This window comes from Gossypium arboreum, chromosome 2, assembly GCF_025698485.1.
Source record: "Gossypium arboreum isolate Shixiya-1 chromosome 2, ASM2569848v2, whole genome shotgun sequence".
In the NCBI taxonomy this organism is placed as follows: domain Eukaryota; kingdom Viridiplantae; phylum Streptophyta; class Magnoliopsida; order Malvales; family Malvaceae; genus Gossypium; species Gossypium arboreum.
In genome coordinates, this window is record NC_069071.1 from 64680977 (window position 1) to 64753065 (window position 72089).

At 34.7% G+C, this 72089-nt stretch overlaps 1 protein-coding gene and 2 long non-coding RNA genes across 3 annotated transcripts; all 3 read right to left on the bottom strand.

The window, feature by feature from the left end:
• Positions 1-8636: 8636 nt before the first annotated feature.
• Positions 8637-9150, bottom strand: LOC108466827 (classical arabinogalactan protein 11-like). Its single transcript, XM_017767185.2, has one exon. It carries the CDS (start codon positions 9011-9013, stop codon positions 8780-8782), a length of 234 nt encoding a protein of 77 aa, XP_017622674.1. The 5' UTR covers positions 9014-9150; the 3' UTR covers positions 8637-8779.
• Positions 9151-26670: 17520 nt separating this feature from the next.
• Positions 26671-29289, bottom strand: LOC128283646 (uncharacterized). The gene is made up of 2 exons (XR_008274043.1): positions 28347-29289; positions 26671-27069 (listed from the first exon to the last, which is right to left on the bottom strand). It is a non-coding gene; the product is annotated as an uncharacterized LOC128283646 (long non-coding RNA).
• A 38002-nt stretch (positions 29290-67291) lies between these two features.
• Positions 67292-67702, bottom strand: LOC128283650 (uncharacterized). Its single transcript, XR_008274049.1, has 2 exons — positions 67458-67702; positions 67292-67353 (listed from the first exon to the last, which is right to left on the bottom strand). It is a non-coding gene; the product is annotated as an uncharacterized LOC128283650 (long non-coding RNA).
• Between the last annotated feature and the right edge of the window lie 4387 nt (positions 67703-72089).

Below are 72089 nucleotides of genomic sequence, written 5' to 3' on the forward strand. Positions count from 1 at the left end.
ATTATGAAATGATTTCCTATCACATGCACTCGATCACTGAGTTAGTCACATAATCATGTATCATGTAATTTAACTAAATGAGTTCATCCTTCAACATTTCATTCAAATATGTATATCCCATGTTAACCTCATTGAGTTTCTACAAAATCTCGATGGAATACCCATTATCCGTCAATTCATACGAATGATCATTCCATATATGTACTTCCGCGAACCTCACACCATATGGCAGGATTATCAGTCCAAGCTAAATCCCCTATATCATGAACTCGTAAGGTGATGTCAAGATTACCGGTCCAGGCTAAATCCCTTATAGCGACAAACATCCTTAATGAGCTCGGATCTGAATTACCAGTCCAGGCTACATTTAGACCCTAATCAGATTACCCGTCCGAGCTAAATCCGTAATGCACATATATTCTTTGGGAGGCTCGATCATTCAAGGAACACCCGTTCGAGCTAGATCCTTTTTATAATTGAGATCAACGGATTAGCCGTCCGAGCTAAATCCTTACTGCAACACATGCAGGATCTCGTTACACACATATCAATCAGGGTTTATCCATCGAATCCCCTTTTTAAACCTCAACCGAGATAGTTATCAACAAGTCATTACAAAAGGTGCATTTCATGTATTTTCATACCATCAATAAATGCAAAAATCATGCATTCATAAATTATACAATTATGCTTATTAGGGGGGTTTACTTTAAGTTATCTGAACTTACCTAGTACTCTTTTCGGGATTGTGTTTCGGTTATTCCGAAACATTGCATGTACCACGATCGACCTCCTAAATTTGTTCCTCGGGGTCTATAATAGCAAAATTAACTCATTAATACCCCCACATTATACATTTCAAGTTTAATATCCACCCCCAGTCCAAATGACCATTTTTCCCCTAACCTTTGACATTTTTACGATTTAGTCCCTAAGCTCGTATAATGAAACACATGCAATTTTTATCTTACCCAAGCCTAACTGAACATTTTTCTCTCTTATGGAAACCCACATTTTTCATTTTCTTCCCCATCTCTACCACACATTTACATCTTTTGCAAAATAGTCCCTATAAGGATTTCTCATAAAAACCAACTTGGAAAAGATGTTTAACACACATTTATCTTTCATATTCCTCCATAATCCATCAAAAGACCAATAATTCATGCATGGTTAAATTTTTTAACATAAACCCTAGCATGAAATATAGGTAGAAATGGAAAGAGCAAGCTATCGGGACTTTAAAAATACAGAAAACATGAAAAACGGGGCTTAGGAGTACTTACTATTGAGCTTGAAAATTGAAGAAACCCTAGCTATGGTGTCCTCCAAATTTCGGCAGCTATGGGAAGAAGATGAGCATATTTTTGCTCCATTCTTCCCTTTTTATTTCATTAAAAAGCCTAATGACCAAAATGCCCTTATGCCCTTTCTTTAAAATTTCATCCATGCAAGCCCATTTTTGTCCAAAAATTTTGAATTTGGGAAAATTACTCTCCAAGACCTTCTAATTCATAATCTAAAGCAATTTCATGCAAATTGCTTCTAGAATCCAAATTTTATAATTTATTCAATTTAGTCCCTAATTTCCAATTGGAAATCTTATACTTAGGAATTCTTCATGAAACTTTAACACATGCATATACTCATATTCTATGCCTCATAATAATCATAAAATAAATATTTTGATGTCGGATTTGTGGTCCCGAAACCACTATTCCGATTAGGCCCTATTTTGGGATGTTACAAAAAAATGTACCCATGAATGATATGCATTTATTTTGATGTTTAATGGTAGAATATGAAGCTTGAAATTGTGTTAAACAACTTTTTCTAAGCGATTTTACGTGAAAACGTGTAAAACGACATAATCGGTAAAAATACCTAATGTTCATAAGTACATGTTAGAGTGATAATTTGATGTTGCTATAGAAGGTAAAAATGACCAGCATGTCATAAAACATAAGAAAATAGGAAGAATTTTAATTTCTGAACCTTGGGGTAGAAGTGAAAATATGCAAAAGTTTAGGGGTCAAAATGAAAATTTGTAAAAATATGATTTTTAGACCCATATGAATAGTGTGAATAATTATTAGGCTAAATGTGATATTATAGATCAAGGAAATAGATATTTGGGCTTAAATCAGGAAAATACAAGGTTATAGACTAGAATGGTAAATTATCATTTCTGGATCTGAGGTAAGTTCGCGTGATTTAATAAGCCTATTATTCATGTTATTATTGATATACATGAAATATAATTTGTTATAATTGTATTGAATTTGATGTTAATAGAAATTTGATGGAATATGATATTTAAAAGAAATGGGTGATTACTGAGAATATGAGATCTTGCATATGATTGTCCTGTTTGCATGAGTGGTTGTGCTAAGAGATAGCACAGGTACATACTCAAAACTCATGAGTACATGTTTGACATGTGAAATAAAATGGACTTGTGAAGAGAGTGCAAATGAAATAAGTTTTAGTATTGTTCAATTAATGGACACAAACGGTGATTTGTGGTTGATGAATTGAGATTAAATGAGGAAATCTCGGTTGAACCTTCGGAATGAAAAAAACGTGGTGCTAAGTGAATATACCACGGTTATACGTGTAACGTGGTGCTAAGTGGATATGCCACGGTTACATATATTGATTCATTAATATGGTGCTAAGTGGATATACTACGGTTAAACATGTAACGTGGTGCTAAGTGGATATGCCACAGTTACATATATTGATTCATTAACGTGGTGCTAAGTGGATATACCACGATTAAACATGTAATGTGGTGCTAAGTGGATATGCCACGATTATACATGTTAATTTGAAAAGTGGCGCTAAGTGCGTATGCCAACAATTACATGTTAGCCCAATAGTGTGGAGCTATGTGCTAAAACCACCGGTTATTGTTACTTTCCGAAGTGTTCACCGGGAGAAACAAGTTTGCTAAATGAAATTTAATGTGATAAAAAAATGTGGGATAATACTGGAATATGAATACATGAGTTTTGAATTATGATTTACATTTGTGATTGAATTTTTGATAAGATGAATATGGATAAGTATTATCTTGAAAGTTGATAATAAGAAATTTTAGTGAAGGAATGAAATTTGGGATAAACAATCTAAAACAGCAATAGGGAAGTGACTTTGAAAAATCACCAAAAAGAGTAGAAGTTGAACTAGAAGTGGAATGAGATATGGAATCAAAGCTTATTGAATCTATTTTCATATAAAAGAAACAGAGAAAACAAAACAATTTTTTATGTTGAGATATTTATATTTTTGTAAGACTGGTTCAGACTGATTTCGTGATCCCCTGTTTTGAATTTTAAAAATCATTAAAAATTGTAAAAAAAAATTTAAGAAACATAATTTATATGGTTGGATTCTTTATTGAATTTATTTTCAGAATAAAGAAACGAGAACCTCATTTTAATTTTGTACCAAAAGATAATTAAATTTTAGTTAAAAGTGGTCAAAGCTGTCAAATAGCAAAATAAGGGAGGCTTTAAATAATAAACTGTACTTATTGACAGGACAAAAAATTCTGAAAATTTTATGGTGGAAATATATATGAGTCTAGTTTTTGGGAAAATTTACAGATCTTAATTTTGAGTTCTGTAGTTCCAGATATAAATGATTTAGTGACTATGACTCAAGAAAACAACTTAACCAAAACATATGTAAATGTACAATTGGGATAGTTTTACTATGGAAAGCATGTTAGTAAATTGCTTATTATTTTCATGCGAGCTTACTAAACGTAAAGCTTACCCCCTCCTTTCCAATTCTTTTAGTGTTTTCAGATTAACTCGGGGTTGGAGATCGTCGGGGGCAGCATCACACTATCAAGCCAACACCTTGACAGTGCACATATACTAGAATTATCAAGTGTGTAGCATGTATAGGGACCTAGTTTTATAACATGTGTTATTATAATTTGGACAAATATATTGGTCTTTAATGAGCTAATGATTCTGACTTATAAATCTAGCTATTCATGTTATGTCTGATATTGGTGATGTGCATATGCTTGTTTGCCATGCATGGTTGGTAATATGTTATGTGTTGTTGTAAGAATGTCATGCTTGTGTCTTGATTGTGAATATATAATTACTCAAATATGCCGTGTCAATTGCTATGAAAATGTATAAGTGTATGTAGGTAATTAAGGGTGACAATTGGCTTGGAAAATAGCCTTGAAATTGACCACACGACCCAATCCACATGGGCGTGTGACTCTCCGAAGCAAGAAAATTAGTTAAGTTGCCCAAAGATTTTCAAAGTTCTTGGTTTAGTCCTGAACCACCCCAATGTATGTTATAGATTTCGAAGACCTATATAAGGGACGATATGCATGTGTTCGAGATGTTTTAATTTTTGGTGAAATTTTGTGGCCTGATTTTGCATGTTGTGAATGTTTAAGTCCGGTAACGCCTCGAACCGTGTCCCGACGTTGGATACGGGTGAGGGTGTTACAGAGTATGAGCTCTGAATATACCTCAACCAAAGTTCTTTCCTCCTATCCTTGAATGGGAAACCCAAAGTCGGTCGTTGGTTGTCATCCTTTATTTCCTCAATTTAAATTTATTTTTCTCCCTATTTCCTAATGAATTGCTCATCCCAAGATAGTCCTTGATGGACTCTTTCGAGTACCAACTTGGGCAACTTAACCCCATATGTTATGTGTTGTTGTAAGAATGTCATGCTTGTGTCTTGATTGTGAATATATAATTACTCAAATATGCCGTGTCAATTGCTATGAAAATGTATAAGTGTATGTAGGTAATTAAGGGTGACAATTGGCTTGGAAAATAGCCTTGAAATTGACCACACAGCCCAATCCACATGGGCGTGTGACTCTCCGAAGCAAGAAAATTAGTTAAGTTGCCCAAAGATTTTCAAAGTTCTTGGTTTAGTCCTGAACCACCCCAATGTATGTTATAGATTTCGAAGACCTATATAAGGGACGATATGCATGTGTTCGAGATGTTTTAATTTTTGGTGAAATTTTGTGGCCCGATTTTGCATGTTGTGAATGTTTAAGTCCGGTAACGCCTCGAACCGTGTCCCGACGTTGGATACGGGTGAGGGGTGTTACAGAGTATGAGCCTGAATATACCTCAACCAAAGTTCTTTCCCTCCTATCCTTGAATGGGAAACCCAAAGTCGGTCGTTGGTTGTCTGTCCTTTATTTCCTCGAATTTAAATTTATTTTTCTCCCTATTTCCTAATGAATTGCTCATCCCAAGATAGTCCTTGATGGACTCTTTCGAGTACCAACTTGGGCAACTTAACCCTATATAACCTCGACAGACTTAACCACCATTAATTTCTCTTACACCCGTGGACCTTTGACTTTCTAGTCCTTAGACACGTACATCTTTTTATTCAGTTCTACCTTAGGATTCATCCCATTTGGAAATCCTTGTCAACCTCCTCACCGAGCCAAGAATATACACCATATATACTCTTAAATCCCATTCTTCTTTTACAAGCTAATGGCCCTGGCAAATTGCCCTAGGGGTATTTTCCTAGAGGACTTCGTATGACGTCGTAATCAAGCTATGGTCTTACATTGTATGCCCCATGTTAACATCTTGGCAGACTCCTTGGTCGTTATAGTCGAACTATGATCTTACACCTCATAGTCCCCGTATTTAAGATCCTGGCAAACTATCCCATGATTAATGTCCTGGTCAGCTGTCTATGATGTCATAGCGTCTTTAAGCCAGGTCTTACTCATTTATCGTCAAATCATCATCTGATGCCACAGCATCTTTCAACTATGCTCTTACATAATATAACCCCATGTTTACCATCCCGATGGACTATCGAAGGATGCCATAACGCCTTTCAACTATAGTCTCAATCTTGTTTACCATGATGTCATAGTGTCTTTCAACTACGGTCTTACTCATTTATACCATGATGTCATAGAATCTTTTAGCTATTTTCTTACTCATTTTTAAATGTATAACCTCTGATCAGTCCCATGGCCTAGCCATGATCTTTACTATTCTCGTTTCATTCCATCCGTTCATCCATTTCACCATCCTATACCTTGATGCTCGAACACCAAAGTGTTCCCTCCGCAAGGCCCGGAGCTTCACCCATCATGGTTTGTACTCCGAAATACCATACGGCGGTATCTAATGATTCTACCCCTACACCGAATCCTAACTCCATCTAACTCGTCGATATTTCCCATAGTTTAGTTCATACAATATATGCATCTCACGTACTTACTAATATTAAATACACCATCTATTAGAACATGTAATACTGACTATTTCATGCACATAGAACAACCATCGGGGGGACACCCATATAACATGTAAATTCTATTTACTTATAGTATACGTAATCAACAGAAATCATTCATCGTTTCAAAAATGAAGTACAAAAACTCACATTGCTTCCTTACTCTTAACAACTTAGCTTACCCGAATGCCAAGACTCCTTTGCCCTGACAGCTAAGCATAACAACCCTTTATCAGTTAATCTTGAAGACAATCAAGCTTTAAAACCCAAAATTTATAATTATACCGAAACTTAAAGGATCCTTACTCTACTTTTTCTTCAATCTACAAGTTCATAGGGATAACAAAACTTACTAGTCCCCAATCTCCCTACTTTTAAACTCAAATTCGCACGATAGCTATAGCATGCAGAATTTCCTTCAACTGCATCCTCTTCTTCTTTAGGGCAACTGAAGAAGACGATGCTTAGAGAAAAAGATTTGGGGAGCAGAATTGAGAGGCATTCTATTCCTACGCTCTCCTTTATATATATATACCATCGGCACAGTGTCCACAAACCATTGCTGCCACTCAATCCTAATTATTATGTCTCCCACTATGGAACCAACCGATTCCAATCTAACTAAACCAAGATTGAAATTTAATCATCCTCCAACCAACCATCCATTGAAGTTTTCTAAATATCTTATTTGAGTTCTCAAATTCCCTTTTTCATCCAATTGACTTTTGGATTCTTCTTTAAATTTGGGTCCCTAGGGGAACTGGGTGTGACACAAACTTTTTCTTTATCGATAAGGAAAAACACAAATAGAGGTAATGGCCCTCAAGGATGACTGGCTCTTGATACCAATTGTTGGCGTTTTTCAAAGAGAAACAAAGAACAAAGGAGCAAAAACATGCAATAAGGAAGCATGAAACAATCTGCTTGTCCATTCAACTTGAAAACAATACACTTAAGTAAAAAAAAAAAAAATATACCAAATACACAACTACTCCCACTAATGACTTGGAAACAAGCAAAACTTAACTTGTACACAAGCTGATTATGTCAATCAACACTTAAACACATCAAATAACTTAACAACTAAATTCATTTTCAACTACAAAACATAACAAAGCAACTAAACAAACGGAACCAAAAATAGCATGCATCAAAGGCATCATCTCGTAGTTCACAGCTCGCATGCATTGTTTGCTCGCATGCATTGTTTGCTTGCATGCAGTTCACAGCTCACAGCTTGCATGCATTGCTTGCTTGCATGCAGCTCGCAGTTCACCATTTCGCAGAGTCAACTCGCATCTTTCCATTTCGTAGTGCCAGGTTACACTTCAACACTTTGCAAAGCATTTCACACTTTGACACTTCGCAGAACATCTCACACTTTGACACTTGTGGAGACAACTCACACTTTACCACTTGTAGAGACAGCTCACACTTCACCACGAGCTGCTGCGTGGTTGGCCAACTTGTAACAGGTCGACTAGTTCGTGGCTTATCGGGTTATGTAGTTGCTGTTTGGGACTCTTGTTTAGCTTAAATTTAAGCTATTTGAGAGCCTTTACAATGGCTTTGTTGATAGAATTTGGATGCTTTGGTTGTAGAGTCGGATTTCTTGCTTGCAATCATTGCTCTAAAAGCCTATTGATATATCCGGATTTGGTTTGTTGGTTCAAGACTGCTTGCATCTTCAATAGTCATTCACTATTTTTTTGCTTTTCTGAAAAAAAGGAGATTAATAAAGCAATTCAACGCTTAGCAAGTGTGACTTTATTGTACAAGCCTACTCATGAGTTTGTGGAAATGTTGGATTATCTCATATTATTCTTTAAGTAAAGGTGAGCATGTTGGTTTGGATATAATATGGTCTCCCTCCTTTGGTTTTTTCTAATTTATTTTTAGTGAAAGTTGATTAACTCTGGTTAGAACTCTAATTAACTTTGAATTGCCAATTAACTTTTGAGTTACACTAATAAAAACGATTAACTTTTGGGCATGAATAACATTGGCGTTTAAATTAATAGCGATAAACTCATATTGATGTGGCTGACAGTGACATTAATTAATACTCAAATAAAAATACTCCGATTAAGTTAATAGCGATTAGCTCCAACTAATTAATAAAAATGATTAGCTCTGCTTTGAACTCCGATTTCAACCGATTAATGTGGCTGACACGAATTAATACTCAAATAAAAACGCGTTTAACTCTCGCCTTTGATCAGTTATGTACATAAATTTCTTTTCTGCGTCCAATATTCAGCCAACATCCAACTGAATTATTATTATTATTATTATTATTGTTATTATTATTATTATTATTATAATGGGTTTGGTAATGGGGAAAATTAGAGCATGATATGAGGTTCGTTTTAAAGATGCATCCATCCGTTCCAATTCTTTATTCATAAAACAAATTAGCAAATTACAAAATAATTAATAAGGCAGCTTTCGTGATGATATCAAACCTAGAAAAGCCACTGCTAGACACCCTTGAGATAAATCGTATTTAGAACATAAAATAGCTAGCAACGGCGGCTGCTCCTGCGGCAATAGCCGAGACCTCAAGTGCGGCACCACTGCTAGGACTAGGAGCGCTGGCCTGAGAAGGAGGGGAGCTAGCATCTCCAGGTGAACCTGAAGGGCTGCCACCGGGTGCGGGGGCGGGGGCCGCAGCAGAGGTGGAAACCAAGGCAAAGAGGGCCATGATGGCCAAAGCAAGAACAACAATTTGGCGGGCCATTTTGGTTTGTTGGGGTTTATTAAAAAGGAAAAAGATTGGGGATGGAGAAATGCAGTTTTTCTCTAAGGTTTATTGTATTTAACAATAGAGAAGCACCGCACTGCACAATGATTAAGGGTGGGGGTGTCTGTGATTTATATAGCCTTTCAATTTCTAATTTCAGGATGTTTCACCGCGTAATGCATGGAATGTTTGTTGACATTAACATTAGAATCGCTTCTTTTAATATTCCACACACTAAAATTCGGATTTTCTTTTAAAAAGAAATTATTTGGATAGAATGGACTATACGCAAGGATTTCATAACTCACAACCCATTATCATTTCCATAATGAGATAATCGGTTGGATTAAATAAATTATTAAAATAAAAATATTTTAAAATAAACATCTGATTTAATTATCACTTTAATTCATCTTTTATTTTAGTTTAATTAATTTATATCGGTTCACGAGTTAACTAGTCGATGCTTTTCTCGGTCAATTTTCAATCTAACCGATCTGATTCAAACAACTATAGTTAGAAACCAAATATTTTTTCCCTAGTTGATATTTAAACTTGACCACTATTAACTAAATTGGTATTATTTTTAGTTACTTTGTTGACGTTGTTAACTTTTGTACAGACATCCAATAAATTAAAATTTATTAAAGGTTTTTATTTTATTTTTCTATTTTAGGTGCATAATAAATTTTGACAAATGAATATCTAAAATAAAAATTCTAGGTATTTTTAGATTTATTTTAGTTTTTTTTGGATTTTTAATTCTTAAAACTTTTCATGAATTTTTATATTTTTATAATTTTTAGATAAGCTATAAAAATAGTAGTCCACTTGGTTCTATTTTGGTCATTCAATTATTTTTTAAATTTAATTACTCAATTTTTGAAATTAAATATTTGAGTCACTCTCCGGTTATTTATCTAATAAAAGTCTAACTTAAGATTTGTTTTATTGGTCTAAGAACAAATTTAGACCTCCAAAGTTTACATATTTAATCAATTTAATCCTAAATCTAAAAAATCAACTAATTTAAGCTTTAATATTTACAAAATTTATCATTTTAATTCTAATTTAAAAACTAAAACATAGTTGAAAGAGTTAAAATTTTGTACTGCTTCGAGTAGATCATCCTCTAGCGTCAAATGTCTATGTTGTTTTGGTCTCTTGTACTGGTATAAACAATGTCCATCATTTTAATCCCAACCTTCATTCCTTTGTTTTATTTTATTATATTTTCAATCTTAAAAATTATATATCGGTTCGTTAATCAGAATTACTATCAATCATTGCTTTTAACCATCCATTTTTTAGTCAAATCATGCCATTACATAATTTAATTTAATCATTTTTAATTTTCATATTTTAATGACTAACATTTACATTAAAATTAAAATTTTGAAATCTAAAAATATAAAGACTAAGAATTATTCAATTAGATAATATGAACTAAATTTCTAACTTTACGTATAATAAAGAATTAATAGTAGAATTTAACTGAACAAATTTAGCAGAATCTTTGTTTAGTCGGGACAAAATTTTTAAAATTAAAATAATACAAAAATTAAAATTGATCAAATTAAAATATAAGTATTAAATATGTAATGTGTTTTAAAATATTGTTTTTCTCCTCTGTTAATCCTTGTATTGCACCAATACCCATTGTAGTGCACATGGCTGAAGAATTTACTTGTTTTTGTGTGTTCCCACTTAGCAACATATGGAAATTAGGGCTTGAAACTGAATAAAAAAGTGGGCTCTCGAGCTAATTTTAAAATAAATTGACTCTTCATAAAAATGGCTTCCAAAGGGCCGGAGATCAAATTGAAGCCTGCTAAAAATTACAATAAAAAGAGTGGGCCTGTAGTGAGAATTTTGCGATTGGGCTAAAACCGAGCCCTAAGCAACCTCAAACATCATTTCAAATAGGCCTAGACTGATTCTAAAAATGAGGCCTCAAACTAAATTGGTCTTGGCTTTAGGAAAATTGGGTTTAAGTTTTAAAACATAATTCACTTAATTAAAAAGGGTTCAACCATAAGTTAATGGGTAAACTACACTCATGGTCACTTTTGTTTACCATAAGTTATATTTTAATCACTTATGTTTAAATATTACATTTTAATCACTTACGTTATCATGTTGTAGCATGTAACAGCCTGATTTTGGGCCTAGTCGGAACAGTGGTTTCAGAACCACTATTCCGAGGCCGAAGAAAATTATTTTGATATTATTTTATGTGTTATAATATAATTTATAAGTGCATGTAAATTTTGGTAAGTTAATTTTAGCGATTTCTAGTCCAATTTCGAAAAAAGACTAAATCACGTAAAAGGTAAAAGTTGTGTTTTGATGCCTAAAGGTGTTAAATTACTTTGTATCTTAAATTGGGGACCTTTAAAAGGCAGTTAGGCCATTGAAAGTGTGATGGCCGGCCAAGGGATACAAATTGGTCAAAAAAAGCCAAAATTTGTGGCTTTTAGGTGACTAATTTGACTAAAAATAGAATAAAAGAAAGAAAAGAAAGATATCATCTTTTCTTCATCATCTCTCCACCGAAAATGGCAGCAAAGAAAGGGTTTAGAAGCTGGAAAATTTCAGCAAAGAAACTCCCTTTATAATGTTGAAAAATCGATATTTTGGACTTAGAACGGAAAGAAATCGATTAAGGAATGATTACGTCTTTTTCACCTTTGTCGTATCGAGGTAAGTTCATATGTAAACAATACCATGCTATACATGTATTTAAATGTTATCATTACATGAATTGTACAAATATTAAGTGTATGTGATTAACAGAAATATATAAGACAAAGCCTTAATAGGCGAGGAAAAATCTCGTTTGAACCTTAGGAATAAAATAGGATACGAGTGACATGTCACTAGGAATTATGAGTCTAGATGACTAGCTCGAGAGTGAGCATTTAAATGTCATGAGATATGAGGTAGCTTTAGCTACAATTGAGGCACTTATGTGCAAAGGTTTTTCCGAGTATCCAATTAGTATTCCGAGTGTTCAACGGGTAATCCGAGGAAAGAGTTGATGATGGTCCCAATGAGGTAAGTCATTGGTGAGTACGCACTTGAGTCATGTTACGAGTTGTGCAGGTATGTACACTAAGCCTATGAGAATGCCTTGACATGTGATGATCTATGATGTATAAATATGTGTTCTTACCATGATGGATGAAATGATGTTGTATTAATTTTGTGAACAATGATCATGAATAACTTACCCTTGACAGATTTGAGTTACTGCAGTAGTGTAAATATGAAAATACATTAAAAATAGTGGAAAATTAGTTAGAATCTAAATAAAATATGGGAATAAATCTTATTGAGTATAGTTTCTTATAAAAGAAACCATGTAAGCAAAAGAATTTCCTATAATGAGATATTTGAAGTTGCATAGGACAGAGTCAGAATGACTTTGAGATCCCCTGTTCTGAATTGATAAAATCATTATAAATTGTAAAAAAATATTTATGAGTTATTATTTATATTTTTAGAATCCTTAATGAGTCTAGTTTCAATAGAAATAGACAAGAACATTATTCGAGTCCTGTGCTATGAGATAATTGAACTTTAGTACAGAAGGGTCAGGACTGTCAGACAGTGAATCAGGGATAACTTTGAGGAATAAACTGTACTAATTGGCTTAACCAAAAATTATGGAAATTTTATGGTAGAAATATAAATTAGTCTAGTTTCAAGGAAAATTAACAGAACTTAATTTTGAGTTTCTTAGCTGCAGATATAATTAATTTAGTGACTATTGCTCAGGAAGATAGCTTGTCGTGAACTTGAGAATATGTTGTAAACATTGATAAAAACATGTTAATGAGTTGCTTATTGTTTTCATATGAACTTACTAAACGTAAAGCTTACCCCTCCCCTTTTCTTTTCCATGTTCTCTAGGGTTGCCAGGTTAGCTCGGGTTGGAGGCCGTCAGAGATATTATCACACTGTCGAGTTGACGCTATCGGCATAAGTAAATCCTAGTGTTTCAAGTCTATGGCATGTATAGGGTTTTAATGTTGAGTATGTGATATTATGATTTAGCCAAAGGCATTGACTTGTTATTAAGGTAGTATATAGTCATGTGAATTGGCCTATATCGGCTAATGACGGTATGGGCCTATATGATTATTCTTATGCATGTATGTTATTATCTCTTGTGATGTGGCTTACAGCATGTATGCCTAGAAATTGAATTGAGATTCATTGATGAGTTAGTAACTGATACAAGATTAAGTGATTGGTAAATAGTTAATAATGCCTCATGAGTGGTTTGTGGATATGATTATGCATGCCTAGTGATGGACATGAGGTTTGTGACGTAATGATACTTATGACAAGTATGTGGTAATGATGTGAGTAAATTCTATGATATTTATTGCATAAGAAATTGTCATGAGCATAACATGTTTGTAGATGTTTAAGAGCTCATTTATGCCATGTTGTATGTCATTGGATAAGTATGTGTGCATATGTTGTGAGGGTGACAAATGGCTTGGAAAATAGCCTTGTAATTGTCTACATGGTAGACACTGGCGTGTGTCTAGACCGTGAGTGACACACGGTCTGCCCCATGGGCGTGTTGTCCAACCGTGCGTCCCCTGCACTTAAAATTTTAAGTTAGATTAGTACACGGGTAGGTCACACGAGCGTGTGACATAGCCATGTTTTAAAGTCAGTGTTGCACACGGGCTAAGGGCACGGGCATGTCCCAAGCCACACGGGCGTGTGTGACCACACGGTCTATATCCACATGGCCGTGTAAAGCCTTAAAACATGAAATTTTTCAAGTTTTTCTTAAGTTCTTGGTTTAGCCCCGAATCGCCTCTAATGCATGTTTTGGGTCTCGTAAGCTCGTTTAAGGGACAAATTGTATGTGAAATGAAAAGTTTTAAATTGATTGAAATTTTACGGCCTGGTTTTATATGGTTGATTGAGTTTAAGTCCGGTAGCACTTCGAACCCTGTCCCGGCGTTGGATACGGGTGAGGGGTGTTATATTTAGTGGTATCAGAGTATTATTTAGTCGATTCTCGGACTAATCTAGCGTAAAAGAGTCTAGCTATACATGCCATAGTATTATTCGTAATAGTGTGATGTCTTCTGGCCCTAGCAAAACTGTTGGTTAAGACAGGAATGACTTCCAACCGAGCAAATCTTGATAGAGATGAGAGTAAAGTTGAGATTATTGAATCATGCTTGTGATATGCTGAAAATAGGAAAGGTATGAAAAGAAATTCATGATTTTTTTTACATGAACTAGTATTCATTATGTGATACTCTTGAGTTAAAGAATATGAAATAGTGGAATAAAACAAAGTTAAGTTGTGAAAAGCTCTTTTATGCATATTAGTATTCATACAATGTTAAATGTCCCACTTGATTGGCCAAGTGGTTATGAGAAAAAAAATTTGCTTGAAATGACAGAATGTATGTATGAATGCTTTTATTGCATGATTAATAATCAGTATATACATGAGGTTGACATTTATGTCTAGATTAATGAAGTCAAGATGCCGTAATGTTATGGTTTATAATCTCAATTATAGAATCATAAATGTCACAATAGCATGAAAGTTGTAATATTGAAAGATCAAATTGGGTAGAACACAAGGAATGAGCATGATCGTTCACTAATGAATTGACGGAAAAGACCATGGTTGGACCATGGCAATACATGAGATATGTACGCCAGTGTTAGACATGTCTGGGACATGCATCGGCCACATAATGAGAGCCAGTGTAAGACCATGTATGGGACATGACATCGGCATTGAGACGAGGGCTAGTGTAAGATATGTCTGGGACATGCATCAACCACATTATGAGAGCCAGTGTAAGACTTGTTTGGGACATGCATCGGCCTCAAGATGTTATCCAGTGTCAGACATGTCTGGGACATGCGTCGGCTACGAGATGTGCTAGTGTAAGACATGTCTGGGACATACATCGGCACGGTTACATGTGTCAGTGTAAGACCTGTCTGGGACACGGTATCGACACAGATGGATGAGAGCTAGTACAAGACCATAGTTGGACTATGGCATCAAGTACGCGATGTACTCAAAACCGTAAGACGTTCTCCAATTTGATAAATACTAGCAAGTGATTAAGACTAAATGGGGGAACTTGATAAGAAATTAATAGTAATTTGGGTAAAAGAAATGAAAGTTTGAATTGTGATAAATTCACTTATGTTTAGCTAATATTCACATGAAATAAAGTTGCATGTATTACTGAGATATGTGAAAATGTGTTTCTAACAAGTTGGAAATTTGAAATGTTTGAATCAATGCGCGTAATGCTATGTTGTTGTTGAATATGTTTTTGCTTGAGAGTAAAAAGTTTAGAGGCTTTACAATCTTCGCCCTCTTACCAGAATAGAGTTATACAATGAGATTCTCGAGAGATATGTTGCATAAGCTTGCAAAAGTGAAACTAAAGAGTACAATAATGGAATAGTATGGGATTAGTGAAGACAGAATTAGTTAAAGGAATAATGTCGGACTTGCACAGATATCTAAGTATGTCAGATTCAATTAAATAAAAGTTATGGGTATCTTTCTCTTCTAAGTATTCTATGTTTTTCTCTATTCTGGGAAATACGTATGGTTATCCCTTTCGAGTGGGAATTCTATCGCATGAGGATGCAAGTGACTATGATATTAGATGAAAAGCCCTATTGGTCCAGTTAGTTATGATCGACATTTCTCCATCTCTTCAGATTTCTATCCTGATATATTGGAATGAAGTTGATAGTAAAAATCTATGTGAGATTATTCTGAGGTTCTATTGATTATGGTCTATATATGCGGGAATTATATTATCTCTGTTATGAGGAATTCTAGAGCGTACAGACAGTAATTTCCTTTTGGTTTTCTCTGAGGGATTTTTCGGATCATCTTTATTATTTTCTTCTGGATTACATTCTCGGATTTCTGATATAGTCTTATATCTTGGAATTTCTTATATTGGTTTTGCTCTCGTTCTTGTTTCGAGAATTATTGAGCTTGGGTTATCTTTACGAGTAATCTTTGACCTACGACATTAGAATCTACTATGATTATGCTTCTGGCTCGACTATAGAAGTGCGAGGATTTTAATGTCAAGAGTTCTTTAAAATTCTTGGGGTAAAGAATGGCTATTCTGCAAAAGTAAATCTGATTTATGTGCATTTAAGTTTATTCTTTGGCTCGAGAATAGCGTTACGTGTTCCTTGGTAAGTAGTCGTACAGTCAGGAATGATGAGGTTTTATTCTTATAAGTATGATACGAAAAACCTAATTAGTTGGATTTCTTTTATTCGAGAGATGTGGTTATAGTAAAGTTTTGAAACAGTTAAGAGCCTGAGCATATAGAGGAGGCTATAAGTAAGTAAGGTTTGAATACCGAGAAGCTCCGAGTTATGTAGAGAATTGTGTAGAGAGTTCTTAGTAGCACCCTATCTGTTCTTCCAAAGGGTAGTGAATTGTCTACAAGGTAAGGCCGATTATCAGATATATTTGAGATTTATGATTGTCAGTGATGGCATTTGATGAAAAAAAAAGAAAAAAAAAAAGAAGAGAGAAGAAAATGAGAAAGGACTAGTATGAATTATGTACCGGGATGTCTCTCTTCTCCGGGTAAATAAGAGATACCATATTGGATTGTGATAGATTGATGATAGTAGTCCGCATGACTATTTTGGTATGTACAGAGGTATTGTTAGACAGATTTGGACGAGTTGTGTTTCTAAGCTTATAGTTCTTAGAATGTCAGTTTTCAGTATTTCGAATTGAGCCGAGACTCTTATGGTAATTGTGGAAAGGTTACAGAAATCCTGAGTATGAGCTTGAGCTGAGTTGTTTTGTAAGCTGTGAGAAAAAGATATAAGTGACTCGTGAAAGTTGAGAGCAACTTTTTCTAGTACAATTTTCGGGGACGAAAATCCCTAAATGAGGGAAGAAATATAACAGCCCGATTTTGGGCCTAGTCGAAATAGTGGTTTCGGAACCACTATTCTGAGGCCAGAGAAAATTATTTTGATGTTATTTTATGTGTTATAATATGATTTTATAAGTGCATGTAATTTTTGGTAAGTTAATTTTAGCGATTTCTAGTCCAATTTCGAAAAAGGACTAAATCGCGTAAAAGGTAAAAGTTGTGTTTTGATGCCTAAAGGTGTTAAATTGCTTTGTATCTTAAATTAGGGGCCTTTAAAAGGAAATTAGGCCATTGAAAGTGTGATGGCCTGCCAAGGGAGACAAATTGGTCGAAAAAGCCAAAATTTGTGGCTTTTAGGTGACTAATTTGACTAAAAATAGAATAAAAGAAAGAAAAGAAAGATATCATCTTTTCATAATAAAATAAAGAAAAGAAAGATATCATCTTTTCTTCATCTTCTTTCCACCTAAAATGGGAACAAAGAAAGGGTTTAGAAGCTGAAAAATTTCAGTAAAGAAACTCCCTTTATAATGTTGAAAAATCGAGATTTAGACTTAGAACGGAAAGAAATCGATTAAGGGATGATTACGTCTTTTTAACCTTTGTCGTATCGAGGTAAGTTCATATGTAAACAATACCATGCTATACATGTATTTAAATGTTATCATTACATGAATTGTACAAATATTAAGTGTATGTGATTAACAGAAATATATAAGAAAAAGCCTTAATAGGCGAGGAAAAATCTCATTTGAACCTTAGGAATAGAATAGGATACGAGTGACATGTCACTAGGAATTATGAGTCTAGATGACTAGCTCGGGAGTGAGCATTTAAATGTCATGAGATATGAGGTAGCTTTAGCTACAATTGAGGCACTTATGTGCAAAGGTTTTTCCGAGTATCCAATTAGTATTCCGAGTGTTTAACGGGTAATCCGAGGAAAGAGTTGATGATGGTCCCAATGAGGTAAGTCATTGGTGAGTACGCACTTGAGTCATGTTACGAGTTGTGCAGGTATGTACACTAAGCCTATGAGAATGCCTTGACATTTGATGATCTATGATGTATAAATATGTGTTCTTACCATGATGGATGAAATGATGTTGTATTAATTTTGTGAACAATGATCATGAATAACTTACCCTTGACAGATTTGAGTTACTGCAGTAGTGTAAATATGAAAATACATTAAAAATAGTGGAAAATTAGTTAGAATCTGAATAAAATATAGGAATAAATCTTATTGAGTATAGTTCCTTATAAAAGAAACCGTGTAAGCAAAAGAATTTTCTATAATGAGATATTTGAAGTTGCATGGGACATAGTTAGAATGACTTTGAGATCCCCTGTTCTGAATTGAGAAAATCATTATAAATTTTAAAAAAATAGATATGAGTCATGATTTATATGTTTAGAATCCTTAATGAGTCTATTTTCAAGAGAAATAGATAAAAACATTATTCGAGTCATGTGCTATGAGATAATTGAACTTTAATGCAGAAGGGTCGGGACTGTAAGACAGTGAATCAGGGGTAACTTTGAGGAATAAACTGTACTAATTGGCTAAACCAAAAATTATAGAAATTTTATGGTTGAAAGATACATAAGTCTAGTTTCAAGAAAAATCAATAGAACTTAATTTGGAGTTTCGTAGCTCCAGATTTAATTAATTTAGTGACTGTTGCTCAGGAAGACAGCTTGTCGTGAACTTGAGAATATGTTGTAAACATTGATAAAACATGTTAATGAGTTGCTTATTGTTTTCATATGAACTTACTAAGCGTAAAGCTTACCCCCCATTTTCTTTCCCATGTTCCCTAGGGTTTCCAAGTTAGCTCGGGTTGGAGGCCGTCAGAGATATTATCACACTGTCGAGTTAATGCTATCGGGGTAAGTAAATCCTAGTGTTTCAAGTCTATGGCATGTATAGGGTTTTAATGTTGAGTATGTGATATTATGATTTATCCAAAGGCATGGGCTTGTTATTAAGGTAGTATATAGTCATGTGAATTGGCCTATGTCGGCTAATAACGGTATAGGCCTATATGATTATTCTTATGCATGTATGTTATTATCTCTTGTGATGGGGCTTACAGCATGTATACCTAGAGACTGAATTGAGATTCATTGATGAGTTAGTAACTGATGCAAGATTAAGTTATTGGTAAATAGTTAATAATGCCTCATGAATGGTTTGTGGATATGATTATGCATGCCTAGTGATGGACATGAGGTTTGTGACGTAATGATACTTATGACAAGTATGTGGTAATGATGTGAGTAAATTCTATGATATTTATTGCATAAGAAATTGTCATGAGCATAACATGTTTGTAGATATTTAAGAGCTCACTTATGCCATGTTGTATGTCATTGGATAAGTATATATGCATATGTTGTGAGGCTGACAAATGGCTTGGAAAATAGCCTTGTAATTGTCCAGACGGTAGACACTGGCGTGTGTCTAGACCATGAGTGACACAGGGTCTATCCCATGGGCGTGTTGTCCAACCGTGCGTCCCCTGCACTTAAAATTTTAAGTCAGATTAGTACACGGGCAAGTCACACCGGCGTGTGACATGGCCGTGTTTTAAAGTCAGTGTTGCACACGGACTAAGGGCACGGGCGTGTCCCAAGCCACACGGGCGTGTGTGACCACACGGTCTATATCCACACGGGCGTGTAGAGCCTTAAAACATGAAAATTTTCAAGTTTTTCTTAATTTCTCGATTTAGTCCCGAACCGCCTCTAATGCATGTTTTGGGCCTCGTGAGCCCGTTCAAGAGACAAAATTTATGTGAAATGAAAAGTTTTAAATTGATTGAAATTTTACGGCCCGGTTTTATATAGTTGATTGAGTTTAAGTCCGGTAGCACTTCAAACCCTGTCCCGGTGTTGGATACGGGTGAGGGGTGTTACATAACATTTTAGTTACTATGCCGTTAATTATTGTTAAAGGTGTAACGGTAAGCTGACACGGCACATTAAATCATCATTTCAAACAAAAATTTTAGGTTAAATTATACAATCGGTCCCCATTTTTTTTTTGAGCAATTTAAATTTTTTCTTTTATGATATTTTAACTTTCCTTTTTTTTTTCCATTCTCTTCTACTTCTTGTTAGGTTTTCCTACCTTCTCCATTTCTTTTAACATATCTGGAAGTCAAATTGGCAATGAAGAAAGGAGGAGGATGTCGAAAGTTATTATTGCCTATAACCAAAACCCATAAACCCATACCATCTACTAACTATCAAAATCCTCCACCACTACCCATCATCTTCATTTCATCCACTAACACATTCACCACTAACATGATCTCATTCATGACAAACCCAATAATATCACCCCTCACCAAATAAACTCACATTCAAATCAATCAAGAATCCAAGTAAACAACAATTAATAAGCCCCAAAAAATCATAAAGAGCCAAAGATTAGACTTGCAACAAAGAAAAAAAGTGTCGAGAGTGAGAGAGAGAGAGAAATGGAGAAAAGAGAGGGGTTAGATTCAGGTCAAGGGGTTCGAGGTACTCCGACAACTTTCTTGTCAATCCTAACAGTTAGGAAGGAGGTATTCATGAAAAGGAGTACATATCAGAAAATCGAGTCAATTTAATGGCTGATGATAGAGATTCGATATTGGGTAGTCCAAGGGATTTTTTGAGATGTTTTTTAAAGGAGGTCATGGTAGTGGTGAAGGTGTTAATGGATGAAATGAAGATGACGGATGGTGGTGAAGGGTTTTGATAGTTAGCAGATGGTATGTGTTTATGGGTTTTGGTTATAGACAATTATAGCTTTCGACTTCCTCCTTCATTCTTCACTGCCAATTCAACTTCCTAATACGTTAAAAGAAATGAAAAAGATAGGAAGACGGAGGGAGAACCAAAAGAGAATAGAAAAAAAAATTAAAAGAACATAAAAAAATTAAATTACTCAAAACAAAAAAAATATGGGATCAATTATATAATTTAACCTAATTTTTTATTTGAATGATAATTTAACGTGTCACGTTAGTTTACTGTTACATCGTTAATAGCAATTAAAGGTTCAGTGACTAAAATATTACAACACAATAATGTAAGTAACTAAAATGTAATATTTCAAATAGATATGACTGAAATTTAATCTAAAGTAAACAAAAGTGACCATAGATTTTGTTTACCTAAGTTGATTTAATGGGACAAAGAACAAAAATTTAATTTAATTTAGCCTAAAAATCAAAGTAAAACTAAATCCCATTTACTCCTTAAACCACCCTAACTTCAACTTAAATTTTTTAAAACTAAATTAAACATCGAAATTAAAACTTAATTTAGCTTGAAAAGTCCATATAAGCTCTATTTCAATAAAACCAAAGCTCAAAGTAATCAAAAGTGGACTGCCTGGACAAATTTAATATATATTCTTTAGAACAAAGAAGAAGAATTTTTCAGTTCTTGAAGACCTCAATGACTGACAAGTGGCACCAATGTTTCACTGGCACCTCAGCATTATAGATAAATTGTTAATTGAGTAGAGTTAAATGTATAGCATAATTGTTGATATTTTGCGATGTGAAGTTCCTGTTTCAATCTTATCTTCTTGACCCTAATAAAATAAATCACATTACATATGACAGTTACATGTTTCGCACGTGATTCTCTATATATGAGAAATGTCGAGTTTTCAAAAAATAAAATAAGGAAAATAAACTCAATAAAAACTTAAATAATATAAAATCATAACATAATATTCGCAGTGATAAATTAAGGAAAAATTTAAGTAAAATTAAATTGTATATTTTATGATAGTAAAAATATAATTTTATTATTTTAATAGATTATATCTTTATAATTTTTAAAAGATTAAATTAAATTTTATTATTATTAATTTAAAATTTCATAAATTTTAAATAAAAATTTTATATTTTATGTTACGGGACCCTGCCTCCGCACTGAATATTCGCAACAAGCTATAAATATATTCCTTGCAAGAAGAACCAAAATGTAAATTAGAAAACTGCCAAATTAAAAATGGATATAAAGGGTATAATTAGCCATCATAATAATACAAAAAAATATCTTTTATATAAGGCCGATTATGCCAAATTGAATTCTTTAAATAACGTTTACATTAAGTTTTAAAAAACAATATATCATTTATGCATTATTAGTTTTTTAAATATATTTCTTTTACAAATTGTCAAAAATTATGAAAATTATTCCTAATTACACAACGATTGAGTATTACCATAAATATTGCATATTCCAACTTGTAAAAACTTATGAACGTGTATGCCGCTAAAGTATAATACCAATTTACAAATAAATTCACTTTTGTCTTTGTTGGGGATAAATCAATAACAACAATAGTAAAGTAGAAATTGAAAAGATCGAATATACAAATTTTCATGAAAAAAACTCTTATGAAGAGGACAAAAAAATCACGGGTAAAAGGATATTTTATTAATAGAAAAGAAGTACAAAGATGGAGAGAATCAAGAAAAGAAAAATCCTTCAAACTAAAAAATAAAGAATTTTCTCAATCTGTATATTTTCTGTTGTATAAACCTAGGGTAACTATAGCCTACTTATAGGCTGAAATTCATAGAATCCCTAGGTTAATCAGAGTTTAACTAAGAGAAGAAAACCAAGAAACTTAAGGAACACGTTGCCACATCGCCATGTGGCTTTTGCGTCATTGGGACGAAGAACGATCGTGTTGTCGGGATGAAGATTCTCTTCTCATCGTGACGTCATTTGTTCATCACAACATCAAGCTTTATCTCGCCAAGACATCTCTTGCTATTTTGGTCTAAATGCGAGGCAAACTTCCACAAATCTCCACCTTGACTCGTCTTTTACTTAACTCCTTTGTCAAGCCCTATTATAGGCCTAATTGGATCTTCGTCGGATACTTACCAAGTCCAAGCAATGCTTGAACTTTGAAACTAGAAGGCTTTTTGTCAACATGTTGGTCAGATTGTGTTCTGTGCCATTTTTGTGAATCTAAACATTTCCTTGAATGATCACCTCTCAAACAAAGTTATATGGTACATCTGATCCTTGGTGAGATGTATGGCACTTTAACTATTACAATATACGACAGTTGCCCCTTGTCATAACTCGTATGGACATTCAAAATGGGATCACATGGCCGTGTCCCAGTCCGTGTCCAACCCTGTGTAACTCACTGACTTGGGTCACACGGCCAGATCACACGCCCGTGTGCCAAGCCGTATACTTTTCAAAGTGGCCTCACACACCCGTGTGCGAAGCCGTGTGCTAGGCCGTGTGAAGCTATTGACTTGTTTTATAAATAAGTATCACGGGACACACGACCGTGTCATCTGGCCTTATGTAACACACGGCTGAGACACACACCCGTGTCTCTACCCATGTGGACAAAAATAGGCCATTTTCCAAGCCTTATTTCTCACCCAATGTGGTATCAACCTACACATACCAAATAACATATGACTATATCATCAATAGGCATTCAAACCAACCACAACCAAGTCTATATCATGCAATTTCATTACCAACAATCCTAAGTTCTTAGGTATCTCAAATGATCATTTTAAAACATGCCAAAATCACCTTCAAAAACTACCTAAATGGTCAATTACATATATGCACTATCTTGCTTAAATATAACATGCATACCATTTTTCAAGTTCAACTATTATGTACTAATCTACCAATACACAATCAAAGCATTCCTATGGCAATCATAAATCATACAATATGAGACTAGCCACACATATATATACATACATACTAACATATACCAAATCAAGCCACATTAAATGGCTAATTACATAACAAAACATATAGGCTTCCAATAGCCAAATGACCTATACATGTCATATAACCAAAATACATAAAGTCCAAAAGTACCAAAATAAGAGTTTGAACTTCCAAAACAAGCGAGCTTTCGAATTACTATAGAACACAAAAAAGTAAACAAAGTAAGCAATTAAGCTTAGTAAGTTTGTATATGTAACACCCCTTACTCGTATCCAACATCGGAATAGGGTACGAGGCATTATCGGACTTATACACAAGCAAACATACAAAATTGAGACGTAAATTTCCATCCAAATTTAAATCTTTTCATATACATTCATATCGTCCCTAAAACGAACCTACGAGGTCCAAAACATGCATTGGAAGCGGTTCGGGACTAAACCGAGAATTTTAGAAAATTTCACAACACTTAGAAAATTTTTCATGTTTTAAGAGCCACACGCCCTTGTGGCTAGGGACATGCCCGTGTGGACAGGCCGTGTGGTCACACACACCCGTGTCCCTAACCCGTGTAACTCTTTGTTTGTCACCCAAGAACAAATTGAAGTCATACGGCCAAGTCACACGCCCGTGTGCTAGGCTATGTGGTCAATTTAATTTTCATAATTTTTCATAAAATAGGTGTGGACTTCACACGCCCAGGGCACACACCCGTGCCTGAGGCCGTGTCATCCACACGACTGAAACACACGTCCGTGTCTCCACCCATGTGCTCAATTTTGAGCATTCTATTTTGCAACAATTAAGGTGCAGGGACACACGGCCGTGTATCACACACGGCCTAGACACATGCCCGTGTGGATAAAAATAAGGTTATTTACCAAGTCATTTTGCCACCCTTCCATGCACGCACCTATAGAACAAAACATAACACCAATCCAAGCAATTACATTCAACCAATTCAGCCACAATCAAGACATCCACACATCATTCACATGCTACCATTTATCAAATACAATCATCACATACTTATCAACTTAAACCATAAAAATTTCTACATCCACGAAAATATCATCATGTGCATATATACTTAAACCAATATTATCCAATTTCAATGGCCATTTACAAAATGAATTATCAACCAATATAGGGCAACGTATTAGGCCAATTCAATTATGACACATAACAAAATAACCAAGTCCCTATACACCTCATAACTCAAAATGTCAAATTCATTGGTACCCAAAATAATCAGTTGATAGTGTGAGTGGATCTCCAACAGTCTTCAATCCCCGAGCTAGCTTGGTGACACTATAAGACAATGGAAAGAAAATGGGAGTAAGCTATATAGCTTAGTAAGTTCACATGCAAATAATAGGCATCATAAACCAACATTTAACATACAATTAGCATTAAATATTATTAAGATCTTATAATCATAACTTACTCAATCATAACCTTATCGAGGGTTATTCACATAACGAGCTCATCACGTATGAGTTTTCATACATACTAAGTCATCTCTAATTGGATTTACACACAATTTATCTTTGATATACTCATTAAATTACCCGTTGAATCACTTGGAATACTAAAGGATACTTGGGAGTTCCGTACACACGGTACCATACCAATGCCATATCCCAGATATGGTCTTACATGGGATCTCGTATCGATGCCAATAGCCCAGCTATAGTCTTAAACGAAGTCTTATATCGATGCCATATCGCAAATATGGTCTTACACGAAGTCTCATATAGATGCCATATCTCAGATATGGTCTTACACATAGTCTTAGTAACCCTAATGTCATGACATTTGTATCTTATCTATTCCTAAGGTTCAACCGGGATTTCACTTTTATCGTAACTTTGTCGAACACGCTCAATGGTCAATCATAATTCATACAATAGTAAAGTATTTAAAACATATTTAAAAAAAATACATTATTTACATAAGATCTTACCTCAGTACAAAAATAGTAAAAAAGAGACCTAATCGTCAAACACTTTGTTTTTCCCTCGATCTAGGTCCGAACCTTGTTTCTCTTAATCTATAATAGAAAATTCGAATCATTTATTATTAACATTACTCAATTCAGTTCAAAATTTATATTAGAGAAAATTTACATTTTTGCCCCTAAACTTTGACATTTTTACACATTGATCCCTAGGCTCGTAAATTGAAATAAATTCAATTTCTTTGACTCCCAAGCTTATCCGAACCTCTTTTATACTTATAACAGCCCAAATTTTTCATTTAATCACACTTTTACACACATTTTATAACCTTTTTACAAATTGGTCCTTTTGACATTTTCATCAAAAATCACCTAGCAAAAGTTGTTTATCATAAACCAAACACACATTTTCTACCATTAGACATCAAAATGCAAAAAAATTCTTCATGGGTAAAATTTTAGACTTTGATTTTCTTTCAAATTAGTCCTTGAAATAGCTAGATTAGGTTACAAGGATCTCAAAAACATAAAAAAAATTAAAAACGGGACTAGAACGGATTAGAATCGAGCTTGGAAGATGAACAAACCCTAGCTATGGTTCCCCCTTGAGAATTTCAGCCATGGGAAGAAGATGGACAAGATTTGGCTTTTAATTTGATTTTTAATTCATTTATAAGCCAAATGACCAAAATGCCCCTAACTTAAAACATAAAATTTATCTTACTTCATGTCTATTTTTGTCTACTAACTAAGAAAATGGTCTAATTACCATTTAAGGACATCTAATTTAAAATTTCATAACAATTAGACACCTCTAGCACTCAAGTTTTTCACTTTTTACAATTTAGTCCTTTTTGCTAAATTGAGTGCTCAAACGTCAAAATTTCCGAACGAAATTTTCATGAAATCATTCTATAAAACTGTATACCATAAAAATATAATAAAAAACAAGTTTCACTATGTCAAATTCGTGGTCCCGAAACCACTGTTCCGACTAGGCCTAAAATCGGGCTGTTACAGTATAGCATAAAACTCATCTTACCATTTAATCACAATTTAAGTAATTAAACATAGTATAATGCAACTCAATTTGATCTACAAGCCTAACATATATCCATCCACAAAGTTAGACATGAAATCACAAATCTCATGGATTCAATTCTCACATGATTTACGTACATACATGTACTGGTTTATATTGAATTCATATACTTTCGTAACATCACTATGCCCATTGAACCATTTGGAATAATACTGGATACTCGGGTAACTCGCAAACCAAAATGTCAATACATGGTCGAAACCATCTCTATCTCATATCTCGTATAGATGCTCACTCTCGAGCCATCATCGGGTTTGCTCACACAATCTGACGGTCAAGACGTAAGTACACGGTGCTGCTCACACAAGCTGACGAGTAACTGCAACATATGCCTAAAAACTCAGCCACTAGTAGAATGTATAGGACCAGCACCCAAAACACGGTAACCCCTAATGACATATCATTCGTATCCTATCTATTCCTAAAGTTCAACCGGGATTTAATACGTCGCCAAATATTCGTCAAGTATTTCTGTGAAGTGGTATTCATCAAGTATGCAATAATAAAGTATTTAAAACACAAATTACTTTAATGCTTATTAACATACGGACTTACCTCGAATTAATACAGAGAAAATTGACTGATCAATCCAATACTTTATTTTTCCCCCGATCTAATTCCGAACGTGGCTTTTCTTGATTTATATAATCAAATTTAACCACTTTAATTCATACTTTATACTATTCAATTCAATCCAATTTCATGTTATGGCAAAATTACCATTTTACCCCTAAACATTTGACTACTTTACAATTTAGTCCCTAGCTAATAAAAATGCAAATTCATGCAATTTAATCCACACCCATGCTAGTCGAATTCTATATAGACCTATAGCAGCCCACACATTTCATTATTTCACACATTTACCACATAATTTTCACATTTTATCAATTTAATCCCTATTTAACATTTTCACTCAAAATCACTTTACCAAACTTGTTTATCTAACAACAACTATTCATTTTCTATCATCAAACATAAAAAAAATATACATTCATCAATGGTAAAACCCTAATACTTTAACAGTTTCACAATTTAATCCTAGGCTAGTAGATTAAGTTACAACGACTCCAAAAACATATAAATCATTAAAAACGGGACTGAAATTCACTTACATGCATTAGAGAACCCTAGCCGAATGCACAAGTTCCTTCCATGGAGTTTTTCACTTTTATTTTTGGTTCAAAAAGATAAACCAACAATATGACATTTTTGTTTTCATTATTTTACTTAGTTTATTTATTAAATTACAACTTTAACATTAATTATTAACATTTAAAACCATTAAATAAGTGTCTATATTTGTCCACTAAGAATATTAGTGGTCTAATTACCATTTAAGAACTCATACTTTAAGGTTCTATAGCTATTTAATACCTTTAGCTACTAGAACTCCACTTTTGCACCTTATGCAATTTAGTCCTTTTTATCGAATTAAGCATGCAAACGTTAAAATTTCTTAACGAAATTTTCATATGACTCTACTATCATGTTTTGGACACTAAAATAATAATAAAATAAATATTTTTAGTTTATATTTGTGGTCCTGAAACCACTATTCTGATTTCACTGAAAACGGGTTGTTATAGTACTTACCGATTTTGAGTTTTGCATCTCAAATCGCTCAAGGATCTTCTTGATGTACCTTTGTTACGACAAGAATAATTTCTTGAAACGTCTATCCTTTCAATTTTTTATCCCCATAATTTCTTTGTTGCACCTAGATCATTCATCTCAAATTTAGAGTTAAGTAAGGTTTTAAGTCGTTCAATTTCTAACGGATCCTTAGCTGCTATCAACACATCATCAACATAAAGCAGCAAATATATGAATGAACCTTTATCTAAATATTGTAAATACATACAATTATCATGATTACTTTGTGCGAAACCAATACTTAACAGGAAGGAGTCAAACTTTTTGTACCACTATGTAGCACCCCAAACCCGGCCCAGACGTTAAGGCCGAATCCGACATGCCACTGTGAAGTCAAAAACCCGTGTTCCCTTTTTAGTGTTTTAAAAAAAAAGCCGAATTTTGTCAAACTAACCAAGTGAATGGAAGCTGTGCACCAGGTAGGAAACCGGAAAAGAGGTGGTGAGTCCATCGGACTGCTTAAGTACCAAGCTCCCTTCGGATCCAATCCTAGACATGCATACCGCCATTGCCACACTTTAACGTCATGGATATTTCTAGGAAACCGATTTGATTAAGTCATTTTTAGGAAAAGTGATTAATTTTGGAAAATACTTTCATTGCGGAAGCTTTGCTTGTTGTCGTGTTATTTTGAAATCAACTGTTGTTTTTGAAAACGCGCCCTAAAGCTATCCAATTTCAACAGTTAAAATAAGTATTACTTATCTTAGTAATACATATAAAAAAAACCATCAAAAATAAATAAGCGGCCTTATTACATTTAAAAACCCAAAACTTCAAACGTAAATAAAAGGATGTCCAGTTCACCAGAAGAAAATCAAACTTTCAGAATAGGTGGCCACTCCGAATTCCCTCACAGCTCCAAGCCCACTATGGTTGGGGATTACTGCGTGGATGAAAATAAAAGGGTGAGTTTGGGAAACTCAGTGTAAGGAAAACCCATTCAAAGCCCAAGTCAGCTCAAGCCCATTGGGCCTAAGCCCATTCAGTGCAGTGGTATTGGGCGAGCCCTTTTCAGATTACAATAAACTGGGCCTTAGCCCTTATTCAGATAACAAGATGGCCCATACGCCCATTTCAAAATACATGCAACATCAAGTAAACATATGCAAGCCCATTTGGGAGACTACTCAACCCACCAACCACTACACTCCACCCGTACCAGCCATACACTCCATGTGGGAATAGCTCAACCCACCTAGCCCAACACTCCACGATTCTTGACCTTGCTACTCGATTACGAAGAATTGAGGCAGAGCCTCCAAGACGTGGACAAGCCACTTTCAGTACTTCCTCCGTCAATATCCCAGTCCATGCATCGATAATAACAACATGGCATGCAGTAAATAACAACGATCAAACATGCATTTAGGTCAATTTAACCCTAGGGGTATTTGGTAATTTATCTACTAGGGGTAAAGCGTAAATTTTTCACTTTTAAAGGTATTTCAGTAATTTATCTATTTTAGGGTTTTCATGCATATTCTTACTTTTCACGTACTAACAGAATCACGCATCGAGGGTTCTTACCGAATTGGGCAGATTATCATCATTCCAATTTTGGCCCATTAAGCCCAAAAATATCGAGGCACGTAAATCATGCACTTTGCGGTCCAAACATTGCAGCTTACAAAAACATTAATCGATTTACCTCACGAGCATTCGCACACTCGCAAATCTACAAAATATTGGTTTTCGGCATTTCGCTTTTCGACTTTTGCCGATCTAGACTAAGAAAGAGGGTGTTAGTTACACACATTTTATGACGATATCTTGACGAGATCCACACACGAACCGCCTACAATTGGATTACTAACACGTTAATCTAACTATTCAAATACAAACTACGTATTAACCCCTTACAATATTCAGCCAACCACACCTACAGATCATAGTAAGCTTATAAGAAATCAATAAACAACTTATTAACAAATTTTTGTCAATGTTTACCACATAATCATAATTTCACTGCAAGCTGTCTTCCTGAGCAATAGTCACTAAATTATTTATAACTAGAGCTACGAAACTCCAAATCAAGTGCCGTTAATTTTCCCTGAAAATAGACTCATATATCTTCTATCCATAAAATTTTCAGAATTTTTGGTTTAGCCAATCAATACCAGAATTTTCTCAAAGTTTCCCATGTTTCACTGTTTGACTAATCTGACCACCCTTCATTACGAATCAAATTTCTCATTGTACAGAATTCAAAATATGTTCTTGTTTATTTCATTAGAAACTAGACTCAAAAAGCTTTAATTACATAATTTATTCAGCTTCTAATTCATCTCCCACAATTTATGGTGATTTTCCAAAGTCACGTTACTGCTGCTGTCCCAAGCAGATTTATTACCAAATCACTCTTTCACACCTAACTTGCATGCTTGTTATTTAAACATGTATATCACCAATCAATCATCACATATCTATGATTTTACTTAAGTATAATCTCCATTTCATCATTTTAAAGCACAACATGTTAGCTGATTTTTCCTTTAACATCTAAGGCACATGCATGCTCATTTGTTTGGCTCAACTTCACCTATCTTCCATTTTTCATCAAAAGAACATGAAACAACAACCATTTCCTTCATTTTAATTCATGACTAAATGCTCACAACACAACTAAAAATCAAAATATACTTCAAGAGTTAAGGTAGAATCAAGAAGAACTCATGAACCTCAAAATAGAAGCAAGGTACCAAGAACTTACCTTCAATTTTCCTCCTCCTAATGACCGAATACTCAAGAGCTTTCTCCTCTCCTTTCTCTTCTCTAACTTTCAGCTATGATGAACAAAGATGGACAAAACTTTGTTCTTTTCACCCCTTTTTCTTTTAATAAAACTTCATATTTCATCCATTTAATTCTTTAATACAAAAGACATGAAATTTTTATCATGAAACATTTACCTAACTCATTATCATGAAACATTTACCTAACCCATTATCATGGAACATTTACCTAACCTATTATCATGAAGCATTTACCTAACCCATTATCATGGAACATTTACCTAACCTATTATCATGGAACATTTACCTAACCTATTATCAATTTGTATCAATTTGTACCATAAATTATGGATATCAAGTACTCATATTGTCTACAACAACATGATGGCTAGCCACTTCATGTAAAATGGGAGGTTTGTCATGCAAATCCTCCTATTTTGCACTCCTATTTATTTGGCCACTTCAATTTAGCCTATCGCATTTTCAAACATTTTCACATAGGTCCTATTTCATAATTTCACTCACAAATGACAAAATCAAAGCATGAAATTTTGTCAACATTCACAGAATTCCCGAAAATTGGGGCATTACACACTACTTAGGACACTGTTTTATACCATATAATGATTTTCATAGAAGGAAAATGTAATATCCTGATTTTGGGCCTAGTCGGAATAGTGGTTTTGTGACCACAAAATCTGAGATAGAAATAATTATTTTATGATTATTTTAAGGTCTATGATATGATTGCATGATTGTGTGAAAATTTCGTGAAGAAATTTTATGCATAAAGTGCCTAATTTGAAATTTGGGACTAAATTGAATAAATTGCAAAACTTGTGTTCTAGAAGTATTTTGCATAAAATTGAATTAGATTATTAATTAGAGGTCCTTAAAGAGTAACTTTACCAATTTCTAAGTCTATGGACAAAAATTGGACATGGATGGAATTTTTGGAAAGTTTAGTAGTAAGGGCATTTTGGTCATTTAGGGGTAAAATGAATTAAAATACAAAATTAAAAGCCAATTTTGCTCATATTCAACCCCACGGCCGAATATAGCAAGAAGAAACCATGGCTAGGTTTTTTCAAGCTTCCAAGCTCGATTGTAAGTTCGTTCTAGCCTCGTTTTTAATGATTTTTACGTTTTGGAGTCCCTAGAGCTCGATTTAGCTTATGCTAGCAATAATTTAACCTAGGGTTTATATTTGGAAAAATACCCATAGGTGAAATTTGTGTATTTTAGTGTTTTATGATAGAATATGAAGTTTTAAATTATGTTAGACAACTTGTGCTACTCGGTTTTAAGTGAAAACGAGCAAAATGGCTTAATCGGTAAAAATACCAAGTTGTGGACGAAATGGTAAAAATAGCCATTTTCGCATACGAGGTAAGTTCATGTGTAAATAATGTAGCATAATTGTTATTTTAAGTTATTGATATTAATTATGTGTTATGCTGAATTTCATTATGAAATGTATGCTTTGTGGTTAATTTCAAACAATGTGTAAATTATGTGAGCTACTTGTTAAATATAATTGTTAATGAGTATTGATTTCGCATTCTACGGAAGACGGCAAGAATAAGTGTTCGAGGAAAAGCCCGTTTGAACCTTAGGAATAGATTAGGATACAAGTGACATGTCACTAGGATGGTTGAGCATCCGAACTCGTTGAGTTGAGTCCGAGTTCACTTATGGATGCGAATGTCCGAACTCGTTGAGTTGAGTCCGAGTTCGTGAGATGTAACTAGGCATCCGAACTCGTTGAGTTGAGTCCGAGTTCACTTATGGATGCGAACGCCCGAGCTCGTTGAGTTGAGTCCGAGTTCACTTATGGGCGGGTTACATGGTAGCTTGGCTACATATGTGGCACTTATGTGCAAGTTATCCATGTATCCGAATTATATTCCGATGTGTTCAACGGGTAAAGTTCTACTCAAATGAAGGAATACTCAAGATGAAAGGGACGTATTGGTAAGTGTTGTGAAATGGATACTTTGAACAGGTATGTACTTAACCCTCGGGTTGAAAACTCGATATAACAACAATATGGTAAGATGATAAATGAAAAGGTGATATGAATGTCTTGGTGATGATTATGCAAATGATGTTTTATGTTTGCTTATATGGTTATGTTACTTGCTATTTGCATGTGAGCTTACTAAGCATTTATGCTTACTCCTCCTTTTCATTCCTTGTAGTGTTGACAAGCCAGCTCGAAATCGGAAACGGTCGGAGGCACGCTCACACTATCCGTATACCATCTTGGCATAATGGCTTGTATATTTTGAGTATGGCATATATAGCATTATAATCATTTTGTATATATGGTCTTATGATATGGTTATTGAGTGGTATGGAAATAGAAATGCTTGGTAATGATTAGCCATTGGAATGGCTAATCATGATCATATTTGGTATTATGTATGTCAAATTGCTAGCTAATCCATGGAAACCATGAAATAGGTAAAATTTACCATAAAATAGATTCAGACAGCAGCAGTGACGTGAGTTTAAAAAATCACTAAAAATATTAGAAATGGAATTAAATAATGAATAAGTTATGGAATCGAAGCTTGATGAGTCTATTTTCATATGGAATAAGCGAAACAGGTATATGAGCTATATTTTATGAGATGTTTAAATTTTTGTGAAACAGGGCCAGAGCGATTTCTGGATCCCCTGTTCTGACTTTAGAAATTCACCATAAATTTTACAAAGATAATTAGAAGTCATGCTTTATATGTACAGATTCCTTATTGAGTCTAGTTTTATTAGAGATAAACGGCATAGTCATTGAAGCTCTGTACAGGAGATATCTGATTCGTAATACACAGAGGTCAGAGTAGTTGAACCCTGAAACAGGGAGACTTTAACTAATAAACTGTACTAATTCGCCCAACCAAAATTATAGAAAAAATTAGTAGATATATATATGAGTCTAGTTTCATGAAAATTTACGGAATTGGATTTGAGTTTCGTAACTCGAGATATGATTTTTAAAGCGACTATGATGCAGTTAGCCAGCTTGTCTGGAAATTTTAAAATGAATTGTATGAGCTGTTTAATTAATGAATTAAGTCCGTTAACACCTTGTGTTCGACTCCGCAACGGTCTCGATGCACGGGTGTTACATTTAGTGGTATCGAGCAGTTTTAGTCGGTTCTCGGACTAACCTAGCATGTGTAAAAGTTTAGCTATACATGCCACTGATCTGTGATAGTGTGATGTCTTCCGACGCGTATAAGTACCGTCTTATTTAGACAGGGTACTCTCCAACCGAGCTGTGCCGACCATGTTCAATGTTATGTGAAGATATTTGAGTAAAATTATGATTATGATAAGTCTCGGTTCAGAAAAGTATGAATAAAAGTTTATGATACATATGTGATAATATGTGAGATGAAAGTTCATGTTGTGATAAATATCCATATTTGCTTAATGCTCATACGATGTAGTGTATGTGGCTTACTTGATAAGATGAACGGAATAAATAGAAAGTAGTAGAGGTATGAATAAAGGTCATAATATCATAATACGAATGAAAATGTCCTTGTCTTGATTGGACGTTGAATGTTGATGAATGTTAATGATATACAATTTTTATGAGATAAAGGATTATAATGAAATGAACTTATCTATGTTAAATTGTTGGACTGAATTGTATGATTGTAATGATATGTACATGATGATGCACGAAATGAAAGTTGTGATTGTGATGCAAATATTTATGTTTGTTTGGCCTTATATAATGTCATGAGCATGAATTAATTTAATTAAATGAATGGATAAGTAAAGCTATCTAGAAAACATAGAATGTATGCATAAGTATATTGTCTAAATGGGACAATAGGAAAATTGGTGTAAGCCAACATGAATGAATGACATGATTTTGATGATGTTACTATGATGATGGAAGTTGTGTCATATGTGTATGTATAAGAAAGTCGAGTCGAGGTCCTACAACCCTCCCCTTACCAAAGTGGTACTTATAATGGAATTTCATGAGATTTGTATTGAATAAGTTTTTTTGAGAACCCAAAGAGTTCAAGTGATAGAATAATTATAAGTATGATCCGAGATTGAAAATGAGCTGATAAGTAAAGTCGAGCGAAAGTATCGGATTGATATAAAGATTATTGGAATTATGCATTGTCCAGTTAGAGAAGGAATTCTCTTTGGTAAATCGAATTACTCAAGTGCAAGGTCGAGAAAAGTGTAAATCGAAATTTATTCGAACTCGACATTCTTTAGTGAATGATTTAATATGAAATTTGTGACGGCAGAACTAGTTGGGGAAATGATATTTCAAATGTGAATTATCCGAGTGTGATGATTATGACCGAGATGATTTAGCGATCTCTTTTGAGATGTTCTATGTGTTCACCGTTCTCGTAAATATTTCTATGGCTATTGATCTTCGAAGAAATTCTTGTTATATGGGAATGTCTTCTAATTTGGTGTTGGATGAAAGCATTGGTAGTCTGATTGGTTTATAATTTATATTGCTCTATTTCATCGTATTCTATTTCATTTAAATCGATAAGAATTGATGAGAGAATTCATATGATATTATGATTCTGCTTTCTTCTACTTGATGCTTCATCGATATATATGTATGGGAAGATATATTGATCTTGTTATATTTGATTTCAGTGGGATTAAATAATGTTTTCTTTTGGACTTTCTTTCTTTGAAGAATTATCGAGGTATTCTGTATTTTCTCTATGAATTTGGTTTTCGATTCTCCGGCATAGTATCGTATCTTGGGTTTCTTTATCCCGGATCTCTTTATTCGGATTTCTTTATTCGGTTTCTCTATCTTGGATTTCTTTATTCGGTTTTCTTGTTATCTTTGTTCCATAATTTGTCAATTATGACTCATGTTCAAGTAACGTTCTTCATTCGTGATAATCATGTCAAATATGACTATACTTCTAATTTGATCTTGGTAATGTGGTGATTTTAGTATTGGGATTTTTCTAATTTCGTAAGGATTTGACATCGGTAAAGGCATAGGTGATAAAAGCGAGTTTTAGTCGGTATGGTAAATTATTTATTTGAAAGATTTCATGTGACAATTATGTCGGATTATTTTTCCCAAGTCGATAATAGAATTTCATTTTGTACGGATAAAAGAGTAAATAGTTTGAACGAGAAGTGTATATTTAATAGAAAGAGTTGAATATTAGTTTAAGTCACTACGAATGATAAGGTTTCCATCTTGTGAAAGCTGAAAAGTTTATTACATGTTGATGAGTTCGGATAGATGAGAATATTGGTAACCAAGCGTCCGAACTAGACTAGTCTACATTGAGCAATGACTTCGACTTTCAAGAATGTATTGTTGTATGAATTGTGATGTGTTTCAAGACGGTGAGGTAATGTGATAGTTTAGAGCATCCGATGTTACATAAAATCGGAGTTGTTAAAGGGGTTAAAGCCGAGCATTGGGATCTATCAAAATTATCCTTGTCAATGTTGATATTGGGATGGAAATGAGAAGGATTATTCTTGAGGCCATATCGAATTATTTCTATGGCGGAAAGAGGAAAATGTGATGTATCCTATTGTTAAATGTTTGGCGAGATCTATAAATCACATCTGTATTGAATGAATTCCTACTCATCGATTCATGGAATTTCAGTCTCTTTGATTTTTGGATTTCTTGGAATTCGGTCTCCATTAAATCAAGTTGAGATCTGGGTTTTATGTCATGATATCATGGGAAATTGAGAAGGGTTGAAAATTTAAGAACAGTTGAGAGTTGAAAGCGTAAGCTTTTAGATCATATGAGAAATTGAAGAGATGTATTGGAGGTACAGTCTAAGTGCAAGTTCTTCGCACCAAATATGAGATTAAAAGTGAAGACCACTTTTTCGGTAAGATTTTAGGGGACGAAAATCCCTGAAGGGGGGGAGAGTTGTAATATCCTGATTTTGGGCCTAGTCGGAATAGTGGTTTCGTGACCACAAAATCTGAGATAGAAATAATTATTTTATGATTATTTTAAGGTCTATGATATGATTGCATGATTGTGTGAAAATTTCGTGAAGAAATTTTATGCATAAAGTGCCTAATTTGAAATTTGGGACTAAATTGAATAAATTGCAAAACTTGTGTTCTAGAAGTATTTTGCATAAAATTGAATTAGATTATTAATTAGAGGTCCTTAAAGAGTAATTTTACCAATTTCTAAGTCTATGGACAAAATTGGACATGGATGGAATTTTGGAAAGTTTAGTAGTAAGGGCATTTTGGTCATTTAGGGTAAAATGAATTAAAATACAAAATTAAAGCCAATTTTGCTCATATTCAACCCCACGGCCGAATATAGCAAGAAGAAACCATGGCTAGGTTTTTCAAGCTTCCAAGCTCGATTGTAAGTTCGTTCTAGCCTCGCTTTTAATGATTTTTACGTTTTGGAGTCCCTGAGCTCGATTTAGCTTATGCTAGCAATAATTTAACCTAGGGTTTATATTTGGAAAAATACCCATAGGTGAAATTTGTGTATTTTAGTGTTTTATGATAGAATATGAAGTTTTAATTATGTTAGACAACTTGTGCTACTCGGTTTTAAGTGAAAACGAGCAAAATGGCTTAATCGGTAAAAATACCAAGTTGTGGACGAAATGGTAAAAATAGCCATTTTCGCATACGAGGTAAGTTCATGTGTAAATAATGTAGCATAATTGTTATTTTTAAGTTATTGATATTAATTATGTGTTATGCTGAATTTCATTATGAAATGTATGCTTTGTGGTTAATTTCAAACAATGTGTAAATTATGTGAGCTACTTGTTAAATATAATTGTTACTGAGTATTGATTTCGGCATTCTACGGAAGACGGCAAGAATAAGTGTTCGAGGAAAAAGCCCGTTTGAACCTTAGGAATAGATTAGGATACAAGTGACATGTCACTAGGATGGTTGAGCATCCGAACTCGTTGAGTTGAGTCCGAGTTCACTTATGGATGCGAATGTCCGAACTCGTTGAGTTGAGTCCGAGTTCGTGAGATGTAACTAGGCATCCGAACTCGTTGAGTTGAGTCTGAGTTCACTTATGGATGCGAACGCCCGAGCTCGTTGAGTTGAGTCCGAGTTCACTTATGGGCGGGTTACATGGTAGCTTGGCTACATATGTGGCACTTATGTGCAAGTTATCCATGTATCCGAATTATATTCGATGTGTTCAACGGGTAAAGTTCTACTCAAATGGAGGAATACTCAAGATGAAAGGGACGTATTGGTAAGTGTTGTGAAATGGATACTTTGAACAGGTATGTACTTAACCCTCGGGTTGAAAACTCGATATAACAACAATATGGTAAGATGATAAATGAAAAGGTGATATGAATGTCTTGGTGATGATTATGCAAATGATGTTTTATGTTTGCTTATATGGTTATGTTACTTGCTATTTGCATGTGAGCTTACTAAGCATTTATGCTTACTCCTCCTTTTCATTCCTTGTAGTGTTGACAAGCCAGCTCGAAATCGGAAACGGTCGGAGGCACGCTCACACTATCCGTATACCATCTTGGCATAATGGCTTGTATATTTTGAGTATGGCATATATAGCATTATAATCATTTTGTATATATGGTCTTATGATATGGTTATTGAGTGGTATGGAAATAGAAATGCTTGGTAATGATTAGCCATTGGAATGGCTAATCATGATCATATTTGGTATTATGTATGTCAAATTGCTAGCTAATCCATGGAAACCATGAAATAGGTAAAATTTACCATAAAATAGATTCAGACAGCAGCAGTGACGTGAGTTTAAAAAATCACTAAAAATATTAGAAATGGAATTAAATAATGAATAAGTTATGGAATCGAAGCTTGATGAGTCTATTTTCATATGGAATAAGCGAAACAGGTATATGAGCTATATTTTATGAGATGTTTAAATTTTTGTGAAACAGGGCCAGAGCGATTTCTGGATCCCCTGTTCTGACTTTAGAAATTCACCATAAATTTTACAAAGATAATTAGAAGTCATGCTTTATATTTACAGATTCCTTATTGAGTCTAGTTTTATTAGAGATAAACGGCATAGTCATTGAAGCTCTGTACAGGGAGATATCTGATTCGTAATACACAGAGGTCAGAGTAGTTGAACCCTGAAACAGGGGAGACTTTAACTAATAAACTGTACTAATTCGCCCAACCAAAAATTATAGAAAAAAATTAGTAGATATATATATGAGTCTAGTTTCAGGAAAAATTTACGGAATTGGATTTCGAGTTTCGTAACTCGAGATATGATTTTTAAAGCGACTATGATGCAGTTAGCCAGCTTGTCTGGAAATTTTAAAATGAATTGTATGAGCTGTTTAATTAATGAATTAAGTCCGTTAACACCTTGTGTTCGACTCCGGCAACGGTCTCGGGTACGGGGTGTTACAGAAAACATGATCTTTCTTACCTTTGGTTCTGAAACCTTCCGGTTATAGCATGTAGATGTCTTCCTTGAGGTCAGCATGAAGGAAAGTATTCTTTACATCTAATTGCTCTAACTCAATATTTTTTTAATGGAAAAAGGGCCAAAAGCGCCCTAATGGACATATGCTTTACGACTGGAGAGAAAACATCATGAAAATCAACTCCCTTCACTTGAATGTAACCCTTTACGAAAATCTTGCCTTATACCTACTGTCGCTCGAACCCGAACCTTCCTTTTTCTTAAACACCCATTTGCAACCAACTATTTTCTTTCCGATTGGTGGTTTTACTAGTCACCAAGTCTCATTCTTTTGAAGTGATTCCATCTCTTCTTCCATAACAATGAGCCATTTACTAGAATCTGAGGCCTGAACTATGTTGGAATAACATGAAGGATTGATTGAATCAATGCTCTTTGCAACACTTAGTGCATATGCCACTAGGTTCCTTTCACAATATTTTTGTGGTGGTCAGATTTCTAACATTTTCCTATCACAATATTTCTTAGATGGTGAGACTACCTGTGAGTCGGATAAAGTCCCAAATGATCCTAAATAACATTATGATCACGAATATCATAATTTTTCTATGACATCGCAACATTCTATGTTTCCTCGTCACGACATCGTCTATGTTTGTTGTGATGTTGCGATGTCTTGTTTCCTCTCGTCATAACGTCAACCACTATTTCTTCCTTCTACTCCACTTTGCTTGAGACACTCTGATTTGTTGAGTTTTTAAATGTAAGCAATCCCTCTTTCTGAACGAATCATAGCAGAGTCATAAAACATATCATCTCTATTAAAGATTGTTTTTTTTTTGTTTCTGAGCACCACATTTTAAAACCTTTTGTACCGGCAGAGAATACTAGAAATATGAAATTAATGGCCATTGGTTCAAGCTTTCCTTAGCTAACTTTTGCATAAGCAAGATAATACAAAATTCTAAAGTTAGAATAATTGGGAGTATTATTTGACCATATCTCTTCTGAAACTTTACCGTTAAATGCTCGATGGGGAGATCAGTTTACCAAATAGCTTGCCAAGGTTACGACTTCAACCCAAAACCCCTTCCTTAAACCTACGTTAGAAAGCATTCATCAGGGCTTTTAGAGCAAAGTTTTGTTCATTCTTTCAGCAACTCCATTCTGCTGCTGAGTACCTACAACAGTGTGATGTCTTTCTATTCCTTCCCATTTGCAATCATCATTAAACTCTGATGAATAGAATTAGAGACCATTTTCCATTCTCAATCGCTTCATAGGCTTTCTAGTCTATTTCTCTAATAGCGTTTTCCACTACTTGAAGATTCCAAAAACTTTGTTTTTCTATTTCAAAAAATAGATCCAAACTTTTCTAGAGTGATTATCAATGAAAGCTAGGAAATATTTATTACCTCCTTTTGAGATGTCAAGAGTTGGACCCCATAAATCAGAATGGATATAGTCAAGAGTCCCTTTTGTTCTATGTACTATTGAATCAAAACTTACTTGTGTTTGTTTCTCCTAAGTGCAATGCTCGCAGAAACCACACCGAGGACTACTCAACAATTTTTTTCTTTTCTGCAGTTATCGACCGATTGATCCGTTTCTTAATCAATATAATAATTTAATTCAATTAACTAATTCAAGTACCTTAAAATATCTTAATACATGCATTTGACTCTTTAATAACATTTACATTATTACCCTAAATTTTTACCTTTTATTCAATTTAGTCTCTAAAATTGAAACTTATACATTTATCACAATTAAACCCAAAACATGTTAGCTGAATTCTCTTTGACTCTCTTACAACCCATAATTAATGAAATTTTATAATAATTTCATGATGAGTTCAATATATTATCAATTTAGTCCCTAAACTTAAAACTAACCAAATTCACTTTACAAAACAATCTCATATCAAAACAACTCATCAAGCTCGATCATTTAACATCTAAAAGATTCAAATTCATCAATGGTGATTTTTCAAACCTATAATAGTTTTACAAAATAGTCCCTGAACAAGCTAGATTAAGCTACAACGATATCAAAAACATAAAAATTACTAAAAATGGGATCAAAATTGACTTATACGCAAAGAAAACTAGCTTGGGATAAAAATGTGATTTTGGTTTTACCAAGTGAAAGTGAAGAAGATGACAATTTTTACTTGTTTTGTTTATGTTAATTAATTAATTAATTACCTTTTTACCCTTTAATTTTAATTAAAATTTCCTTATTTAACACATCATGACCATCCAATAAAATTACTTAATGTCTAATTACCTTTTAAAGCCCTCAATTCATGTTTTTATATCCATTTAACACATATAAACTAATAGCAATTAATTTTTTTAGCTTTTACGATTTAGTCCTTTTTTCCTTAATTAACTATCCAAACATCAAAATTACTAAACCAAAATTTAATACAACACTCTAATAGTATTATGAATATTAAATAAATAATATTTACTAACTCGCTGGTTGGAATTATGGTCCCGAAACTACTATTTACAACACCACTGAAAACGGGTTGTTACAAAGGACCAGTTTATAACCATCAACATGGTGTCGCCCAGAATGACAAGTTGATAATTGTCAACACGGTGTCGCCTTGAAGGACCGATAGATATTCATTCCACGATGTCGCCAAACCTCCTTGTATCCCCTATCAATCTACCCATTCTTCCATTGCACAAATTTTTCTATATTCAACTAACCCGTCAAAGTAAGTCCCTCCTTACTCCACATTTTATAAACATAAATTTCACACATAACATTCCAAATACTATTATAATAAGGATATGTCACTCTTCAATACATCAATACACAGTTCTATCATACAGAACATACTTATAGATTTCATGAATTCACACAACCTTATGCACGCATGACATGCTCATTCCCCACAATCATGTACAACCATAGGATTCAAACAGACCTCAGAGCAAACATAGACACATATCACAAAAGTAGCACAACATCCATCAATCACCCCAAAAGTAGGGTACAAAAACTCACCTTAAATCCTTTGTCCTCGCCAGCTTAGCTTTTCCAAATGCCAAAGCCTCCTTTGTCTTGGAAGCTAAACACGACACTAAAATATATTGGTTAAACCAAAATTTTTCAAACCTTAAAAACCCAAAATTTAGTATCACTCAGAAGCTTCCTAGAGATTTCAGAAATTCTTACTCCCCTTTCTCAAACCCACGAATATAGAAAGAAAGAAAGGCTTACTAGTTCCTTAGATTCTCCACTTCCTGACCTCAACCTCACAATTACTACTTTATGCAGTGTTTTCTTCAACTTTCTCTTCTTCGGAGCAATCAAAGAAGATGGTATAGAAAGAAAGAAAACAAAACCGAAATGAGGAGAATTTTTCCACCCGAGTAATCCTCTTCACTCACATATATATAACCCTTCTTGCGCATGGTCTAATACCTCAAATAACCATTCATCAGTAACCATTTTGTCTCCTACTAAGGAACCAACCAATTCCATTCTAACTTAACTAGAATTAAGACTCAACCATTCACTAATCAACAGCAAATATGTCCAAGTTTTCCAGTAGATCTTTTCGACTTACTATTTTATTCAAGTAACTCCCAACTCTATTTTTACTTCGGGAATTAAATGAAAACCGAGTGTGACATAAAATATATATTATTATAAAAATTTAATAATATTATTACGAGTTGCACAGGAATACATGTCGCGCCATGTATAACTTGTCAGTAAATGAGCAAGCACATTCTAGCCTTTTTAAACATACTTCAATGAAAGGTAAAATATATATTATTATAAAAATATACTGATATTTTTTTGAGTTAGGTAGGAATAAATGTAATGTAACGACCCGAAAGTTAGGGATGTCAAAAAGTGTGGTTTCAGGATCCCATTTCTGTAAACTAAACTCGTAAATTTTTTTAATTAAATATTTATAGAGTTATGTTAGAAGTGAATTAAATTTTAGTCGGGTAATTGTATTGAATTAAGGCTTATTTAGCGTAAGGGACTAAATCGCATAAGTGATAAAAGTGTGAATTGTTATTAAATTATAAGGTAAAACATAGCTAAGGGACTTAAAAAGAAATTACAAATTTATTCTTATTGTAGTGGACGGTCATGAGATAAATTATTAATATATAAGTTATATATGTTATAATTAATCTTAATATATGTTACAAAATCATAATATAATAAAATATTATGACATAAAATTAAGTAGTAGGGAAACAAAAACATTTCCCTTTTCATCTTTAAATTTTGAAACAAAGAGCTTAGGGGAGAAGATGAAACGACAAGGGCTTCCAAATTTCAAACTTTAATTGGTTAGTGTAATTTAGTCATTTTTCTCATAATTTTTTTGTTTTTGAAATCTTAGTACTTCGAGCTAGCTGGCTCATGTTGTATTATTTTTATTTTTAAAATTTGAAAATGATACTTTAGTTGAATAGTTAAAGTTTCAAGGACCAATTTGACAGATTTTTAGGTTAGAAGTGAAAAAGGACTAAATTATAAAATCAATAGTTAATTTTGTGCAATAAGAACCAAATTGAAAAAAATTAAAATTTTGGGATAAAAATAAAAATAGGGAGTTAAATTTGGCTTAGAGTGAAATTGGTATAAAAATTTGAGGTTGAATGTTGAAGTTATGTCATTCCCTATTTTAAAGACTAAATTGAATAAAATATAAAAGTCTATTTAATTATCAATTAAATGTGAAATTTTTTGTGTATTGATGAAATGTGTTTTTTGTTTTAACCCATAGCTAACATCGACCTGAATTCTTCGGAAAAGAAAGGAAAAGACAAAGTCGTCGACGAATAGCTCAGAGTTTATGGTTTGTGTTTTTATGATTCGAATTACTCGTAAATTGCTGCATTTGAATTGTGTTTGTATGGTAAGAATATAATGTGAGTCTATTTAGGAAATTTAGATGTATTTGAATTGGTAAAAATGATTGGTGTTATTGAGGATTAATTTGAGCATTTGTGAAAGATATGTGTATTCATGTAAATTTAGAATTGAATGTATAATGAAATGTTTTATGTTATTATATGATTGTATAAATGAGTTAATGATGTAATTATTGTGAATTGGTACATGGATTGAGAATGAAATAAGTAATGGAAACCTTATTAACTGTTCGGACAGATTCGGATATAATTGGCATGCCATAGGATAGAAAGAGTTTAGGGTTTTCTTCGACTACGAGTCGATAAGGCACTGGGTACCAATTTGCTTACATTGAGGTCAATATATTTGATAGCATTGGGCACAACTATTTTCTTCAGATTTATCTGATGAGGTAGTGGGTGCCAAATTGGTATGTTGGTTGGATCCGTGTATCCATCCGAGTCGTGTTAATAGAGATATAAAGAACGAAATGGATTATATGATTTTGATTTGGAAAATATAATAATAAATGAAATTGGAAATGGAAAATGAAATGTGAATTGTGGATTGAATTGAGAACATTAATATGTTATATTCCATAAAATCATGAAATTGGATTTTGAGATGAAATGTATCTTATACGAGTTGTATGATTATTAACTTGCAAAATGTGATAGACTTAAGTTGATATAAGAGAAATAAGATGGTTTTGAGTACATGGTTATGTGAAATAGCATATTTGGCTTGATGATTTGCATCTTATTTTCATTATAAAGTTATGCTCATTTTTGTTTCATATTATACTTATTGTTCAGATTATAGAAATACCACTGAGTTATACTCAGCGGATTTTGTTTTCCATGCACAAGTTAGGTACCATTAGGTATGTACGTCGATTCAATATCCAGCGATAGTCCCGAACTCAAGTGTTGGTGATACTCTTATTTTGGTTTTGGCATGTACCTAGGAAATCTTTTGGTTATAAAGTTCATTTTGTATCTTGATGGTCTTGCTTATTATGTTTATATATACATATATGAGAAGGTAATGGTATTGGGTTGATGACTTGTTAGATTGCTTGAATTGTATACTTAATATCCTTACGGTTGAGAGAAATGTCTTGTTATGCTATATGTTCTTGGTTGATGCTTAGATGTGGAAGGATGTTTGGTATTTTTTGATATATTTGATGTTAAAACATGAAGTTGATTTAAAGGTTATTTATGCTTAAGTAAATGATTGAGAAAGTGTCATATAATGTTAATGAATTGTTATGTTTGAGCATATTCATTTTGGTTGTTTTGATTTGAGGTGCATTTGTGGACATATTGGTTAGGCACTTAGGTTGAATGGTATTTGGCATGTTTTGACATGATTTGGCATGTTTTGTAATGGGTAATTATAGTTGAAAATGGTATAGCTTGGTAACCAAGCAATGGTAGGTGAAATGGCTTAAGTTTGAAGTTATTTTAGGTGCACATGGCCTAGGAAACGGTCTACCACACAGCCTTGTGTCCCACACGGCCACTCCACATGACCATGTGGCCTATTTAAATTTGGTGCAGGTTTGTTGTAACACCCCTTACCAGTATCCAAGGCCGAAACAGGGTACAAGGCATTACCAGACTTAACCATACACATAAACGAAAATCGGGCCATAAAATTTCATTTAATTCAAAACTTTTTGAACACATGCATAGACTCATATTTAAAGATATATAATGTGGCATAAATGAGCACTTACACATCCATAATCATGCAATAACATGCCATTCACTTTAAACATATTTGCTTACCATCCTGTATATAATATACATTCTTACATTAACTAGAACTAGACATGCTAAATCTTATTCTCATTTTATACCATCATAATGTCGTTACCAATTTGTCCATTAAACATCCATATTCAAGGCAACATTACTTATTTCCATTTAATTCATGATCCATTGGCCTGCATTTAACTTACCTGATGTATTACCAATCATGTATAACAAACAAAGCTAACTATATCATCACATCAAAACATAGGACATGGCATGATTAATTAAACTTACAAACCATAATGGATAAGGACCACATCTCATAATCATATACGATAACTCAATGCAGACCGATACGTATGGTCAAAGTCATAATAATCATACATATCACAAACCAACTTCTTATACATGCCACTCACTTGATATTTCTAATATTTGAATTAATTCTCCCCAAAATGATAGCTTAATAGTGTGATTTTGCCTCCGACGATCTCTAACCACGAGCTGATCTGCCAAAACTGAAGAAGTAGAGATGAGGGGTGTGACAGCCCAAAATTGACCCTAGTCGGAATATGGTTTCGGGACCACAAAACCGAGGCATAAAAATAATTTAAAATTTATTTTGATGCCTATGATATGTGTTAATTTGTGTGTGACATTTTTGATGTTTCGATTTAGTGTTATAAATGCGAATTTCACTAGAAAGGACCTAGTAGTGAACTTTGAAAGTATGATGGGGAAATGTGTGATGACTAGTTGCTCATGCATGCAAAAATAAGGATTTGCATGTCAAATTCCCCCAACATGAAGTGGCCAGCCATGGCAAGAGAGGATGGGCAAAACATGTCATGAAACATGTTTTGTTGGTGCATTAGGGAGAAATAATAAACAAAGGTGTATGGGTAAGAAAAGAATGAAAAAAAATGTGTGTGAGTGTGGTATTCCCCCCATTGCCGTGAGTTGTAGAGAAAAAAGAAAAATTTTGTTCATCCTTTCTTTGAGCCAAAACTAAGGAAGAAGGAGGATTTTTGCTTCATGCTTGGTTTGGAAGAGATCTAGAAGGAGATTTGGCTAAGTTTGCATCAAGATTAAGGTATGTATGAGGTTGTGTTAGGAGTTTCATGCATGTTTTGGTTGCTAACTTGATGTGCATGATAGCCATGGCTCAAATCTTTGTTATGCCATGGAAATGGTATTTGGCCAAAGTTGTTATGGTGATAAAGCCATTGCATGCTAAGTGTGAAGCTTGATGATGATGCATGCAATGATGGATTGTCTACTTTTGAGTAAGATTTTGAGTTTTCTTTTGTTTAATCATGATTGAAGTTGAAAAGGGCATGATTGTCATATTCGCCATGATGCATTCATGAGCATGGTTCATGCTTCTTGCATGTTAGTTAAAATTTGTGTTTTGGATGGCTATGGACACCTTGAAATTCGCCATGCTCATATATGTATATATATGTTTGCACATGATGTTTTGGTTATGAACTAAGTGATGAATATGGTTGTTTAAAGAAGAAGATGTTGAAGAATGATTGTGAAATTGCAAGCACATTCGCCTAGCACACATATGAGTGCTTGATGCTATATTATAAGTTTTGAGCTACAATATGCAAAGCATTAACTAGTAAAATGCATGCTGTTTTTGTGAGGTATTAAGTGCATAATTGGCCTCAACATGTACATGAATATTCGGCCTTGGGTAGCCTATTGAAGGCCTTAGCTTTTCCTTGATGCTCGAATAAATTGTATTGAATTGCTTGATGTAGTATAAAATGTGCATGACCATTGTGTATTCAAGCTAAAGAGTGGCCATATGACCATTTAAACTCCTTGTCATATTCGCCATAAGCTAGCACAATGAGGTTTTAATAAATTGAATTTGTTTGAATTAGCTCAAGAGCTAAGAGGGCCACAATTGGACAAGGGGAAGGAAAAAGTGATCGAATAGCCGTAAAAGCCGTTCGACAACATCCGAGGTAAGTCCTCAAGAAGTGACCTTACTTGAATTATGTGGAATGAAATATGGATGTATTGATTATTGATTTATGTGTGTATGAGTGTTCGAATAATACCCGGGCTAAGTCCCGAAGGCGATTATGCTAGTGATTAAAATTGTGTTTGAGCCTTAGTAACGAAAATGAAATATGTATGTCCAATGATTATTGATGTATGTGTGCATGAGAAATTGAATGATATCCGGGCTAAGCCCCGAAGACAATTATGCTGGAAATTATAACCGGTTAAGACCAAGGTAATTGTGCTAGTAGCTATATCCGGCTAAGACCAAGGCATTCGTGCAAGTTGTTAAATCCGGCTAAGACCAAGGCATTTGTGCAAATCGTGATATCCGGGTTAAGTCCCGTGAGGCCTTGGTGCGGGTTACCATAACCGGGCTATGTCCCAAGGCGATTGAACGAGTAGCGACATCCGGTTAAACTCGAAGGTATGTGATTTGAAAATTATAAGCTTGCTGGAAAATTTCAGCTAATGCACTTGTGAAATTTCCCAATGACAAGGTAAGTGCGGTGTGTGCTTTTGCGCTAGGAGTAAGAGCGTATGAATATCCGCTCCTATGATGGAACGAGTTATCGGCCTTAATGATGCCGTTATTTGTGTATGAACATAAGAGTTGGGATGGTGAAGTAAGTATGATTATGTGAATGTGCATTAATGAAATGATGCATTTGGTTATGTGAATGTATTGCTTTAATTAAAGCTGATTATATTCCTTGAGACTTACTAAGCATAAAAATGCTTACCCCGTTACTTTGGCTCTCTGTTTTATAGATTTCACTCGATAGCAATCGGATTCGGGATCAATAAAGTCAAGTCATCCACACTATCAACGCCTCTATTTTGGTATAAATTTTGGTTGAACTTTGAAATGGCATGTATAGGACTACCCTTGTTGGTTTAAAAATGTGGCGATGTATATGTATACGGCCATGCGAAAATGGCTCGTAAAAGGAAGCATGAACTTAGACTATTTGTGGTTTGAATGTATATATATGGTGTCATGATGTGATTGTGGATTGGAAATGGGAGTGTTGGTCACATGATCAGCCATTGGTATGGTTAAAATGATCATATGTGAACCTATGTATGGCAAGACTAGTTGGTTGATGGAGACTACAAAAATAGATAAGACCTACCTTAAAACAGATGCTGCCAGCTGCAGTGACGTGAATGTGAAAAATCACCAAAATTGTAGGAATGGTATTAAATAGTGAATAAGCTATGTAAATGAACCTTGATGAGTCTATTTTCATATGGAAGAAGCGAAATGGTCATAGGAGTTACATGTTAAGAGATATTGAAGCTATTGTGAAACAGGGCCAGAACGGTTTCTGGGTCCCCTGTCGCAACTTTAAAAATTTACTATAAATTATCCAGAAATAATTAGGAGACATACCTTATATGTACAGATTCCATTTTGAGTCTAGTTTCATTAGAAACAAACGACACCAGCATTAAAGCCCTGTACAGAGAGATATTCAAGTTATACCGTGCGAAGGTCAGAGCAGTCGATCCCTGTAACATGGGTGACTTTAACTAATAAACTGTACCAATTGGCCCGACCAAAAATTCTAGAAATAAATCCATGGATGTATATATGAGTCTAAATTCAGGAAAAATTTACGAAACCAGTTTCCGAGTTTTGAAACTCGAGATATGATTTTTAAGGCGACGGTGACGCAGTCTTCCAGCCTGACTGGAAATGTCAAATTGGTGGGCAAAACATGTGAACTTGGCTTGTTAACCCTCGTGTCCGACACGGTGATGGTCTCGGGTTCGGGTGTTACAATTTATTGGTATCGAGCCACGGTTTAGTCGATTCTAGGACTACCGTGATGTGTTTGGGGTCTAGCTATACATGCCATTAAATGATGACTCGATAGTGTGGTGATTTCTGACAATTTGACTTTGTGTTTGTTTATAGCAATGGATCCCGATCCCAACCGAGCGATAGCTGATGATGTGGAGAGTGTGGCGCCTGCTCCGCGCAAGGGACAGCGCCGGACTCTCAACCTATGGCCAGCAATCCGAATGACGAGGCTAGGCAAGCCTTTTATAGTGTGATGAACGAATGGTTTAATCAATACATTCGAACTAACACTACTGTTCCACAACCTCCATTCCCGACAAATGCAACCCCGACCTACAATACCTCCGGTGGATCGACCAAATAAGGTCAAGTAAGCCCCAATCGATAGGATTCAAAACATGGGGCCACTGAATTTAAGGCTACGGATGATGATGATGCCGAGCGAGCTGAATTTTGGTTGGATAACACTATCCGGTGCTCGATGAGCTATCCTGACAACCGATGAGTGCTTAAAGTGTACCATCTCCTTGCTACGTGAGTCCGCCTACTATTGGTGGAGTACTCGACTTGTGGTACCTAGAGAGCAAGTGACTTGGGAATTCTTTCAAACCGAGTTCCAAAAAAGTATATCACCGAGATTCATCGACCAAAAGTGAAGGGAATTCCTTGACCTTAAGCAAGGTTCTATGTCGCCATCGACTACTGAACGAAAATTTGTGAGGCTTAGCCAGCACGCACGAGAATGCATTTCGTCCAAGCCATTATGTGTAAACGCTCGAGGATGGGCTGAATGATGATATAAGGATGTTCGTTGGCATTCTCGAGATACGAGAGTTCAGTAGTACTTGTTGAGCGAGCTTGTAAAGTCAAGAGCTTAGAAAGGAGAAACAAAAGTGATGTGGGAACTGGAGAATTCGAAAGAGGTCCTCGGAAAGTCTCTTCAACAAGCATCAAAGAGATTTTGAGATGATGCGAGCCGGTCTAGAGGCGCCGGGCTTTTCTAGACGAGGACGCTAATCGACCCCTGTGACCACACGAGTCACTTCGATCGCCGATGGTGGAAATGATCGCCGAGAGAGGGCGAGTGTCCACATTGTGGCAAATGGCATTCGGGAGCTGTTGGTTTCGTGATCGCCTCGCTATAAGTGTGGGTCACCGACCACTTTATGAAGGATTGCCCGAGGATGCATGAGCAGAATGTAAGTCGAGTGGAAACCCGGTGCTACCACTGTTCAAGGTAGGCCACCTAGAAATATGGGCAATGTCAGTGGCGGTCAGAGAGGATCTAGAGATGCTACCATCGATCCGAGGCTCGTGCTCTGCTAGGACTTATGCCATACGCGCACGCGAGGATGCTTGCCTCTCCGGATGTCATTACGGTACTTTCACTCTTTTCAATACAAATGTGATTGCTTTGATTGACCCCGGTTCTACTCATTCATATATATGTGAAACCTTAGCATCCAAAGAAGACTTTGCCTATTGAGTCTCATCGAGTTTGTAATTCGGTGTCAAACCCTTGGGTCATTACGTGCTTGTCAACAAAGTGTGCAAGAAAAGTCCCCTAGTGTTCGAGGTTCTTGTTTTCGGCGGACTTGATGCTTTTGCCGTTCGATGAGTTCGACGTTATTCTTGGGTTGGATTGGTTGACCATGCACGATGCGGTTGTAAATTGCAAGAGCAAGACTATCGATTTGAGGAGCGCGAATAACAAGATAATTCGGGTTGAGTCTACGGACTTAAAGGGTTGCCACCGTAATATCGGCGATGTTGGCCCGTAAATATGTAAGAAAAGGGTGCGAAACGTACCTTGCGACGTGCTTTCGATGACAAGGAATCGAAAAGAAACCCGAACTCGCGGCTCGTGGTTTGTGAATACCGGATGTTTTCCCCAAGAATTGCCGGGTTTACCACTGCTCGGAAATAGAATTTGGCATCGAATTGGTACCGGTACCACTCCAATTTCGATAGCTCGTATCGTATGGCACCAACGGAATTAAAGGAGTTGAAAGCTCGCTTGCAAGAATTGGTGGATAGAGGTTTTGCTCGCCCGAGTTGTTCGCCTTTGGGTGCGCCGGTGTTGTTTGTGAAAAGAAGGATGGAACCATGCGGTTGCAGATCGACTATCGTCGACTTAATAAAGCGACGATAAAGAACAAATATCCGTTACCACGTATCGATGACTTGTTCGATCAACTCAAGGAGCCTCGGTGTTCTCGAAAATAGATTTGAGATCGAGCTATTATCAATTGCGAATCCGAGATTCGGACGCACCCAAGACCGCCTTCGAACAAGATATGGTCACTATGAGTTCCTAGTGATGCCGTTTGGGCTCACTAATGCCCTGCAGTATTTATGGATTTAATGAATCGGATCTTCGCACCATATTTGGATCGATTCAGTAGTCGTGTTCATTGATGACATCTTGGTCTATTCAAGAAATGAGACCGAACATCTTTGAACACCTGCGGTTAGTCTTTGCAAATCTTACGGGATAAGCAATTATATGCTAAGTTCAGCAAGTGTGAGTTCGGTTAAGAGAGGTTAGCTTCTTGGGTCATGTGGTATCAGACGGGTATTCGAGTTAATTCAATAAAATTTCAGCCATACTTAATTGGAAGCCTCAGAAATATTACCGAGGTTCGAGCTTTTTGGGGCTTGCGGTTATTACCGACGATTTGTAAAAGGCTTCTCAACGATAGCCACGCCGATGACGGCTACTCCAAAAGGATGTTAAGTTCGAATGGACGGAGAAATGCCAAAAAGTTTCGATCAATCGAAAACTTATTTGATGAAGCCCCAATTCTAGTGCAACCCGAGTCCAAGAAAGAGTTTGTCATCTATAGCGACGCCTCCCTACTTGGATTAGGTTGTGTATTGATGCAAGAAGGTCGAGTTGTGGCCTATGCGTCAAGGTAATTAAAGCCACACGAGAAAAATTATCCGACCCATGATCTTGAATTGGCCGCCATCGATTCGCCTTTAAAGATTTGGCGACATTACTTATTTGGTGAAAGGTGCCATGTGTACTCGGATCACAAAAGTCTCAAATATTTGATGACCCAAAGAGACTTAAATCTGCGACAAAGACGTTGGCTCGAGCTGTTAAAGGATTATGAGTGATCATTGACTATCACCCGGAAAGGCGAATGTGGTTGCGGATGCCTTGAGTCGTAAATCATTATTCGCTTTATTTAGCGATGAACGTGCACTTGTCTGCTCGATCCGATAGTGTATTAGTAGCTGAATTGAAAGCCAAACCACTGTTGATACATCAAATTAGAAGCTAAGAAAGTCGACGACGAGTTGGTCGCAAAAGCGGGTGAGTGTGTGCGAACAAGGACTCGAATTTCAAATCGATGATGACGATTGTTTGAGGTTCAAAAGTCGTCTGTGTGTTCCAAAGAATTGAACTCATTTCGATAATTCGAATGAAGCCCATTGTAGCCGAATGGCAATCCACCCGAGGAGTACGAAGATGTACAATGATTTGAAACGTCGGTTTTGGTGGCATGGTATGAAGCGAGACATCTACGACTTTGTTTGAGATGTTTAATATGTCAACAAGTGAAAGCGGAACATCAGTGCCTTCGTGGATTACTTCACCAATCACGATACCCGAGTGGAAATGGGATCGAGTCACAATGGACTTTGTATCCGGACCGCCATTGTCGACAAGTAAGAAGGATGCGGTTTGGGTCGTGGTAGATAGATTGACTAAGTCGGCCCACTTTGTCCCCGTGACGCACGGATTTTCAATGGACAAATTAGCCGAATTGTACGCTTCTCGATTGTGAGATTACACGGGTGCCTATTTCCATCGTGTCGGATAGAGATCCGAGATTTACCTCACGATTTTGGAAAAAGTTGCAAGAAGCTTTGGGTACCAAGTTGCATTTCAGACGCCTTTCACCCCAAACCGATGGTCAATCGGCGGATAATTCGAGATACTTAAGGATATGTTAAGATGTTGTGTCCTCGAGTTTAGTGGTTCATGGGAACGATATTTGCCGTTGATTGAATTAAACACAACAACAAACTTTCAATCAAGTATTAAGATGGCACCCTACGAGGCCTTGTACGGTCGTAAATGCCGTACACCATTGTTTTGGACCGAGCTCGGTGAAAGCAAGATTTTCGGTGGATTTGATTAGAGATCTGAGCAGAAAGTGAAAGTAATCCGTGAAAGTCCGAAGATAGCCTCCGATCGTCAAAAGTCGTGCACGCGGATCCAAGCGTAAGGATATCGAGTATCGGTGGGTGATAAAGTGTTTCTCAAGGTATCGCCTTGGAAAAAGATACTCGTGTTGGCCGTAAGGGCAAGTTGAGCCCGAGGTTCATTGGGCCATATGAGATATCCGAGCGAGTCGGTCCGGTGGCATATCGTTTGATTTTGCCCCGAACTCAAAAAGGTTCACGATGTCTTTCATGTTTCGATGCTTGACGCTATAGATCCGATCCATCGCACGTGATTAGTCCATCGAAATTGAAATTCAAGCTAATATGAGTTATGAGGAAGAACCGATTCGTATCCTATCGCGAGAAGTGAAAGAGTTATGAAACAAGCGGGTTCCGCTAGTGAAAGTGTTATGGCTCAAGCACGGGATAGAAGAAGCTACTTGGGAGACCGAGAACTCTATGAAAGAGCGATATCCAAACCTATTTACGGTAAGATTTTGGGGACGAAAATTTCTTAAGTGGGGAGAGTTGTGACACCCAAAATTGACCCTAGTCGGAATGTGGTTTCGGGACCACAAAACCGAGGCATAAAAATAATTTAAATTTTATTTTGATGCCTATGATATGTGTTAATTTGTGTGTGACATTTTGATGTTTCGATTTAGTGTTATAAATGCTAATTTCACTAGAAAGGACCTAGTAGTGAACTTTGAAAGTATGATGGGGAAATGTGTGATGACTAGTTGCTCATGCATGCAAAAATAAAGGATTTGCATGTCAAATTTCCCCCAACATGAAGTGGCCAGCCATGGCAAGAGAGGATGGGCAAAACATGTCATGAAACATGTTTTGTTGGTGCATTAGGAGAAATAATAAACAAAGGTGTATGGGTAAGAAAAGAATGAAAAAATGTGTGTGAGTGTGGTATTCCCCCCATTGCCGTGAGTTGTAGAGAAAAAAGAAAAATTTTGTTCATCCTTTCTTTGAGCCAAAACTAAGGAAGAAGGAGGATTTTTGCTTCATGCTTGGTTTGGAAGAGATCTAGAAGGAGATTTGGCTAAGTTTGCATCAAGATTAAGGTATGTATGAGGTTGTGTTAGGAGTTTCATGCATGTTTTGGTTGCTAACTTGATGTGCATGATAGCCATGGCTCAAATCTTTGTTATGCCATGGAAATGGTATTTGGCCAAAGTTGTTATGGTGATAAAGCCATTGCATGCTAAGTGTGAAGCTTGATGATGATGCATGCAATGATGGATTGTCTACTTTTGAGTAAGATTTTGAGTTTTCTTTTGTTTAATCATGATTGAAGTTGAAAAGGGCATGATTGTCATATTCGCCATGATGCATTCATGAGCATGGTTCATGCTTCTTGCATGTTAGTTAAAATTTGTGTTTTGGATGGCTATGGACACCTTGAAATTGACCATGCTCATATATGTATATATATGTTTGCACATGATGTTTTGGTTATGAACTAAGTGATGAATATGGTTGTTTAAAGAAGAAGATGTTGAAGAATGATTGTGAAATTGCAAGCACATTCGGCCTAGCACACATATGAGTGCTTGATGCTATATTATAAGTTTTGAGCTACAATATGCAAAGCATTAACTAGTAAAATGCATGCTGTTTTTGTGAGGTATTAAGTGCATAATTGGCCTCAACATGTACATGAATATTCGCCTTGGGTAGCCTATTGAAGGCCTTAGCTTTTCCTTGATGCTCGAATAAATTGTATTGAATTGCTTGATGTAGTATAAAATGTGCATGACCATTGTGTATTCAAGCTAAAGAGTGGCCATATGACCATTTAAACTCCTTGTCATATTCGCCATAAGCTAGCACAATGAGGTTTTAATAAATTGAATTTGTTTGAATTAGCTCAAGAGCTAAGAGGGCCACAATTGGACAAGGGAAGGAAAAAGTGATCGAATAGCCGTAAAAGCCGTTCGACAACATCCGAGGTAAGTCCTCAAGAAGTGACCTTACTTGAATTATGTGGAATGAAATATGGATGTATTGATTATTGATTTATGTGTGTATGAGTGTTGAATAATACCGGGCTAAGTCCCAAGGCGATTATGCTAGTGATTAAAATTGTGTTTGAGCCTTAGTAACGAAAATGAAATATGTATGTCCAATGATTATTGATGTATGTGTGCATGAGAAATTGAATGATATCCGGGCTAAGCCTCAAGACAATTATGCTGGAAATTATAACCGGGTTAAGACCCGAAGGTAATTGTGCTAGTAGCTATATCCGGGCTAAGACCCGAAGGCATTCGTGCAAGTTGTTAAATCCGGGCTAAGACCCGAAGGCATTTGTGCAAATCGTGATATCCGGTTAAGTCCGTGAGGCCTTGGTGCGGGTTACCATAACCGGGCTATGTCCCAAGGCGATTGAACGAGTAGCGACATCCGGTTAAACTCGAAGGTATGTGATTTGAAAATTATAAGCTTGCTGGAAAATTTCAGCTAATGCACTTGTGAAATTTCCCAATGACAAGGTAAGTGCGGTGTGTGCTTTTGCGCTAGGAGTAAGAGCGTATGAATATCCGCTCCTATGATGGAACGAGTTATCGGCCTTAATGATGCCGTTATTTGTGTATGAACATAAGAGTTGGGATGGTGAAGTAAGTATGATTATGTGAATGTGCATTAATGAAATGATGCATTTGGTTATGTGAATGTATTGCTTTAATTAAAGCTGATTATATTCCTTGAGACTTACTAAGCATAAAAATGCTTACCCCGTTACTTTGGCTCTCTGTTTTATAGATTTCGCTCGATAGCAATCGGATTCGGGATCAATAAAGTCGAAGTCATCCACACTATCAACGCTCTATTTTGGTATAAATTTTGGTTGAACTTTGAAATGGCATGTATAGGACTACCCTTGTTGGTTTAAAAATGTGGCGATGTATATGTATACGGCCATGCGAAAATGGCTCGTAAAAGGAAGCATGAACTTAGACTATTTGTGGTTTGAATGTATATATATAGTGTCATGATGTGATTGTGGATTGGAAATGGGAGTGTTGGTCACATGATCAGCCATTGGTATGGTTAAAATGATCATATGTGAACCTATGTATGGCAAGACTAGTTGGTTGATGGAGACTACAAAATAGATAAGACCTACCTTAAAACAGATGCTGCCAGCTGCAGTGACGTGAATGTGAAAATCACAAAAATTGTAGGAATGGTATTAAATAGTGAATAAGCTATGTAAATGAACCTTGATGAGTCTATTTTCATATGGAAGAAGCGAAATGGTCATAGGAGTTACATGTTAAGAGATATTGAAGCTATTGTGAAACAGGGCCAGAACGGTTTCTGGGTCCCCTGTCGCAACTTTAAAAATTTACTATAAATTATCCAGAAAGAATTAGGAGACATACCTTATATGTACAGATTCCATTTTGAGTCTAGTTTCATTAGAAACAAACGGCACCAGCATTAAAGCCCTGTACAGAGAGATATTTAAGTTATACCGCGCGAAGGTCAGAGCAGTCGATCCCTGTAACATGGGTGACTTTAACTAATAAACTGTACCAATTGGCCTGACAAAAAATTCTAGAAATAAATCCATGGATGGATATATGAGTCTAAATTCAGGAAAAATTTACGAAACCAGTTTCCGAGTTTTGGAACTCGAGATATGATTTTTAAAGCGACGGTGATGCAGTCTTCCAGCCTGACTGGAAATGTCAAATTGGTGGGCAAAACATGTGAACTTGGCTTGTTAACCCCTCGTGTCCGACACCGGCGATGGTCTCGGGTTCGGGGTGTTACAAGGGGTAAGCTTTACGCTTAGTAAGTCCATATGAAGTTAATAAGCAATTACCCACATGTTTTTTTTCCAAGGTAAAACATCATAATTGTACAATTTACTCTTGTTCAGGTTAAGCTGTTTTACCGAATTACAGTTGCTAATTCATTTATATCTAGAGCTACGAGACTCCAAATTAAGTTTCGTTAATTTTCCTTGAAACTAGACTCATATATCTTTCTCCCATAAAATTTCCAGAATTTTTGGTTTAGCAAATTAGTACAGTTTATTCATTAAAGTTTCCCCTGTTTTGCTGTCCAACAGTTCTGACCTCTCTTCACTAAAAATTATTTTTCTCATAGTACAGAATTCGGATAATGCTCTCATTTAATAATATAAATTACAACCCATAATTATTTTTATACAATTTTTAATGCTCTCATTCAGACTCTGTCTCACAACAATTTAAATATCTCATAATATAAATTTCGATTGCATATACCGTTTCTTCTATGTGAAACTAGACTCATTGGGCTTTAACCTCATATTTTATTCAGTCCCTAATTCAATTTCCAAAATTTATGGTGAATTTCCAAAGTTTCACCACTGCAGTAATCCAAAACTGCCAAGGCTAAATTTACTCATTCATTACTATTATTCACCAAATCCATACAATATCATTTCATTCATAATGGTAAGAACACATAATTATGCTTCATAAGCATAAATCCATAATCTCAATGTCATCAAGTATCAAGGACTTATTCCAAATCATGTCATTTTCATAATATTCACCAAACACTATATACATCATAGATCATCACATGTCAAGGCATCACACATAAGTTTAGTGTACATACCTGTACAACTTGTAACATAACTTAAAGACATACTCACCAATGGCTTATCTCATTGGGATCATCAACGAATACTTCGCCAAATTACCCGTTGAACACTCGGAATATAATCGGATACACGGAATGCATGCACATAAGTGCCATGCCCACAGCTAGACAAACTCAATAGCCTGCGAAACATATGTGTAGCCAAGCTACCATGTCACCCACCCATAAGTGAACTCGGACTCAACTCAACGAGCTCGGGTGTGCGCATCCATAAGTGAACTCAGACTCAACTCAATGAGTTCAGATGCCTAGTTACATCTCACGAACTCGGACTCAACTCAACGAGTTCGGAACTCAAATATCCTTTTGACATGTCACTTGTATCCTAATCTATTCCCAAGGTTCAAACGGGATTTTCTTCAATCACACATCTTTGCCGTCTTCCACGAAATGTCGGAACTGATACTTGGTAGCATTTCTTATTTATCAAATAGCTCACATAATTTGCATATTACTAAATAATAATCCACAAAGCATAATATTTCATAATAATAATCATCATATCATATAAATAACATTAAATTACCTAAAATAACAATTATGTTACCACATTTACACATGAACTTACATCTCGTTTAATATCAAGGCAATAACATTAAATTACACATTGCATTATTAAAAATCATATGAACTTACCTCGCATGCGAAAATGACCATTTTTACCATTTTGTCCACAACCTGATATTTTCTGATTTTAGCCCGACTTTTGATTTTTCCTTGCTCTATCATTTCAAATATAGCCTAATTAGGACTCACATTATTCAAATTAACCCAAAATCATATTTTGGAAAAATTAAAAATTTTCCCCTAAACTTTTTCAAAATTACATTTTTGCCCCTAGGCTCGTAAATTAAACTTCATCCTATTTCCTTATTTTTTATGACATGCTGATCATTTTTCCCTTCTATAGCAACATCAAATTCGCACTCTAACATGTACTTATGAACATTAGGTATTTTTACCAATTATGTCGTTTTACTCGTTTTCATGTAAAATCGCTTAGTAAAAGTTGTTTAACACAATTTCAAGCTTCATATTCTACCATAAAACATCAAAATAAACACATTTCACCTATGGGTATTTTTCAAAATATAAACCCTAGGTTAAATTATTGCTAGAATAAGCTTAACCAAGTTACCGGAATTTCAAAAATGTAAAGAACTTTAAAAACGGGGCTAGGGAGCACTTACAATCGAGCTTGCGAGTTTGAACAAACCTTAACCATGGCTGCTGCTAGTAGAAACGGTTGAATGAAGAAGACTATAGCTAATTTGGCTTATTTCCCTTTTTAATTCTTTTAATTATTAGTTTACCAAAATACCCCTAACTTTAAAATATTTTATTACACCCATTTCATGTCTATTTTTGTCCAGCAATTAACCAATGGTCTAATTTCCATTTAAGGACCCTCAATTTAAAATTTCATAACAATTGGATACCTCTAGTATGTAGAACTCAACTTTTGCACTTTTTACAATTTAGTCCTTTTGACTAAATTAAGTGCCCGAACGTCAAAATTTTCAAACGAAATTATCACAAAATTATTCTGTGAAATCGTAGACCATAAAAATATAATAAATATAAAATTTTCATCATCAAATTTGTGGTCCCAAAACTATTGTTCCGACTAGGCCCAAAATCAGGGTGTTACATTTGTCCACACGGTCTCAGGAAGTTACATGGCTATGTGACCCTCTATTCAAATTGTACACAATCTGGCCACACGACCATATTCTTGAGCCACATGGGCTGAACTTTGTCACATGGCCTGGCGATACGGCTGTGTGAACCTAATTTGACACGGCATCAAGTTGTTATACAGTTTACTCACACTGTCATGTGATCCATCCACACAGCCTCAACCCTTCCACACGACCTCGGGACACAGTCGTGTGTCCCCTATTTTCATATTTTTCTTATCTTTTTAAATTTGTTTCAAATTGATCTAAAATGATTGTCTGCTTAGTTTTAACCTTCCATAAGCTCGATGTTAACCCGTAACTGATTGAAACACATATTAATTTAATTAATTATGATTTGTTTGATATTTAATTGAGATTTTAAAATTACAATTTGTTGTAATTGTATGGTATTTAGTTGAAGCATCCTATTACCCAAGTCTGACGACCAGACCGGGTGAGGAGTGTTACATGTCACGCCAAATGTGCATGGCTAATAAATCTGTAAATGCCTTCTTGCCTTTTCAGGCATAAATTGATGAAAAGGTAAACATATTATGGTAAAAATTATTTGTAACACCCCTAACCCACATCTGTCACTAGAATAGGATTATGGAGTATTATCGATCAAACAGACATAATTTCAAGCATTTCATATCATATAATATTAAAGACAAAACTAATCAAACTCATACTCCCTTATTTGAGCCCTCAAGGCCTAAATTACATATTAGAAACAAGTTGGCACTAATTTGGAAACTCAGAGAATTTTTCAAAAAATAATAAAAATTTTCAAAGCTATAGGGTTCACACGGCCATGTGGCCAAAATGTACCTTCAATAACAAGTTTACCATTCACTGCAAGCTTAAACACTAAACAACTCAAAAACTATTCGTTCAACCCATCCAAAACACGATCAATTACCTTTTAAACATGCCAAAACAATCAACCTAGTTTCCTAACCAATGTACCCCTATAAATACTTCAAAAACATTATCTAAATATTTCAAATAACATCTATCAAAACCAATTTAAAACCATGCCAATATCAACCTAAATTTTGCCTATATCATGTTCATTCATGCATCAACCTAAACATGCCATATTATAGACTCAATAACACATATATTCATATATAAAATCAACCAATATCAACTTATAATACTAATTACAATCACTCCACAAAATGATAAGCTTTAGACAATCTAGGTGCATGCCGAAACAAAAAGAAACATACATCACCACGTTTGAGATTAGGATCGTTAATGGATGTTGAATCGACAATCAACTCTTAAGTACCTAACCTGCGCACGAAAAACAAACCGTACGCTGAGTATAAACTCAGTGGTATTTCTATAATCTAAATATTTAAAGTAAAATAATATAACATACATGTTTAATCATACAATATCAATAACCATTCAAATAATCAATTCATAACAAATCATTCATAACTTATTCATTATTCATCACTTGCTATCTCAAATAACTTTTCACAAGTCATATTTCTCATTTCCATTTCACATTCAATGCTTTTCAATACCATTCACAGTATCATTTCATTTAATTACCCCTATTAACACGACTCGGACTCGGACGGATACACGGATCCAACAAAAACACAACAGATTGGCACCCAATGCCTCATCGGATAATTCAAAGTAATAAGTTGACACCTAGCGTCTTATCGGCTAAACTGAAGTAAATTGGCACCCAATGCCTCATCGAATTAATCCGAAGAAATAAATTGACACCCATTGTCTCATCGACTCGAGGTTGAAGAATCCCTGAACTCTTCCAATCCTATGGCATGTCATCTATATCTGAATCATCTGATACAGTTAATAGGGTTTAATTTCATATTTCAAATATAATCGATATCCAATACTAATTTTTCATATAATCACATAATTTACATGTATATTCATTTCAATTCAAAAATCAATCCATTCAATATATATATCTATCAATTCAAATCATTCAATCAATTGTCAAAATATCAATTACCCACCTCAACACTTACCATAAACATTTAATCAAAATACAATAATTAATAACTAAGTTCGGATTATAGAAATACAAACCAGGAATTCCGAGCTATTCAATGTCGACTTTGTCTTTCCTCTTTTTAGTCGAGGATTCCGGTACGACGTTAGCTACGGAATTAAAACAATTAAAATTCATCAAATATAACACAATTCAATTTCATAGTGAATATTTCAATTTTTACTCAATATTTGCCTAATTTCCAATTTAGTCCCTAAACCGAGACTAACTTTTATTCTTCACATTTAATTCTTTATTTTCATGCAAATTCCAATTTAGAATAAATTCAACTATTTATTTTCACTTAAATCCCTAAATTTTGAAATTTTCACAGTTTAGTCCCTATTACTCAAAATTTACAATTTATTCTACAATTCAATCCTTTTTTTCATTTCTAACTTGAAAATCTATCAATTTAATCCCTAATACTCAAATTATTCAACATAAGCAACATTTAACAACTCAATAATTTCTAAAATTTTGACATGGGTCGGGTAGTATTTAATACCAAGGTTCTAAAAATATAAAAATTACAAGAAAAGAGACTAAATTGACTAACTAATTAAGCTTTGAACCTTTGAAATCCTAATTCTCCTTCTTTCTCCTTTTCTTTCCTTTTTCTTTCCTTCCTTCTCTATTTCGTTCTATCTTTCTCTTTTCTATTTCTATTTCTTTTATTTTATTATTATAATATAATATATACTTAAACATTAAGGTTTATTATTATAATATTATTATTTTTTAACTTTAAATTTTATAAATATCTTCATTTTTATGCAACCTCATTTAATGCCAATGGCATAATTGCTTATTTAGTCCTTTAAATTTTTCTTTAATTTATAATTCAACTTTCACGCTATATGCAATTTAGTCCTTGTATCTAATTACTTTTAATTCAAGCAAATTCACTTAATCGAAACCTAACTAACTACACAACTAACTTTGTAAATATTTATTAATTTATGGGAACGGAGTCCCAGGAATACATTTTTTTTAATTTGGTCCTTTTTAATCAATTAACTATCGAAATGTTAAAATTTCTTAACGAAACTTTAATACCACCTTAATGATACTCCGTAAATATTTATAAAAATATTTACAGCTCGGTTTATAAAAACAAGGCCCCGATACCTCATTTTTTAAAACCACTTAAACTTAATAAATCACTTATATAACATAAATTATCAAATCAAAAACCTTTTTTTAAAAATCACATTAGACTGGTAAATATTAAATAATAATATTTACGAACTTACTCATCGGATTTGGTGGCGTCGAAACCACAGTTTCTGACACCACTGAAAAACAGGCTGTTTTATTATTGATGCGTTCTTTTCAAGTTTCATAAGGATAAATGTTGTACCATGAATATCTCTCTAGCAAAGGAGTGGACAATTTTCCGCCCTCTTATGTATATATGGACAAAAAGGTATAAATATATTGTTATAAAACTTAACATTTGTTAGACTCGACATCGCCTTTTTAGGCTCGACATCGCCGTTTTAGGCTTACAAAGTTATAAAGCAGACACCTCGAGAGGAAATTGCTCATTAAGTTTACTAGAAGAATCGTTTCTAGCCTTTTAAGGTACCTGGCTAAATTGAACAAAGTTATAAAGTAGACACCTCAAGAGGAAATTGCTCGCTAAGTTCAATAAAAGAATCGCTTCTAGCCTCTTAAGGCACTTAGTTAAATTTTACAAAGTTACAAAATAGACACCCCAAATAGGAAGTTGCTCGCTAAGTTTAATAGAATAATCGCTTCTAGCCTTTTAAGGCACTTAGGCAAAATTTAATATTTTCAAAAGCAGACACCCCAAAGAGAAAACTACTTGCTAAGTTTAACAAAAGAAGCACTTCTAGCCTCTTAAAGCACTTAGCCAAAATTCAATATAATCTTAAGCTGACACCTCAAAGAGGAAACTGTTTGATAAGTTTAATAGAAGAACCACTTCAGACACTGTAACACCCCTAACCCGTATCTGTCGCCGAAATAGTGTTACAGAGTATTACCGTATAACCGTAACATAAAAACATACATTACATTCATTAATATAAACAGAGCATAAATGATTCATTTACATGCGTATTGTCCTTTAATTGAGCCCTCGAGGCCCTAGAAATATTATAGAAACAATTCGGGACCAAATTAGAAAATTTTGGAAGGTTTAAGGAAAAGTTAGAAATTTTGAATTACAGGGGTCACACGGCTGTGTGGCCAGGCCGTGTAACTTTCGAAATAGGGACACATGGTCGTGTCCCAGCCTGTGTTCGTGCCTGTGTAACTTTCGAAATTGGGTTATACGGCCAAGCCACACGCCTGTGTGCTAGGTCGTGTAACTTTCCAAATGGCCACACGCGCCTGTGTGTCAGGCCGTGTGCTAGGCCATGTAACTGCTTGACCTGCAAACCTTAAAACCTACATAGGACACACGACCGTGTCATATGGCCATGTGTCATACATGGCAGAGTCACACGCTCGTGTCTCAGGCTGTGTGGACATGAAATTGGCCAAAATTAAGTCATTTCCATCACCAACTCAAACATGTACCTAAAAGCATTTTGTAGATATAATCAAGGCCTCATAACATGACCAAAACCAACATGAAATGAACAATTCACTAGTCTAAAAGTATTCAACCAATATGCTATATAAGGCCCCTAAAAAAATACAAACTTACCTAAACTTATGCATTAACATATTTAAAACAAACATGTTTAGTTCAATATCATCTTAATGTTCTAAAAATAACCAACCAATGTGCCTTTCCTAGACACCGCAATTATATCCATCATTAACACCTAAAACTTGATAACATTAATCCATTCCTAGCATAGCAACTTAATTCATTCATAAACCAAAACAAACCACGAGTGTTCACTTTCATACCATTCTAATTGTATCAAAAGGATACCTATTTACAATCTTGAAAAAATACTTAACAACTTAGTTTAGTATATTATCATATAGTACCAAAACAACCCAAATAGCCACATATACATGCCACTACCCTAAGGGACACAAGAACTACCAACATCGATGGATAGTGTGAGCCGAAAATTCGATCCGTTCAAATGTCAACAACAACGATCTACAAAATAATCCACAAGAACGAATAAGCTTATAGAGCTTAGTAAGGACATAGTATATCATTTAACCTAACAACAATTGAATACAACTCATAATTTACTTGAATCAAAGTTACCAGAGTGTAAACAGGGGAATGTATGTGCAATTCAAGGGTATCGAAGTACAAACAGGGACACGTATGTGCAATCAGGGGTACCGAAGTACAAACAGGGGTATATATGTGCAATTTAGGGAATAATTAACTATAAGCATCTCTTTACATAGCTATAATATGGAAATACAAGTAGAAATTCAATTACATATTAAAATACTATGAACTTATCTTGACGATTAGATAGTAGAAATATGATCGAGCTAATCCGTGATTTTCGCCTTTCCTCGATTTAGAACCGGTTGAGATTTATCTTGATCTAAATAAATAATTATATTCAGTTAAGTGTTTCAATCAATCTCAAACATTCAATTCAATCCATAATTCACATTTTTTGTAAAATTAAAATTTTTCCTCTAACATTTTACAACTTAGTCCTTAAGCTCATAAATTTAAATCTAAGCATTTTCATCCTTATTTCATGCTAGCCTAATTCACTAGGGACCTATACCAACCTATAAAATCAGCATTTTATAATTTTACCATGAAATTTTACTGCATTTACAAATAAGTCCCTAAATGACATTTTCATCCAAAATCACTTTACAAAACTTGTTTATTTAACAACAATTATTCATATTCCTCCATTAAACTTCAAGAATCATGCAATAACATTCATGGAAAAACCCTTAATCTTTAATAGTTTTGTAATTTAATCCCTGGGCTAACTAGGTTAAACTACAATGATACCGAAAACATAAAGTCGTTAAAAACTAACCTCAAAACACCATCATGCAAAAGCTAGACATTGCTAAAACTTCAAAGCTTTAAAATGGTGTTTTCTAACCCTAAAATTTCGATGGAGAAGACAACTATGGATGATACCATCTTTTACTTTTATTTTGATTAATTTTATTTATTAAATTACTATTTTAACCTTGATTTATAACATCAAAATCACTTATTATTATGTTCATCTTTGTCCACTAATAATAATAATGGTCTAATTACCATATAAATCCCTTACTTTAAAATTTCATAGCTAATTGATACCTTTAACTAATAGAACTCTACTTTTACACCTTTTACGATTTAATCCTTTTTACATAATTAAGCATGCAAACATCAAAATTTCTTAACAAAATTTTTATACGACCTTACTAACATTCTATAGATATTAAAATAATAATTTACTTATTAAATTTATAATCTTAAAATTACTATTCTGATTTTACTAAAACAAATTGTTACAGACACTTCAAAATAAATATTGCTCGATAAGTATATTTATACACTTTTAACAATATCAAACATATGTAATTTAATAATTGGCACTCCTCACTAACCCTTTACTCATGTACTAAAAATATGCTCATAGACAAACGATCTTACAACTCGTCAGTATGAGATTCGTAAAAAAAAAAAAAAAAGGTGTGCAGCGTACAACGCAAAAGCTCTGTCCATACTTGTGTCTTGAATAAATGTCTATAACTTCTCCCTCAATTTGGAAGACAACTGTTACACATATAAAATATTATTTTATCAAGTCTCATCAAAAGGTCCACCGGTCACATCCCGAATAACCCTACGACATCCTACATATGCTAAGCTATCATTACCTAGCGTATGGATAAAAAGGAGAGAAGGAAGGTTCAACAAGGGAGGCTTCCACTCCTTTCCATCTTTTTCTCATTACTTTCTCCATGGAGAGCCTCGTTTTCACCGTACTCCCGTCTCCGCCATAGCCTTTCTGTCCCTTCCTAAACAGGATCAACCGATTAATACCATCACAACCTCTGCCTTTTCGATCCTTACATCAACATATAATAAGAAAATAGTAAGAATGCATTCGGTCACTGTTTAAATAATAGATAACAATAATAAAGACAAACAAAAATGTCTTGCTTTTGCATTGTAAGTCTTAACTAAAAACAAATCAGTTCAATTAAAGCCTTTCCGGTGTAAGACTTCACTCAAAAACAAATGGCAGTGCCTTTCAATATACTATATACGAAATAGAACATAATAATGCATATGGTCATGGTTAGAATCTAATGAACATGAAGAATAGCAGTATTAGAAACGACGATACATACATACATACAAAGCAACAATAAATATATACCATGAAGAACCATAACGGAAAGAATTACAACCATTTGTAACAGTAGACAGAAACAAAAGTCAAGCAGGTTCAAGATCAGTAGTTGAACCGAAAATTGATTTGGATATCAATGTAATATACTACAAATAAAAAGATACTAAAAACACATATACCGAATCCTCACATAACTTCAAATTTTTTTTTTTTTTTGGTGTATGTCACATAACTTCAATTTAATACATCCATTAAAAACAAAATCATGAAAAGAGATTATTCACGAACCACAACATTAACTCCACTTCTAAATGATGGAATGCTTAAGAAAAATAAAATAAAATCTTAACTTTTTTGTGTTCCTTTCAACTTGACAAAAGGTGAGGTTCTATTTTTCATGTTTCTACAATAAAGGGACTATCCGGAGTTATCCATATTTAACATGTTCAATTTTGTACCTTAAATCATTATCAAATTCTGGTATTTAATCATGTTATCTAAATTTTATTATTTATATATATTTTGAAATAAATTTATTATTTTAATATTTATGTTTGTTTTTAAGTTGTTGGTATACATTTATGAGATTGTGATAATATAATGGTTTGGCATTGGAAAAATTAAAAGCAAACAAAACATAAAGAGAACACTTGTTAAGATGCACCAATCCATTCCTTTTCTTTATTCGTAAAGAAATTATGCAAATCTCAACATAATTAATAAGACAGCATTTGTGATGATATCAAAACTAGGAAAGCGGCCCCTACATATCGTATTTAGAACATAAAGTAGCCAGCAACGGCGGCTGATCCAACTCCAACAATAGCCGAGACCTCAAGAGCAGCACCGCTGCTGGGACTAGGAGCACTGGCCTGAGAAGGAGGGGAGCTAGCATCTCCAGGTGAACCTGAGGGGCTGCCACCGGGTGCGGGGGCGGGGGCCGCAGCAGCGGTGGAAACCAAGGCAAAGAGGGCCATGGTGACCAAAGCAAGAACAACAATTTGGCGGGCCATTGAGTTTATTAGAAAGGAAAAGATTGGGGGACGGAGAAATGCAGTTGATCTCTAAGGCTGTTGTATTAAACAATAGAGAAGCACCGCACTGCACAGTGAGGAAGAGAGGGAATGCGTGTGGTTTATATAGGGTTAGAAATTCTAAACAGAGGTGTGTTTGAGCGCGTAATGCACGGGATTTCGTTGAGTGAGGATAAAAATTGGCTCGGTTATCCTAAATTTGGAACGGATCTTATCAGGATTTCTCCATAATTGGGTTGGATTTTCGCCCCCTTTTTTCATATTTTATGTTTAACTTTGGTTTCATAGCCCATTGTTTTTTTTAGATTTTTTTTTCAAGTGGGTAGTTTTTTTTTTTAAATTTTGTGAATATTTTTTTTAAAAAAATTATTTGATGCCATTTTTGAGTTAAACTCTACAATAAATTACACAAGTATAAGTATCCTTAAATTCATAGGTAATGTATAAAAATAGTCACTTTTGTTTGTCTCAGGTTACATTTTAGTCACTTATGTTTGAAATATTACGTTTTAGTCATTTATCTTATTATTTTGTTACGAAGTGATCACTCTACCGTTAAGTTCCGTTATCTCTCTAACTGTAATCCTACCTGGCAGTCCAACTAGATTTTAAGTGCCAACTTGTATTTCTATGTAACGCCCCAATTTTCGGGAATTCTGTGAATGTTGGCATAGGTTTAATTATGTTAGTGGGCCTCTAGAAGGCTCAAGCTTAAGATAGAACCTGATAATTTTAGTTAATTTTTGTTCCATAAGAAAAAGGGGCTGAAATTATGAAATAGAACCTATGTGAAAATGTTTGAAAATGCTATAGGCTAAATTGAAGTGACCAAATAAATAGGAGTGTAAAATAGGAGGATTTGCATGACAAGCCTCCTATTTTACATGAAATGGCCAGCCATCATGTTGTTGTAGACAAAATGTGCACTTGATATCCATAATTTATGGTACAAATTGATACAAACAGGTGTGTAACTAACACCCTCTTTCTTAGTCTAGATCGGCAAAAGTCGAAAAGCCGAAATGCCGAAAATCGGTATTTTATAGATTTGCGAGTGTGTGAATGCTCGTGAGGTAAATCGATTAATGTTTTTGGTAAGCTACAATGTTTGGACTGCAAAGTGCATGATTTCTGTGCCCTCGATATTTTTGGGCTTAATAGGCCAAAATTGGAATGATGGGCCAACAGGCCCAATTCGGTAAGAACCCTCGGTAGTGATCCTGTTAGTACGTGAAAGGTAGGAATATGCATGAAAAACCCTAAAATAGATAAATTACTGAAATACCTTTAAAAGTGGAAAATTTACGTTTACCCTAGTAGATAAATTACCGAAATACCCCTAGGGTTAAATTGACCTAAATGCATGTTTGATGTTGTTATTTCTTGCATGCCATGTTGTTATTATCGATGCATGGGATTGGGATATTGACGAGGAAGTCTTGAAAGTGGCTTGTCCACATCTTGGAGGCTTTGCCTCAATTTATGATAATCGAGCAAAGAAGGCAAGCTGTGGAGTGTTGGGCTAGGTGGGTTGAGCTATTCCCACATGGAGTGTAGAAATTGGTACGGTGGAGTGTAGTGGTTGGTGGGTTGAGTAGTCTCCCAAATGGGCTTGCATATGTTATTGATGTTGCATGTATTTTGAAATGGGCCTATGGGCCATATGTTATCTGAATAAGGGCTAAGGCCCGCTTTATTGTAATCAAAAGGGCTCGTCCAAGACCATTGTTACTGAATGGGCTTAGGCCCAATAGGCTTGAGTGACTTGGGCTTTGAATGGGTTTTCCTTACACCGAGTTTCCCCAAACTCACCCCTTTTATTTTCATCCACGCAGAAATCCCCAACCATAGTGGGCTTGGAGCTATGAGGGAATTCGGAGTGGCCACCTGTTCTGAAAGTTTGATTTTCTTCTGGTGAACTGGACATCCTTTTATTTACGTTTTAAGTTTTGGGTTTTTAAATGTAATAAGGCCGCTTAATTATTTTTGATGGTTTTAATATGTATTACTAAGATAGATATTACTTATTTTAACTGTTGAAATTGGATAGCTTTAGGGCTCGTTTTCAAAAAAAAAAACAACAACAATTGATTTCAAAATAACACGACAACAAGCAAAGCTTCCGCAATGAAAGTATTTTCCAAAATTAATCACTTTTCCTAAAAATGACTCAATCAAATCGGTTTCCAAGAAATATACATGACGTTAAAGTGTGGCAATGGCGGTGTGCATGTCTAGGATTGGATCCGAAGGGAGCTTGGTACTTAAGTAGTCCGATAGACTCACCTCTTCTTTTCCAGTTTCCTACCTGGTGCACAGCTTCCATTCACTTTAACCTATAATGAAATTATCTTTTAAAACACTAAGTAGGTTTTTCTGGATCAACAATATAAAATATTTTGAACGCTTCGATGTGGCATGTCGGATCCGGCCATAACGTCTGGGCCGGGTTTGGGATGCTACATTCTAAATGGGATGAGAATAGATTTTTAATTAAAAATTTTAATTAATTAAAATTTTTAAACCCAAACCTTAACTAAAAAAACTGTTTATATCCTCTTTTTAATTTTTCTTCCATCTCTTCTTTTTTAAATAGGTTTTTTTTTTCTCATTTGACTAGAAAAACTATTATTAAGATCAAAATAGTTGAAATCAAATTGACTGCTTCATAAAGATGGATTTAATGGAAGGTTCAAGTATGTCTTCTTTGTATTCCTCTATCTCTTTTATTCAGTACTGAAAAATAAAAGATTAGATTTTTTATTGTTTAATGAAAACCCTAAATTAAAATTCTTGATATTTTCTTCTTCTTTTTGAAATTGTTTGTAAGCATGTATTTTATTTTGCATCAGTAGACATCTCATAAAATGCAACCAGAAACATGTTTCATCCAAGCTAATTTTAAAATTTTCAAAAAAGGGCTATTACTTTCACTGTTCTTGTTCCTAATTATTATACTTTCTAGTTCTTTCACAGTTCTTGAATAATTAGTTTCTCAATCAAATTTTTTCTGATCTGAATCAACTTGTATGTTCACAATCTCTTTGTGGGTATTCTAGATTATTCTTTCTTATTGTTGATTTCAACTATTTTGATCTTAATAATAGTTTTTCCAGTCA

Coding starts and splice junctions, on each gene's coding strand:
- LOC108466827 (XM_017767185.2), bottom strand. CDS start 9,013: ATGGCCCGCCAAATTGTTGTTCTTGCTTTGGCCATCATGGCCCTCTTT.